Below are 65,000 nucleotides of genomic sequence, written 5' to 3'. Positions count from 1 at the left end.
TACCACATGCCTCCTCCTATACATGTGGAGTCACCAGCTGCTTCTTTTCACCTGACAGTGAGGAGTTTCACCAGGGGGACGTAGCGCATGGGAGGATCACGCTACCCCCCCCCCAGTTCCCCCTCCCCCCTAAACAGGAACCCCGACTGACCAGAGGAGGCGCTAGTGCAGCGACCAGGGCACATACCCACATCCAGCTTCCCACCCGCAGACACGGCCAATTGTGTCTGTAGGGACACCCGACCAAGCCGGAGGTAACATGGGGTTTCAAACCAGCAAACCCCATGTTAGTGGGCAATGGAATAGACTGCTACACTACCCTGACACCCCCACAAAACACATTTTAAATGATTCCAAGGGCAATGATGCACTACTGAGGCTTCAGCTGTTGCTATAACTTTATTTCAACCTTGTCTGAAAATGATCTCCAACTGGCTAGTGAGTTGATATGCTGTATGTCATTGACATTGACTTCTGGTTCTTACACCAGAAGGTCTCTTTTGTTATATTAGGAGGGAAAACACAACATGTTGATATTGTGATAATCTGGGATGGCTCAAAATTTTGTTTTCTTCTCTCATGGGAATGTCATTGGCTATTTACCCAAGGGAGAATCTTCTCTTTCTAATGGCCTATAGGTTAAAGGTCAGTGCTGGGAGTCAAAGCTGGCTTGCCCTCTCTAATGCCTGTGTGTTTAAACTCTGCCTTCCCGCTCCCACCCTCCACGCATTTCCTCTCTTCCCCTCTGACTCTTATTACACCACTGAGGTCAGAGAATTTCTTCTTCCTCCTTGTGATCCATGGTTGCCTCATTTTAGGTACAGTGGCAAACACACACACACACACACACACACACACACACACACACACACACACACACACACACACTGATGGGCTCAAACCATCTGTTATTTTGGTGATGCCAGATCTTCTGGGTGTGGCCCTCTCTGATAACCACCTAACCCTCTTATTCCAGATCCCCACGTCTGTTTGACTATCTCTGTCTTACTGTAACATAAGCCATAGATTCTACTAAGGATGAAGCCACAACCATTTTTTCAACAAGCTTTGGTGCCTGGTTTCACCAGAACCAGACTACACCCTCATCTGGCCTTGTGAAAATAATACCATATAAGACCAGAGCATGCTGAAATACTGTGTTTTAGTGTGTGTGTGTGTGTGTGTTTGTTTGGGTTTGTTTGTGAGGGAGACAGAAAGATAAAGAGTGGTTTGTGAAGGACTACACCCTCTATCCTCCTCCAAGTATGTATGATGTACTATACATGTTTTTTTTATGTTGGCATAGCACTCGTGTCACTGTATAGCTAGATTCACACAGGAACTTTATGCGAGAATGCAAATGTCCAAATTAAAAGGACAGGACATTAACCGGATTTTACCCTGCCAGCTCCATAGTACAAAGTCTGTGTAATGTCTGACTGAGTCCATGTGAGAATAGAGCAGGTCCTTGTCCAGAGAATTCACAGCAAGCAAGTAGGTATGTTGATGATGTTTCTATCATTCAACTGGCGTGAAACCGGAAGAAATCAAACATCCGACTGAGGGTAAAGAAGGGTCATTTACATGAAGACGCCAATGAAAATGTCCAACTGGAGAGACGATGAGATTCGTGAACTTCTGTCGGTAAGGGCCGACGCCAAAATTGTCAGACAAGATGGGCGGCACAGAGGCCCAGTGGTTAGCACTGTCACCTCACAGCAAGAAGGTCCTGGGGTCGAACCCCAGGCCATCCCAGGTCCTTTCTGTGTGGAGTTTGCATGTTCTCCCTGTGTCTGCATGGGTTTTGTTTGGGGCTCCGGTTTCCTCCTATCATCAAAAGACAAATAGACAGACAGAGTCGGGGAATGGCAAGAGACTGGGTTGTTAACGATCAAGTTACAAACCGGTGATGTGACCGCAGTGTAATCCAAACCAAGGCGCAGGTGAACAGCAAACCAAAAGCACTCAAAGGCAGTACCACCAGGTCGTTGACCACAATGACCGGAATGGAAACGACCACAAAACGTAGTGCTATTTTAGTTTCTGCGTGGCTATGTGGGGTTCAAGTCACTCGATGAACGCTTGTTCATCGAGTGTCTCCACCTCAAGAAGCCCGGAGACCCTTTCCACTTCGAGTTGCCCCGATATACCATCTACCTCAAGTGCCCCGAGACACCAGACAGCAACACTGAAGAACAGACTCAAGTCCATGAAACTGATGTTTCGATCAGTTTTAAGTACAGATAAGATTATATTGGACCTTTATTGCTCATATTTATTCATGTGGCCTACTTGCATGATACAGAGCATTAAAGAAGTAATGGATAATGGCTAACAATGCTAGCCAGCTTTGTAACTACTTTTAAACTAATGTTCTTGTTGCTGTTGTTAGTTGTGGTGTCATTCTCCACCTAAGAAGAAGAAAAGGAGGAACAGACATGCTCGGAAAGGCTATCAGCAGAGATAAGGGAGCTGTTCAGTGAGATGGACAAGGACTTCGAGACGTTCAAGCTAAAACGGCTTCGGTTGTTGGAACAACAGGATATGAGGAGTGGGTACGGAGAGAGGTGCAGGTGGAGAATGTGCAGGAGATGGCCATTCTTCAGGACATCACTTCTCTACTCCGAAAAATGGTCCAGCGGATGCCTGTCATGCAACCTCAATACCATCACTCAGCAAACACCTCCTGGAGTCAAGACCCACGCTACCCCTGTGACCAGAAGCAGGGCCCTTTTTTACTGACCTCTGAAAGACTTTGTTTTCATTTACTTTTATCTGAAAGATTTTATTTTCTCTCATCTCTCATCATCAGCCGCTTCTCCGGGGTCAGGTCGCAGTGGCACCAAGCTAAGTAGGGCATTCCAGACATCCCTCTCCCCAGCAATGCCCTCCAGCTCCTCCTGGGGGATCCCAAGGCATTCCCAGGCCAGAATGGACATGTATTCCCTCCAGCAAGTTCTGGGTCTACCCTGGGGTCTCCTCTCACTTGGTCCTCCTGGACCAGTCTGCGATGCCTGAAGTGGGCATGTGCCAGTGCCCGCCTTTGCCTGCCACCCAGCCTGCATTGTACTCTACCCCAATGCTCATCCCTGTGGGTGGTGGGTCCATGGGGTGGTGGCACCATGTTGTTTTATCAGGCTGGGCCCGATGGGCCAAGGCCCAGCCACCAGACGCTCGCTGGTGAGCTCCCAGGTCTTGTTCCAGGAAGAGGCCCCGATTTCCCTTTTCTGGGCGAAGTGCTGGTGCTCTGCTGTTGAAACTTCACTGGATTTCTTGGGAATTGCTATTAGTCTGGCCCCTCTCCTGGGACCAATTTGCCTTGGGAGGCCCTACCAGGAGCTATTGCCCCTGACATCACAGCTCCCAGGATCACCGGGACACCCAAACCCCTCCACCACGTTAAGGTGGTGATTCTCAGAGGGGATTTTTTTTCTTTCTTATTTTCTTATCTATGTTTATTTCATTTTTATATATAGACCAAAAAAAATAATGTTATTGTGACTAATCAGTAGTTGGTGTGTATAAGTCATATATGTACATGCATTGCAAAATGAGACATGTAAGCTATAGTGTTTCTCAATTGTGGCCCTGCAGACTCCCTGCCCTGCATTTTTTAGATGTTTCCATGCTCACACATGCAGGGCAGGGGTCCCAAAAACACTGATCTAGGACACAATTCAATAGAAAAGGGTCATCCATCCATCCATCCATTATCTGAACCGCTTATCCTGCTGTCAGGGTCGCCGGGATGCTGGATCCTATTTCAGCAGTCATTGGGCGGCAGGCGGGGAGACACCCTGGATAGGCTGCCAGGCCATCACAGGGCCCACACACACACACACACATACACACACCTAGGGACAATTCAGGATGGCCACTTCACCTGACCTACATGTCTTTGGACTGTGGGAGGAAACCGGAGCCCCCGGAGGAAACCCACACAGACACGGGGAGAACATGCAAACTCCACACAGAGGACGACCCGGGACGACCCACCAAGGTTGGACTACTCCGGGGCTCGAACCCAGGACCTTTTGCTGTGAGGCGACCGTGCTAACCACTGTGCCAACGTACCGCCTAGAAAAGAGTCAACAACAGCAAATAGTCTACATTGAAGGAACTTCATTTAAAAATCAGACTGAGTTTTTTTTTAAAGAATGCACATCGTTGCTTCTCATATGTGTTGTGTGCCACCTGTCTGGGGTGCATGAAAGACCTCTGTGTCAGGCTGTTGTGGGAGGTCAGTAGCAGCAGCAATGTTCCTCTCAGCCAAAACGTTCTCTCTGTTGATCTCGCAAACATTGTTAAGTATGCAGCAAGTAGCAACAATATCAGGCATTACAGAAATGTCCACATCATTGCGCTTGGCAAGGCACCTCCGATGCTCTTCAAATGTCCAAATGTGCATTTTTGACCACCATTCAAGCAGCGCTTAAACGGTAGTTGAAGGTGTTCTGTTCAGGAGTCAGACGATGGTGATGGGTGAACCCTTTCATTAGCCACTTCTTCAGAGAGTAAAATGCATCTCTGATGAGATGGATGGGTAGCTCCACACTGTCTACAGTCATGGATTTTGCTGTCTCCCACACACACCGATGAAGAATCCGACTCCACGTTCAACCTTCTGGAAAACTCTCTGAGTAATTTTACTCCTGCCATTGGCTCTTTTATCTCCACAGTTACTCAATAAACACAAAATAAACTCACAAAATGTCAAGAAAGAAAATATTCTTACACCTGCTTTCCTTATTAAACAGAAAAATACAACCACACACCTTCTGAAATCAAGTTTCCCTCTTTCCCCGCACTAAGACGAGCTTAAATGCTTTCACTCATCGTAAAACAGACCATTCAAGCTTGACAAAAACGAAGTAAAATTGACCAAAACAGTCTTGGTTAGTCTTTCTACTGCTTCAACAATCTATCAAATCTATCAAATCTATCAATCTTCAACAATCTTGAACATCTATTACAGTTTTGTTGGACTAAACCCTTAATTCGCCGGGTTAGATCTGAAAATATTCTGGCTCTGCAGGCCGTTTTTCTCCACTGTTTCTCTCTGCCGTTGCTGGCCTCGCTCTCTACTCTGAGCTACACTGAGGGTGGCCAGCCCCTCTCAGGGGCAAATTAATTAATAATTATAATTGATTCATAATGAACAATTAATTCAATTTCTAATTTAATAATTAATATAATGCAAATAATTAATCAAAGAGAGGTCAAGTTAAATCAAGAGGGATCTAACCACACTTAAAGTCCAGCTGGCATTTCGAGAGTATCAGATTTCCATATCCTGATCTATTTCTGAGTGAAACAGCATACACAGGTGGGACATAACATTGGGAGGATTTTGGCTTTAACATTGAAAAGTGGGCGTGTTGCTGGCTAGCTAACTAATGAATCCTTGCTCTTAGTTGAAGATTGATTGATGGGTGGAAGTCATGATATTATTGGTGGAAATTGATTGGGTCAAGCATATGTAAGCATATGTTATATTTTGTTTCACTGGAGGAAAATATGAATGGATTTTGATACAAAAATCCAAAGTAATGGATTTTTATTTTTTATTTTTTTGGGCATATATTGTTATATCGGGCACAATATGGCCAGGGAAGTGATATAAAAGGGTTAAAAAGGCTTTTTTCATTTCATCTCGACTTTGAACTTGCATGAAACTAAGAGCACAAGATTTTGGTGTTTTAATAAAGATTATTTATTACCATTAAATATTTATTTATTGTTATTCAATTCACTATTTATGACTTTTGATTGCTCTGTTTGGAACCTGGGTTACATTGGAGTGGTTTGGGTGCTTTACGGAAAGAGGAAACAAGCAAGTAGGAACAGTCAACATTCTGTGCAAGAAACAGTGGCTGCATCTAAAGAGAGAAAAGGAAAATTAAATAGTTGAGGAAGTCTTGTTTCACACTCCAGGATGATAGGTATTGTCTAATACATGTCAAAAACAAAGAGAAATCCTTGCTGGGTAATATAATTGGCAATTACTACCTATCTTACATTTTCAGCATCATTTTGAATCAAGAACAGATTTTTTTTTCAATGCAGTCACAGAAGGCACTGTCGTGTGTACATCTGCAATATCCTAATCTGTTTGGATAACTGAATAATCTGTTTCGATAATTATTCATTGCTATTTGTGAGCAGTCATTATCAAAACTTATCCTTTTGTAAATTACCTTGTTTAACAAAGGAGGAGTCGCCTGGTCGACTAGAGCCTGCTTTAAGCATAAATAAACCCTAAATAATTTTCTTTCACTTGAAGGCATGTCCACACCTTCTACCTGATGAAACCTTTCAATATAGAACATTATTTCAACATCAAACAAGTTAAATTTACAAAAGTGATTTAAATTAAAAAAAACATAGCTAATGACTTTTATATGTTTCATCCCTGCTAAGCTGCCAACCCTGTCATGATGATTGGTTTGGTTGTAAAGCAGATTTCTTGGTTGCTTTGACATCTGACATCAACAGGCAGAAACTCAAAAGACATTACAAACTGTCAGAGTCAGAAGTGCATCTTCAGGCCCCCAGTTTTAGAAGCACAAAACCTTTTCCTGCCTCACTCGCCACTCCACAAAGTGCCTTTTTTTTAAAGTATGCACTGAGCGGTCGGGGAGCACACAGACCTCCAAGTGTGTGCTAAGATACTGTAGCGAATTCGGGGGACAACGCAACCACAGGAACTGCCGCGGCCGGGAAGCGAACCCGTAACGCCCGCACCGCAGGAGACATCGCTAACCGTCCGCTACATTGGTGTCAGAAGTGGGATGGAGCGACCGTAAGGCCATCGGAGGCGTATGCGCTCTGAGGCGTGAAAGAGCTGATATGCTTAAGCGCGGGGACGCGCTTCCCGAAAGAGGGGGGTAGTGTAACGTGCATGGATAAGTAGACACGCTGGCCGCTGGCTGGCGGAGCTGACCCTTTAGTCGAGCGGTTAGCGATGTCTCCTGCGATACGGGTTCGCTTCCCGGCCGCGGCAGATCCTGTAGTTGCGTTGTCCCCCGAATTCGCTACAATGCATATGAAGCCAGCTGACCGTTTCTTTTCACCTTTACAGTAAACATCAACAACATCAACAATCAAATGCCTCCCCCCCCCATTGCAATTGGTGATGGGGGCCATTAGATTGTTCATGTTTACCATAAACCAACACATACTGATCAGTACTTAAGGTTTGACACTTATCATCCACTGGAGCACAAACTAGGAGTCATCAGGACGCTGTACCACCGAGCTGACAACATTCCCACCGACACAGCAGCCGGGGAAGGGGAGAAATCCCACATTAAACAGGCCCTGGTTAAGTGTGATTATCCTAACTGGGCGTTTGTCAAAGCCATGAAGATGCCCAAACAGTGAACCAGCCAATCGAAGAAAGGAGGACAACAGCTGCCTAAGCATAAACCAGTGGTGATTCCTTATGTGGCAGGAGTGTTGGAAAAGTTGAGAAGCATATTTTCCAAACACAGTGTCTCAGTTGCTTTCAAACCCCAAAACATGCTGTGCCAGAAATTGGTCCACCCCAATAATCGGGTCCCCAGGCAAAAACAGAGCAATAGTGTACGCTGTTATGTGCCGGGAGGCAAGAGGATTGCCATGACTTATACTTTGGGGAAACTAAACAGGCACTGATCAAGAGGATGGCACAACACAGAAGAGCTAATACGTCAGGCAAGGACTCCACAGTCTACACCCATCTACAGGCCAGTGGCCACTCTTTCAGTGATGAGGAGGTGTACATCCTTGATAGGGAGGAACACTGGTTTGAATGGGGAGTCAAAGATGCCATCTATGTGGAGAGGGAATGACCATCCCTCAACCAGGGGGGCTGAGAGTACATCTGTCGCCATCTTACAATGCTGTGATTGCAAACATTCCCAAATCCTCTGTGAATAGTACACATGGCCAATGAATCTCGGGTCAATGGTCACGGCAATTTGCATATGAAACTGATCGTTGGTTTCGGTCGTAATGCCACTGTATTGTTTATAAAGGTGGGGATACCTGCAGTCAGTTGAGACTGAAGAGGGCACTTAGATGAGTGATGAAACGTTTCTGTCAATAAACGTTGTGTCCAGATGAACTGACTCAACTTTCTTTGAGCAGACAGGAGGATTTGAAGAGGACAGTGTCCAGGCAGGAGGACGTCGTAGCAAAGAGGTGAGTTGCAAAGGAGACTGCACTTAAATATGTATGCTATCATATCAGATATTTAGGCAAATGGTATTTGCAGAAACTGATGGGATGCATACCCTACTGTTCTTAGCTAATATGCTAGGACTTTAAATAAAGTGTTGGCTACTGTGTTGGCTAAGTGTTGGCTGTTGCGTCGCCTCACGTCACCTGCATTTGGGCCAACAAGTAGAACTTGAACACACCGTAAAGACTAACGCCAACGGCCAACTAACATGTACGTTGTACGTTCTGCGCTTGCGTGAGAGAAAATAACTCTCCACACCAGCAGGTGGCGGTAGTCTGTATTCGTCATTCAAAATTTGAAACCAGAAGACCCAGGACTGCGGCTATACAAACAAACAAATAAATAAATAAATAAATAAACAAACAAATAAATAGATAAATAATTGTTATTTTGGTAAACAGAACGAACAAATGATATTTACCGTGCGCTAGCGAACAATAACACAAACAATATGAACAGTTTCTAAAGAGCTCAGTGGCCAAAAAGAAAATCTTACCTGATATAACAAGACTACTGTAGTGAATTCAGGGGGCAGCCCGAGAACGGCCATAGCCGGGACGCGAACCCGTAACCCCTGCACCGAAAGTGACAACGTTCACCAGTCGACTAAAGAGTCCGACCCATTAGTCAAGGACCAACGTGTCTACTTATCCATGAACGTTACACTATTTTCGATCTCACGCCAGAGTTCTGTTTTCACCACTCGGTTGGCATAACATTTTTTCTGTAATGTCGTACAGAGCTGGCCTCTCCTAAATCATGCTGATCAGTTGGTCTTCAGTTTCTTCGCCAATTCAACACGCTGAGTCGGCCGAAAAGCTGCCGACAGGGGTCCGACTAGTGCCAACGGTGCGGCACACACCACAAAAACTAGGGCCACGCCACAGACGCTCACCGACGGCCCGGCCCGGCGGCCGACCATTAGCCTGGTGTGTCACGGCCTTACGCGCTAAAGAAAGCTCTGGTACACCACTGTGTGGGTCTGCGTTTGAGCGGAAATGATGGTCTACTGTTGTTGTTGTTGTTTGTGTGTGTGTGTTGTTGTTGTTGTGTGTGTGTGTGCGGGGGGGGGGTCTGAGTTGTTGGCAGTTTTGCTCTAGAATACTTTGTTGGTGACTCCTGTCTACAAAAGCGGTTGTGTGGTATGTGCTGATGTAATGGATTTATCGTCATCTACAGGCTGCAGACAAACAAGCAAGATACTTTAAGGATTGTAAGACTTCAGTTCACTGAAGCACACGCCTGCACCTTAACCCCCCGCCCCCCCCCCACCCACCGCGATTGTAATTATAATTCACACTCTGATCAGAGACAGTCCATTCCCAACAGACCACTGCTCCTGTCTTGATTGTGCTAGTAGCACAGCCCCCCCCCTAATATCCTACTTCTGAGCATTTTTCAAAGATGAGAAAGGGAAAGACCACACCGATACTATGGTTGATTTTAATCTTTGAGCTAGGCCACCATTAAGCGACTGGAATAAACAGTTTATAACAAGGCTACTAATCTACCACAGATTGACGTCAGCTGCAGGGTTCCCAGCATTGCGGTGTGGTTAGACTGACATATACACGTCGCAGACACACACACACACACACACACACACACACACACACACACACACACACACACACACACACACACACACACACACACACACACACACAGAGAGAGAAATACAAACTCTCTCTCTTCGGACACACACACACACACACACACACACACACACACACACACACACACACACACACACACACACACACACACACACACAACCCACACATACTCACACATACACACACACATAAACATGCATACAGAACCCACACACCCACACACATAAACAGACACACTCACACGCACAGAGGCACACACACCCACCCACACACACATGGACGTAGAAGTGTGTCGGTGTTAGTTTATGTGTGACTTTGTGTGTCTGGCTGGCAGGGGAAAGCTCTGTGGAAAGGTCTTGAGGGGTGAGTTTTTTTTCCAGCCAGACCCAGGGGCAGCCAATGTCCTAAATACATCCACTCTTCGCTGCATGTTGACTCATTGCGCTCTATTTTCATGAAACTGGATGCACACAGGCATGCCCAATATATTTTTGGCAATTTGATGATCAGAGACACAAGAGCGGCCCTGGCGCAGTTGATAAAGAGGCTGGATTAGGATAAATACATCTTAAACAGGTGGAGTTTGAGCGGGCTTTGACTTGGCCTATCAAACCAACTCCTCTCATATTCTCTAAATGCTGTGTGGTGCAAGCTTATTGTCACTTTCATGGTGGGTGAAGAGGGAAGTCCGTTGGAAGGGCTATGCATTCCTCCTTGGTTAACTTGGATGTATCAAATCTGGCGACAGCAAATACTTTTCCTCCATCGCCATATTCTTCTCATCATGTACTACTGATTTTATCCTCCAGTTTTATTACCCATTCCTATAGATTGTAACAAAATGTTATATATACATAATTTGAAACAGCACATAAGAAGATTGTTATGCAACAGCCCGGCTAACATAACTTGCAAACTCACTTCTGTTTTCTAACATCATGCACAAGCCTACAGAGATTGACAATGGACACAATAGTTTACTCTATAGCACCTGAAACTGGAGTATATACAGTATGTACATCCTGATACCTGATCTCAGTCCAAAAAAAAAAAATCCTGCATCCGGGTAGAGTAGCAGTCTATTCCGTTGCCTACCAACACAGGGATCGCCGGTTCGAGTCCCCGTGTTACCCCTTGCTTGGTCGGGCGTCCCTACGGACACAGTTGGCTGTGTCTGTGGCTGGGAAGCAGGATGTGGGTATGCGTCCTGGTCGCTGTACTAGCGCCTCCTCTGGTCGTGCGGGGCGACTGTTCAGGGGGAGGGGGGACTGATGGTGATAGCATGATCCTCCCACGTGCCACATCTCCCTGGACAAACTCCTCACTGTCAGGTGAAAAGAAGCGGCGGGCGACTCTACATGTATCGGAGGAGGCATGTGGTAGTGTGTAGCTCTTCCCGGATCGGCAGAGGGGGTGGAGCAGCGACAGGGACAGCTCGGAAAAGTGGTCATTGGCTGGATACAATTGGGGAGAAAAAAAGGGGGGGGGGATTCAAAAAAAGAAAAGAAGAAAAGAAAAGGCTATCCTTGGAGCACATCCTGGGCTGCTGTCCAAAGGCCTTGGGAGAGGGGCAGTATCGTTGGCGCCATGACCAAGTTCTCTGGGCAGTAGCAGGCACCATCTGGACTGGGATCAGCTACAGCAAGCAGCAACACATTTGTACGAGCAGGGGAGAAGCCCCAGCCCCAGCCAAAGGACCAGAGTGGGTTGCTTGCAACAGCTGTGGACTGGCAGTTCCTGGTTGACCGAGGGAGACAGCTGAGGTTCCATGACACCATCACAGCTACCACACTCAGGCCGGACATGGTCCTGATGTCCATGGCAACCAAGTAAGTGGTTTTGCTAGAGCTAACTGTCCCTTGGAAAGACCAGATGGAGGAGGCACGAGAATGTAAGAGAGCCAGGTATGCAGATCTAGTAGCTGAGTGTCGGAGAAACAGGTGGAAGGCCCACTGTGAGCCAGTTGAAGTGGGCTTCAGGGGCTTTGCAGGCCAGTCCTGGGATTCTTGGGGATATGTGGGCTGAAAAGGCTCCCCATTGGCTCTGGGTGAAGAGGGGTGATGTGTGGCATAATGCACTACCTGGACACAAGATGGGGCTTGATCACCCCCGGCTGGGTTGCTAGGGTGAGGGTGTCTGATGTTAAGACTTGAAACACCTGATGACCCCGGGGTTCATTACTAATGATGTGTCCAGGTTGCAGCACATGGTGTATTAGATAACATCAACATTTCTAGACGATATATTTTAAGATGTTGCTATAGCCTATAAAGAAAATACAGTTGTATGAGTAGGGATACAGTAGTGCATCGAAGCCATTTCCATTGTTACCACAAATAGCGTGCCTGGCATTTACTCGCAGAGTGCTTGTTTGCCTATCTATTCACACGAGGAGCACATTGATACCCTGCGGATCCAAGCGGGTACGCAGGCAGAGTGTTGCTTTCCATCTGAAAAGACCATTATTCCACCCAGCTCCCACGCCATATTGGCTCGAATGCATATGCAACCTGGCAGAATGAAGAATTCTGACAGCACAGAAATGATTCAGTACTGGTGTCCATTTCAGCGGCAGTTTATGAAAATGGACCTTTTTGTCCTTCGCTGCAACCCTGTAAAACTCATTTTTACATCCAGGAGCAATACAACAGTGGCCCCCCTTTTGTCCTCTTCTGTCCTGTGGCTTCTCAGTCTCCAGCTTTCTCTATCTTTTACCGTTGTGTCTGTTGAGCTCAGCCAAGCCAACCAACCCCGTGACGTCACAAGTACTGCAAGATGGTGGGATGGTGAGATGTAACTGGGCTTCTTCTTTTTTTGTATGTTGACATTTGTCATGTCTGTTATATAATTGCTGATTAGAGTGGAAATACATTTAGTAAATCATGTTAACTTGATTGACTGCTTCATTTCCACTTTAAGTATCTAATGCATATGAATGGATTAAAATCAACGTAGCCTATATCAGTGGCATGGCTGATGCTAACGGCGAATTAGCTGTTTTTAAAAAAATCCTTTATTTGAAACCAGTGTTGACAAAATAGAGATCAATCTTCTGCCGCCCGTCTGATTGGAACTAATTGTACTTGTTACATTCAAGTTACATACAAGTTTGAGGAAGGGGGTTACTGATGCTGAACACCCTTTAACCTTTTAGTCATGCAATTAGGATATAAGCTTTGTTTTCATATAAACATGGTTTAATGGATGTTACTAGAAACTTCATGAATGGTGGAAAAATCATTTTGTATTTAGTCTATGTCATTAGAGATATACTAGATAGATTCATAGATTTGTGGGCTGAAAGAAAGCCAAAAGGTAAAACTTTAAAGTGTGCCCTGTCAGGCAGCCAGAATAACAATATCCACTTGTATCCACAGCTGCTTGGTAAACAACGGAAGAGGGCGCTGTCTGTTACCAGATTCAACCCTTAAAATTAGAAAAAAACAAAACAAAACAAAAAAACAAAAACAAAACAATCCAGTTGCGGTAAGATACACTCAACAGTTTAATTTAACAACTTAATTTAACAATTTTATAGCACTGCTCGAAGAAAAAAAATGGCATCACAACTGCCCAATCTACTACTACTACTACTTTCGGCTGCTCCCGTTAGGGGTCGCCACAGCAGATCTTCCGTTTCCATCTCTTCCTGTCCTCTGCGTCTTCCTCTGTCTCACCAACCACCTGCATGTCTTCCCTCACCACATCCATAAACCTCCTCTTTGGCCTTCCTCTTTTCCTCTCCCCTGGCAGCTCCATATTCAGCATCCTTCTCCCAATATACCCAGCATCTCTCCTCCACACATGTCCAAACCATCTCCATCTTGCCTCTCTTGCTTTGTCTCCAAACCGTCCAACTTGAGCGGTCCCTCTAATATAATCATTCCTAATCCTGTCCTTCTTCGTCACTCCCAATTAAAATCTTAGCATCTTCAACTCTGCCACCTCCAGCTCCGCCTCCTGTCTTTTCGTCAGTGTCACTGTCTCCAAACCATATAAAATAGCTGGTCTCACAGTCATCTTGTAAACCTTCCCTTTAACTCTTGCTGGTACCCTTCTGTCGCAAATCACTCCTGACACACTTCTCCACCCACTCCACCCTGCCTGCACTCTCTTCTTCACCTCTCTACTGCACTCCCCGTTACTTTGGACAGTTGACCCCAAGTATTTAAACTCAAATGCCTTCGTCACCTCCACTCCTTGCATCCTGACCATTCCACTGTCCTCCCTCTCATTCACGCATAGGTATTCCGTCTTGCTCCTACTGACTTTCATTCCTCTTCTCTCCAGTGCATACCTCCACCTCTCCAGGCTCTCCTCAACCTGCACCCTACTCTCGCTACAGATCACAATGTCATCTGCGAACATCATTGTCCATGGAGACTCCTCACCACTCCTCACCTCACCACTGTCACACTTCCCTCATACATATCCTGCACCACTCCTACATACTACACCTCCTCTCTCTCCTCTCTACAAAGACACAATATAACTCCTTCTGGCCTTCTCTATACTTCTCAAGCAACATCCTCAAAGCAAACATCGCATCTGTAGTGCTCTTTCATGGCATGAAGCCATACTGCTGCTCGCTAATCATCACCTCTCCTCTTAACCTAGCTTCTATTACTCTTTCCCATATCTTCATGATGTGGCTGATCAACTTTATACCTCTGTAGTTGCTACAGTTCTGCACATCGCCCTTTTTCTTGAAAATGAAGCTGCCCAATAATATTTTTTTTAAAAGTAACAAAGTAAATAAACAATAAGATAATATTGAGTCCAATAGCTGTTACAAAATGGAAAAAATAAAAATAACAGAACTAACCGAAAACAAAGTACACTGAAAGAGTAGCTAATGTGTGATCTTGCTTAATTCCTTTGGAGGATTTATTTTTGTGTGACTTTTATTAGATGTGCTGGAAGTAGTTTGGTTGACACTGACGGTGCTGACATTAGAGGTGGCGGTTGGTCTGCTGTCAGCTACCAATTTATAGAGGGTCCACACTGCAGCTATTTTAGCCCCCTGTTGTTGACTCTTTGAAAACACGTACTTCACTGCTGCAAGTTGCTGATGATGCCAGTTTGTGACATCCAGATAGAAAATAATGGGGCATTCACAACACTTATATCACAGCTAACATGGAGAAAGGGGTTAGAATAAAAAAAAATTGTTTACACTTAATATTGTTGAGTCTGATCAGTTAGAATAAGCCTTGATTGGCTCCAACGCCGCACCAAATCGGGACGTCCTTAGTATTAACTCAGTGGAAGCGTCAGCGGTCTCTAGAGGGACCCTGACACTTTCAGCTGGTCACTGAGAACACCCCTCCCCAAACTTCAAGTCATATCAGTTTGATTTGTATAGCCCAATATCACAAATCTGCCTCAGTGGGCTGTACAGCAACACAACTTCCTGTTCTTAGACCCACGCACTGGATAAGGAACAACTCCCTAAAAAACAAACAAACAAATAGACAAATAAATAAATAAAAAGGAGGGAAAAATAGGAAGAAACCTCAGGGAGAGCAACAGAGGAGGGATCTCTCTCCCAAGATGGACAACGTGCAATGGGTGTTCTGTGTACAGAATAAAACACAATTTACAGAATACAGCATTGAAAGAGGATAACATAATTATAATGGAATTATTAATTGATATGAATAATATAATGAGGGGGACACCAAACAGTGTCCAGACGCCACCAGAACAACCCAGGACCTGAGCCACGCGATGACACTATGAGAGTCTGACTTCAAATTCAGATGTCAGGCTTTATATACCAGGTGTAAATGGGGCAAACATGGGCCTATAGTTTAATGGGAGAGATGGATACAGCTTACGTTTTTTAAATTAATGCTGGTGATGAGTTTGCTTAGGAAGGGATGAAAACAGAAATGAGGAAACTGATGTTCAACCATTAGTTTTCTTTTTCTTTTTCTTTTTCTTTTGATCCCCCCCCCCCCACTTTCTCTCCAATTGTATCCGGCCAATTACCCTCCTCCGATACATGTGGAGTCACCAGCCGCTTCTTTTCACCTGACAGTGAGGAGTTTCACCAGGGGGACGTTGCACATGGGAGGATCACGCTATTCCCCCCAGTTCCCCTGGCTTCCCCCGAACAGGCGCCCCGACCGACCGACCAGAGGAGGCGCTAGTGCAGCGACTAGGACACATACCCATATCCGGCTTCCCATCCGCAGACACGGACAATTGTGTCTGTAGGAACGACCAACCAAGCCGGAGGTAACACGGGGATTCGAACCGGCGATCCCCGTGTTGGTGGGCAACGGAATGGACCACTGTGCTACCTGGACATCCTTCATCGATTAGTTTTTGCCAATGGCCCCCGTCACCTTTTTGAGAAGTTAAAGGGGTAAATGTGTAGAGGCCTTGAAGGGCATGCTATTTATGCCTTTGAGCCGTGATTTATTTACGCATCAAGCCCCACCGATCCAATGCTGCATGTTTGGCGCAAATAGCACCGGGGAAAAAGAAAAAAAAACAAACCCAGAGGGAAAAACTATTTTTTTAAAAAAGTTGAGAAAGCTCATTTAGTGGACATTCCTCCAACGTCTGAGGTTTTCTATCTTGTACCATCCCGCAGGAAGTAACACAAATGACAGAAAAACAACGATACAAACAAACCAGCACAAAATAAAACGGGCTTTAGTTAGCTAGGTCCGCAGACCTTTATTTAATAAATGACAGCGTTAGTGATCCATTTTAAGGGAGGGCAAGAGTTACATTATTTAAAACAGTGGTCATTTCATTTCAGAATTAAACTCCATCTTTTGCTCTGTGCTGAGCTGACAACTGCAAAGAACAATCGGTGCCATGTAGTAAAGATGCCATTACCTGACATTTATATCAACTAATTGCCATAAGGAGCACTGAAAGCACTGTTTTAAGATTGTTAACAAATAATATTGATAGGCAGGAATGATAATGGCATCACGCCCCGTCTGGCTAGTTAAGTTATCTTTAGTTTCTCCCAGTGCTCTTTGTCTTGTACTTCCTGTTTTGTTTTGATACTCACCTCTTGTCTCGTTTCAGGTCCTTTACTTCCTGCCCTCACGTGTCTCCCTCCTGTGTGATTACCTGCCCTGCCCTAATGTGTTGCACCTATGTCTAATGGTCTCGCCTCCTCCAGACTATATAGTCTTAGTGTCCCCTTCCTTCTGTGCCAGCTCGTCTTGTTCCTTGTGACAGCGTTCCAGCATTGTTCCCCTTGTGTGAGTTTCTTGAGCCCTATAGTTTCCTGACCTGTTTTGGCCCTTTTTGACCTCGCCTTTCGCCTGCCGATTTGCACACTGTCTGTTGCCTTGCTATCTGATCACCTGTGTACCGACCTCATTTTTATTAAAAGGACTGATTTCTGTGAACTGGGACCGAGTCTGCGTTTTGAGTCCAAGCCTGTGGTTCAGTGCTGACAAGACTATCCATAAAACGCTATCTCCACATCCAGCCCTCCAAATGACTAATACACCTCAGCTGATGTGTACATGTAAGTGTATGCAGTAAAAACCCAGCGGATCAACGTTTAGGTGGGTGTGTGAGTCTCTGATAAGAAGGTTAAAAGATCCCTTGTATGGCTGGCGAGATGCAGGGACCATAAATCAAACGAGCTCCGCCAGGAGGAACCACAATGTTGTGTTGCACGTGTGTGCGCGTGTTTGTGAGACATATCTCTCTCTCTACCCCCCCCCCCCCCCCCAGTTTTTCAAAATTATTTCAAACTTGGGAGAATGCATTTCTATTTGGGGACATGGGGATGTGCTGTGCACCGTAGAGAACCAAGTGCTTCTTCTTAATTTCTGAAAAAACAGGGAAGGTCTGGATCTTTTTGTTCTTACTGTGCATGGCGATTGTTGTGTTTTTCCCCCCACTATGTACTATATGAGTGTTTGTGTTAATATTGTTGTCTTGATGTGAATGAAAAATTGGACCATGAAAGGCTTGGTTAAAGGTCAAGGTCTCTCTCTCTCTCGCTCCCCCCCCCCTTACATCCACTAGCTTTATTTCAGTCGAAACAGTAAATTATTGTGACAGTATTATAAACTTATACCGATACAGTCTTTCCGATAGGTCACGGTCAAGTTAGGTTTTACACATGCAGTCCATCACATAGCTGACAACAACACTCCACGCTATGATGCTATTTCCCATACTATGTGTGGTTTATTGTATAACCACAAGATAAACCACATAAAATATATGAACCTCCAGCTAAATATCGCTCAACACCCCCCTCCCCCCAAAAAAATAAGGCAATAACATAACAAAATTGCTGGCCGGGTCCATTTTAGTTGCTTTCCTACCCCTTTATGCTAATTCAAAGATTCACTGCATATCTGATCCCCATTGCTAAGCTAGTTTAATACCATGACTTATTGTTCAGTGTGTGTATATATGAACTGTTGTGAATTTCTCATTTGAATAGCCTTTAATTACAGCTTCAGACTCTCATCCTCTTAAACTGTCATTCGCTCAATGGACGTTTCAGCATCCAGTCTGAACATCATCGTTGCAGCTGATGCTTATGCAGAACCAGTACATTTAAGGATTGTAAATGCTTAATGGACTGCATTTACATAGTGCTTCGCTAGTCTGCTGACCAGGGCCGAGTGATATGGACAAACTCAAATATCACAATATTTTTTGACCGAATACCTCAATATCAGCATTTTGGCGATATTGTGGAGAGGACTATTGGTGCTCTCGCAACATATTTACACAAGGCATTTTTATAAACACTCATTAGTAATGTGGATATGATGTAGAAACAAGTAGAGGCAAATAATAATGTCAGAGTATTGCATCTCTTTACTGTAATGCAGCCTTTAAAATCAGATATCCAGAATCCCAGATGATATCTAGGCTCATATCATGATATCGATATAATATCAATATATTGCCCAGCCCTGCTACTGACCACTCAAAGCGCTGTGCAGTGTACGCCTCACATTCACCCATTCACACACACACACACACATTCATACACTCATGGTGGAGGCTGCCATGCAAGGTGCCAACCTGCTCACCAGGGGCAGTTAGGGGTTTAGTGTCTTGCTCAAGGACACTTCAATGTGCTTTGCCGAGGAGCCGGGGATCGAACCAGCAACCTTCCAATTACTAGATGACCCACTCTACCTCCTCGGCCATGCCGCCCCTGAACGTTGCTTGGCATCCTCCTCATCACATCCATCTATCCATTGTCCAAACCACTTATCCTACCCAGGGTTGTGGAGATGCTGGAGCCTATCCCAGCAGTCACTGGGCAGCAGGCAGGGAGACACCCTGGATAGGCCACCAGACCATCACAGGGCCCACACATTCACACCTAGGGACAATTAGTGTGGCTGATTCACCTGACCTACATGTCTTTGGACTGTGGGAGGAAACCGGAGCACCTGGAGGAAACCCACGCAGACACGGGGAGAACATGCAAACTCCACACAGAGGACGACCCAGGACGACCCCCAAGCTTGGACTACCCCAGCAGGGCTCGCAACCGCGCTAATCACTGCACCACCGTGCCGCATATAGTCAGATAATTGAAACAGTATTCACTGACCCACCTAGGCCAACCCAAAGCTACGTGGCAGGTGGTGCTACCTCGATGCTGTTTGGCATCCTCTTCACAGCATTCTTCATATATCTTATAAATCCATATAAATGTTGTACTCGTCTCTCTCTCCCATGTGTGAATGATGTTTTTCTGGTCTCTTCCCCCATGTAGTATGTGAATGGAGTGATGTGAGTCTCCCATGTGTTCACATTGTAGTCTGTCCTCCTGTCAGGTCTACATGATGATGCTGGTCGCGTGGCTCAGGTCCTGGACTGTTCTGGTGGCATCTGGACACTGCTTGGAATCCTCCCCATCATGTTCTTCATATATTATGTTATATGTCTGTGAATGTTCTCATTCATCCAGGTCATCCGATATGAGGGTATAAGGACAGGATGCTGTACTAAATTAAATCAAGTTTCCTTTATTATTTCCCTTGGGTAAATTCAGTTGCTGCAAATCAACCCACCCTAGCAGTGATGTGTGTAGCTAGGGGCAGTGGGCTGCCGCCTTGACGCTGCGCCCGGGGACCAACTCCAGGTCTTTTCCCATTGCCTCGGTCAGGGACACAGACAGGAAGGAGTATTAACCCTACCATGCATGTTTCTTTTGATGGTGGGGGAAACCGGAGCACCCGGAGAAAACCCACCGCAGACACGGGGAGAACATGCAAACCCCACACAGAGGACGACCCGGGATGACCCCTCCCCCCAATGTTGGATAACCCCGGGGTTCGAACCCAGAGCCTTCTTGCTGTGAGGCGACAGCGCTAACCATTGTGCCACAGTGCCGCAATTGCTATAAAGCCCACTGAGGCACATGTATAATTTGTGATATTGGGCTGTACAAATAAAACTGACTTGACTTGACAGGCAATATCACAGGGTTTTGTTAACGTCCACATCTACATCAGCCCTAATGACTCATGCGTTGTCCCACAGCCCCTTCACACACTGATCCCCTGCAACGACCACAAAGCTTAAAACAGAAACCAGCCCCAAACTGTCTTGGAACAGATAGTGACATGTTTGTGGTTAACAAAGCATGGCACATGACAGGAAGGTTAAATCAGTGGTACTGGATGGCTATTGTGGGCCGGGCTACCCTTTTAAACTGCTGTTTATTTATTTATTTTGATGGATTTGAGGCGTGCCCATAGTGGATGTTTACTAGTTTAGGCTGTTTTTCTTTGCAACTATAAAGGTGCTGGTAGAAAAAAACAAAATATTTTACAGCTCCTGTTGTTATGCACCTCTTCTAAATCTAACTTTATTCCAGCAACTACACTGATAAGGTGTCAGTTAAGATCATGACGATGTGATTTGATAAAATGGTGTTGTAGCGAATTCGGGGGACAACGCAACCATAGGAACTGCCGCGTCCGGGAAGCGAACCCGTATAGCCCGCACCGCAGGAGACATCGCTAACCGCTAGACTAAAGGGTCAGACCCGCCGGTCATCGGCCAGCGTGTCTAATTATCCATGCACGTTACAGTATTCAGGGGTGGATTTCCCAATACCAATATGAGATCGATGAGATCCTTCACAACATCCATCCATCCATTATCCAGCCCTCTTATCCTGCTCTCAGGGTCGCGGGGATGTTGGAGCCTATCCTAGCAGTCACGGGGCGATAGGCGGGGAGACACCGTGGACAGGCCGCCAGACCATCACAGGGCTCACACACACACACACACACACACACACACACACACACACACACACACACACACACACACACACACACACACACACACACACACACACACACACACACACACACAGTTTTTAAATTACCATTTCATATAGTGAAGGAAAAAGTTATCTCAGAAAAGTTTTGACAGACTGCCATCTTGTGGCCACTGTATGTTACTGCAAAACGAGGTTAGACCACGTAAAAATGTCCGCCTTTACACGTCCACATCGTACCGTTTCACCAATGTAGCATTCCGTTGACGATACTTTGCACGGCTTACTCACTGTTGTGAGTTCACAGCACTGCCACAGCAATTTCATTTTACTCATTTTCCTGACTGAAAGTTACAGCTCACATCTTAATCCTTGTTGTGTGTTGCATATTGCATTGTATTGCTGTATATTTCACTATTTGTAAAGCCCTTCGGGACTACCGTGTGATTTTGGGCTATACAAACAAACTTGACTTGGCTTGGCTTGAATTCAAAATCTATTTGGATACGCATAGTTGATATTAAAAGATGAGACTGGTAAAAACTTTTAACAGCCAAGTGTTATTTCATCCTGGCACATATCTACATGTTAGTTGATCGTCCAGTTTGCCGGTGAGAAACTTATACGACCAAAATCGTGACAATAGTAAGGTGCTTTTATTTCCACTGTTCTAATTCGTAAGTATGAACTGCTTCAAGATTGAAGGTCATGCCTCTTTATGAATACAGGGCAACAAAGACCGTTTTATATGGTCTCATTATTCCTTTTATCACAGTCTTTTGAATATAAAAATATGGCTCAATTGCATATTGCTCATAATGATAGTTAAGTTACTGTAATTCAGCACCAGAGGGCACTCTTCACTATAGGAAAACAAAAAAAGGGACACTGTCTCCATCTAGTGTCTATTTCTTCAAATTACAAGTTCATTGTCGCAACCTACACCTTATTTCTGGCCGTCATTTAGACTTCTGCAAACAAAACCTTCACTGATCGCGTCAGCGTTGAGAAACGCACCACTTTACTGCATCTTCCTGCTGGGTTGCGTCACGGTGTAATGGAGCAACCGTATCAAGACCTCACAAACCATGATATATCTACTTTTAGAGAACAGGAAGCTCACAGCGCAGTCTATTATAAAATAGTCACAAACCATGCCTTCTGTCAAATTAGAGTACATTTATTTTGTACCCCCGCAAATGTTTTTCTTGCACCATACATATCCGTTTCCGGAAGTACATAGTTGTAGCTAATAAGATGACACTGTCAGGCTACAGGATGTCCTGCTTTCATGGTCTGTGGGTATAAAGGGGACATGTTTTTCCAACTCAGACTGGATTTTTCTCCAATTCAACATATTCTGAATGAACATTAAATAAATGATAGTATGTGTGACTGTACTTCCCATTTTCAAAATAGAGATATATGATGGTTTTTGAATGATTGGACTGTGTCGAAGCCCAGCGTTTAGTAAAGTGGTAAAATACGCAATACTACATCGATCAAGTAAAGTTTTTGGGTGTAAAATTCAAAATATCGACTGACAGCATTTTAATGAGGTCTTGGTAACCCTAACCCTAACCCTAACCCTAACCGATGCAGCCTTCCAGATCATGTGTTACTAAAAACATTAAGCCTCCATGAAAAGGTACAAATGCAGCAAAATTGCGAGTCTTATTCAGATTGTAGTTGCATGTATCCCCCGCCAGTTTCTGACGGTGTCAACAAAGTTAACCAACGCAATATCAGCAGGGGTATTTGTCTATAAAAATGTTGGTGAGAAATTGACACTCCCGGAAGTGATAGACACTGTAGGTGTAAGTGGCATATTATATATTGTGACTTTAGCAGCAGAGAAGGGTGGACATGATCGAAATCATTAAAATATGGTACTTTCTCGTATTCGCAAAACAGTAGTGACAGGGACAAAGCCAACAAAACATGTCTCACAACACGTCATGTGAGACTAATCCGTCACCAAGAATAGTTAATCACACAGACTGTTAAAATGTTACTGCCTCTTAAATTTTATATATATATATAGAGAGAGAGAGAGAGAGAGAGAGAGAGAGAGAGAGAGAGAGAGAGAGAGAGAGAGAGAGAGAGAGAGAGAGAGAGAGAGAGAGAGAGAGAGAGAGAGAGAGAGAGAGAGAGAGAGAGAGAGTGTGTGTGTGTGGCGCAGTGGCACAGCAAGAAGGTCGTAGGTTCGAGTCCCGGGTCGTCCTCTGTGTGGAGTTTGCATGTTCTTCCCATGTTCTTCCCGTGTCTGCGTGGGTTTCCTCCCAAAGTCATGTACATCAAGTGAATCGGCCATGTTAAATTGTCCGCGTGTGTGTGGGCCCTGTGGCGGCCTGTCCAGGGTGTCTCCCCGCCTGCCGCCCAATGACTGCTGGGATAGGCTCCCGCGATCCAGAGGGCAGGATAAGCGGTGCAGATAATGGATGGATGGATGGATATGAGCACAAACAAGGAGCAAAATAATCCAGTGATTCAAGTATTGCTATATGCAATCATCAGCTGTCAAGTAAATTTTATTTGTATAGTCCAGTATCACAAATTACAAATTTGCCTCAGTGGGCTTTACAGGAACACAACATCCTGTTCTTAGACTGACAGCTGATGTTTGCATATAGCACGAAACAGTACTGTGTAATTGTACTGTACATTAACAGTACCGTATTGCTTGATTAAAAAAAATCCATCCATTATCTTAACCGCTTATCCTGCTCTCAGGGTCGCGGGGATGCTGGAGCCTATTCCAGCAGTAAACAAATATTGAATCACCGAATTATATATTCATATACATATATCGTTTTTTTCTCGAAACCATCAAGGGTGTTGTAAGTGGAATACACACACACACACACACACACACACACACACACACATACACACACACACACGTGTGTGTGTGTATGTATGTATGTATATGTATGTATGTATGTATGTGTATATGTGTATATATGTGTCTATATAACATTAACATTTTTGTTTTTTTTCTACTTCAAACTGGCTACGACATATTAAGCTGCAAGCAATTTCAATATTATTTTCTTTATTATTCTACAGACTCATTACGCTGAACTAACGTGTGTGTGTGTGTGTGTGTGCGCGCGCGCGCGCCCTCATAAACCCATTACATCAAACCGAATAGCCACACACAGAAACCTGATTGGCACAGCACGCTCGCAGTTATCCAATCAGAGAGCCGCTTTGGCTCCACCCGCCACATCACTGGAATGGCGGAACACGTACCAGGAATTCCGCTTGCAAATCGACACGCATATTGTTGATGGACCAACATCACTCATGTCCATCCTGTGGCAATGCAGATCTGTTGGCAGGCAAGGCGAGGGGACCTCAAAAGTCAACTAACCAGCTGTTGGCATTGGCAACCTGGTGTCACATCAACAGAAACACAGTTTGTACTACCGGCTTCCACTGCGGTCTGACGCCTCACCGGAGGATAAACCGTAAACTGTCTTTGAGATTTCCTTGATGCTCCGGGTTGGGTCGCTGCCTGGCGCGGCGTTAACACCTCGTCGGGATTAACTAGCGTAATTTGTTCTCGCTAAAGTGCTGCAGGCGGGGTAAAGACAATGGAGTTGTTGGAGGTCCTGCATTTCGATCAGCTGTCCCATGGACTTGCACAACTGTCGATGTTTCCCTACTTTGACATGGCGCATTACACCGTGTCCGTCATGGCTTTGAGAGAGCAGCCAGGTGAGTTGATGAGCCGGTCTCAAAGTTCACTTTGACAGACTGCAGCGCTGTATTGGGGCTACTCGTGTTTACATTTTCTGACGTATTTCCTAAATTGAAAAACTTATATCCCCCCCCCCGCTGCAGCGCTAAACTCATTTCCCCCCTCTTTTCTTCTCTTCTACTGTACTCTATTCTATCCATATATCCTCTCCTGAATTAAGAAAATCTTCCATTCATCGTACAGTGAATTAATGTCATTGTGCATATATATGGTCTGCCATTTATTTGTGAACCAGCCTGGCAAGTCCCCCTTTGATTTTTATTTGCTGAATCTATAATTATTCCATAAAGGCCACTGTCAAATTATTACGAATGCTGCCATCGTGCGAGTCACAGCGACCAGAATGAAAAGTATAGTGCACCTTAAGTAGAATGGATTATTGACAGAGTGAAGTCAGTGTGTAAGAAAACTTAAGTTAGCAATTGTTTTTCTGCTGTTGCTTTACTAACAGCATATTCATTCCAGATGACAAATGGATATGTCGTAATTAAGAGAACTATCCGAAAACAATGTCAGGTAGAAAGTTCCCGCTTGTGCTATCTGCCGCAGCAGGCCTTCTGTATAGAGAGCAAAGTTGGGTGTTGCCGAGCCAAATGTGTTATGTCACTCGAGATAGCGGCTGAAGGGACGCGGAACTTTACTGCACAGAGTTGACCTTACACGCGCGCGCGCGCGCACACGCACACACGCACACACACAGCGCGTCCATTGTAGTCCTGCTGTTGTAACTTAGCAGTCTATTTTAAAACGTGCCTTGCCAGGCATCCGCGCTCCCATGGCCTTTTAACCCACTATCCTCTGCTCCCATCTATCTGCTGCAGAGACAGAGAGAGAGAGAGAGAGAGAGAGAGAGAGAGAGAGAGAGAGAGAGAGAGAGAGAGAGAGAGAGAGAGAGAGTTGGGATAAGTGGAACTATGGACACCTTAAATACCATGGGTCAGCAAGCAGAAGACAAATCCTCATATCACCTGTTTGTGTGTGTGCGTGCGTGTGTGTGTGTGTGTGTGTTTTCTTGGTTTTTTGTGTTCCAGGAGGACTTAACAGTAGTCCTGAATGGGCTATTCATGAGATGAATGAGACATTGTATGGGCTGTATCTTGGTCTTCAAGACCAAAGGTGATCGTGTGTAGGTCTACATACGTAGTGTAGGATCTTGTGTGCTAGTCTTTACACATTTTCAGGCTACATGGTTTCCTAGTATGGGCTGTGTTTGGCGGTATGGGCTTTATTTGGGCAATTTGAGGTTTCACCATCATACATGTGAAACGCCAACGAGAATTACATACGTGAGACGTGATAAAGCATCTTAATGTTGTAAACGTGTAACCATACTGATGAGTTACAGCCGACTCAGGAGTGCGAGCTCCGCGTCTTTCCCCCAGAAAGGAAAGGAATTTGAGAGGCACTTCTCTCCCCCTCTCTTTCTCTTTCCTTTCCTCTTGTTATCTTGTCCTCCATCTCGCCATCCGTTCTGGCAGTGCAGTCTGTCTTTGAACAATCCCAGATCTGCCCAAGACGTCCACAAAATGCTCCGCAGCTGTACATTTTCAATGGGAGGTGTATCTGTGTAAAACCAGCCGAACAATCCTTATAATGTCTCCATTTAGAAGACTTGCCCCCTGCTCAATATTGTGTTGTATATGAGAAACTTAAACGTTGGTTCTAGCGTAGGGGATGCTTTTGATGGTCTCGCTTAAATCTGACTCCAGTGTTTATGAAGAGACGGCTGACCGACTCTTTGCCGCCATTAAAAGTTTATTACGCTGTCACCATGATTTACGCTGGTGTTATTTTTAAGCATATTAGGAGCTGGTACCACGCGTGGATTTTATAGAAAACGAGACAGCAGGGCGCCTGGGTAGCGCAGCGGTCTATTCCGTTGCCTACCAACAAGGGGATCAGCGGTTCGAATCCCCCGTGTTACCTCCGGCCTGGTCGGTAAGTGTCTTGGTTTGCTGCACTAGTGCCTCTTCTGGTCGGTCAGGGTGCCTGTATGGGGGGAGGGGTAACTGCTACATCGTGCTACATCCCCCTGGTGAAACTCCTGACTGTCAGGTGAAAAGAAGTGGCCGGTGACTCCACATATATCGGAGGGGGCATGTGGTAGTCTGCAGCCCTCCCTGGATCGGCAGAGGGGGTGGGAGAAAGGGGAGAAATTGGGAGAAAAAGGGACAAAACATAAAAAAAGAAAAAGAAAACAAGACCGCAGGAACATGGGAAGTGTTATAGTAGTTAACATGTTAATAGATGAACTTCATCCCAAGCCACAGATAAAAAGAGCCTTGCTATACCCTCCATATGCAGTCTTCTTGGTAGAGACCTTGCAGATAGAAAGAAAAAAAGACACGTGAGAAGTGGGGAGAACGAGTTAATGATGAGAAGAAACTGTTGGAGGCGAGTTTCACAGTGAATAAAATGGTACAGGGCAGAAAGAAAGTAGAGGACGCTTAGAGGGAAGCGAGACTGAGCGTGCACAATAGGGACACAGAGAAACTGAAGAGGGGAAAATGGATTAAAGAGCATAAAGCTGATGAAAATAAGGCTGGAAAGGAAAGACGACTGAAGAGAGAGGGAGGTTCAAGTGAGGGGAGTGAAGTGATATTTAGAGGTTTGGTTACTGGTGGTGGTGTGTGTATATATAATAGATGTTTTTTTCTGTTTGAGCAGACTCAAATTGATGTTTTCAACCGGGCCTATTTGCAAGTGTTAGTGGTGCAGCAGCCACTGAAAGGGACACACGGGACGGATCTTAAATGCAATGTTTTAGCTTTTCTGAAGCAAAATATGTGACTAGTAAATTTCAGCAGGGGTTCTTGAGTAGTAGTGATTGAAACAAAATTAAGATTTATGCTAAGCAGCTCCCCAGATTTCTGAATTAAAAAAATGCTTGCTGAGTTTCAAAGAAGGTTGAGTCAGTTCATCTGGATACAACATTAAACGTTGTATCCAGATGAACTGACTCAACCTTCTTTGATGATCTTTCCTGGATTATTATTATTATTTTTAACCCCCTGCAACCCAGTGAGACTAGGCTCATACTTGCAGCCATCAACGTAAAATGCAGCAATAGCAGCAAACTGATATTTACAGAGGGTTTTCGGAAACGTGCTCGTTCACCATTCAACTTTCCACTCTGATTTGTGTGTCTTACTTGCTTCGATTTGTTGTTATTCACATTGCTGAATTATAGAGGTCACGATTCAAGTCGACTTACACATAACACCCTCGATTGTGTAAAGATACCCGAGCCTCTCAGTTCGCTTTAATTTTGCAAGCATTAAGCAAGAATTTGGCAATGTATTTCGTGTCACGATACAAGTCTCACAATTATAATAATATATATCAACACAGATACAGGAAAAAAAAGGTTTTAATAAATTGCAGTGTTTTCCTGTATCTGTGTTGATATTCCGCTCCTCATTAGTTGAGGACTTATAACAACACCATTGACGGTTTCGTAAAAAAAACGCTATATATATATATACACACACACACACACACACACACACACAGACATATATATATATATATATATATATATATATATATATATATATATATATACACACACACACACACATATATGATGCTACAAAAACTGTGATATTAAGCAATATTTTGTCGACATCTTAGAAAAATGTCATGAAGAAAACTCCTCAATATGCATAAAATGAGAGTAATTAGAGCCATAGCTGGCGAGGCCAGCTGCTGCTGTGGTTTTTTGCAGACCTTTTACAATTCTGCACTTGTCACCTTATGGTCACACATGTAAACAACACAATGAAATGGTGCCGCTGCCACGTCTCTGTGTGTAAACTTAAAGAGTCAGTGCAGTGTGTGGTGTTTTTTTTTTTTTTTGATTTTTCACCCTTTTTCTTCCCAGTTGTACCCATCCAATTACCCCACTCTTCCAAGCTGTCCCGGTCACTGCTGCAACTCCTCTGCCAATCCGGGTAGGGCTGCAGACTACCACATGCCTCCTCTGATACATGTGGAATCGCCAGCCGCTTCTTTTCACCTGACAGGCTGGAGTTTCGCCAGGGGGACGTAGCGCATGTTAGGATCATGCTATTACCCCAAGTTCCCCCTCCCCCTCGAACAGGCGCCCCAACTGACCAGAGGAAGTGCTAGTGCAGCGACCAGGACACGTACCCACATCCGGCTTCTAATCAAATGTATTGATATTTTCTCACGCCCCTGTGAGGTCGCATCACATTTAATGACCCTTGAGCTCATTCACAATAATCCAAAAGGCAAAACTGGACCTAAAACCAAATAAGTACTTTGAGATGCTTAAAAGTAATGGCCCTGAAGGCAACGCTTTTTCCACAAGAGTAGAAGGCTTTGGATTGTGTCGGTTACAATGACCGTAAAAAAATAGTATGAAACTGCTTTACACCGTTGATGCTCTGCACACATCATATGACTTCAGCCTGTTCCTTCCTGTTTACACAGATTGTGAGCTGAAGTGTGTGTGAGACTCGGTGAGTGATGAGGCGGAGGGAGAGAAACAGATGGACAGAAAGATAAAGAGACAAAGAGAGACGGAAGGAAGGGGGGATGGAGAGAGAGAGGAATGAATAGCACAAATGGGGTCAGAGTACGTGAAGTCGGTGCTCCAGTGCCATTTCTCTCTGTCACTATTTTCCTAACATTTGACTTGTAAATGTGTCTCCTTCAAATGTAAATGTTGGAGGCTTCAGGATCTTGATCTGGCAAAGGTGTGTCTGTAGCCCGATACTCCCCATGTTTTCCTGGTGTTGGCGCTATTTCAATTTAAACTGAAAACATGGCACAACTTAACGTTGCTCAGACTTTGACACTGGACTTTACTTCTCCTTAGTAGAGTTCGTGACAGATAATAACTTGAAGATGATATAATATTAATGCTGGCAAATATCACCTGGCTGGCATTTAAGGCAAGTTAAAACAAATGATAATAATTACATGTACGCCTAAATGTTTCAGCTGTGGCACTAATCCATTAAACCTGCTGGTTTGGAAAATAATCTGGTTCTGCCTTGATAAATAAATCAGGCCCAAATGAACTAGGTAAACATTTTCAGTGGAAAGTTTGGTCAAACTAAAACGGTCCTTATCCCACTAATATTTTGTCAATTTTAGTGTAGCGAGCACATGCCTCGCCATATTTAAACAGCACTCCAGGCCTTCTCAAGAGGCCTCTTTGTGTAGAGACCTCTCTCAGTGAATAGGGTGTGATGCTGACCACAGCTCTGAAGTGCCTTAGCTTGATCTGGAAATAAAGGTGATGACCATGCAAGTCTCTATTTACTTTAAATGATAAGGCCATTTACTTGAGCACTGATTCTTCATATTAACATGTACAGTCTAATACCAAAAAATAAAAAAAAGACTATAGGGTGTCCAGGTAGTGTAGCGCAGTGTTTCTCAACCGGGGGTCCGCGGACCCCTAGTGGTCCGTGGTGTAATTGCAAGGGGTCCGTGAAAATAAAATATCTTTAAAAAAAAGATCCTATGGCATTTATAGAAATAGGATTATTTTACTCAAATGTGACTGAGACCTTTATCTACCTAAACTATAAAGGATAACAGGACTTTTTTCTCTAATTACATCTGTTTCACAAGTGTAATTTATTGTATTTTAATAAGAGATCTCGCTCCTGTTTGCATTGTTAAAAGTTACTGCATAAAAATTCTGTTGTTACATATATCTGAAAGTTACTGAATACATATTCTGTTTTGTTACATATATCTGAAAGTTACTGCATAAGAATTCTGTTTTGTTAACTATATCTAAGTTACAACTGAAAGCTCTTATTTTTGCCCCAAAGAGTGAATAAATGCTATAATGCAATTTAAAATGCAGTTTCTACTGTTTCTACAAATTGCAACCCCCCCCTCCCCCAAGATCAGGTGGAGGGGTCCTCAGGGTAGATCAAAAATACGCAGGGGGTCCAGCACCCCAAAAAGGTTGAGAACCACTGGTGTAGCGGTCTAGTCCATTGTCTACCAACATGGTGATCGCCGATTCAAATCCCCGTGTTACCTCCGGCTTGGTTGGGCATCCCTATGGACACAATTGGCCATGTCTGCAGGTGGGAAGCCGGATGTGGGTATGTGTCCTGGTTGCTGCACTAGCGCCTCCTCTGGTCGGTCAGGGCGCCTGTAAAGGAGGAATAGCATGATCCTCCCACGCACTATGTCCCCCTGATGAAACTCCTCACTGTCAGGTGAAAAAAAGCAGCTGGCGACTGCACATGTATCGGAGGAGGCCTGTGGTAGTCTGCAGCCCTCCCTGGATCAGCAGAGGGAGTGGAGCAGTGACCGGGATGGCTCAGAAGAGTGGGGTAATTGGCCAAATTTAATTAGGGAGAAAAAGGGGAAAAATGACTATAGTAGTTAGGCTGTTGTTTCAGTTTAAATGTAGGGAGTGTATCCATCCTCTCTTTTCTGGCCCAGTGTGTGTATTTTGGTTCGAGCTTTGCATTCATCTTCATAAAAATTATTTTTATTTTTTTTGTGTTGCTCGGCAAATGTACCCTGCTGTTGCTGTTGCTGTCAAAGTCTCCTCGTGGCAATGACTTGCTGTTTAGCCACATAAGATCCATTGCATCAGACTTTAAACACTGCTAAACATGGCTAAACAAAACCTTTCTATTTTCACATTCAGGCAAATCTTTAATAAGAAGTGGCACAGGTAACCACTCAGTTTGAGCCTCCACCTACTCACATTCTGATAAAGTATAAACCGCTTGTATATGAAGAGGACAGTGATGGTGGTGTGAGTTAGGCTGAAGGGGGCAGTGATATAGAACATTCTTGTCCCAGCTTCTCACTAGTCTGCCCAGAGAGTTTGTTTGATAAACGCCAGTGTGTTACTTTTCCACTCTCCTCATATTTGATTGGTCTAACATGCTGGAGCCCACAGACACCACCTATATATCATATGGGTCTTGCTGTATTCAGTGCCCCTATAGTTTGTAGGCTAATCACATGAGGTTGATGTTGATGAGTGTTTTCCTCCTGGATTTTAGAAAAAGCACTGATTTTCTCCTTCAAAGCTGCAGTGTGATGCATTTTTGTTGACTTTATCCTAAAGGCAATCACTTCTAACATCCAAGGCCCACCAACATGTTTATGATTAAAATATAGAACAAACAAGGTTTAATACGCCTTTAACTGAAACCAAACTTCATTCTAAGGTTTCATGAATAGTGGTACTTGTGCATCACTTGAAATGACAAGAAGTACCCCCCTGGTAATTATAGAAGAACTGAGTTTCTGACCCCGTGAGTTAGGCTCCAGGCTCCAAGGATGGCATTGCTGGTTTTTTCATCTGTCTGTTTGGTCATGTGGAGTGTGAGGAGCTGTACCACCTATAGTAACTGCTACTAGCGAGCCTCAGCCTCAGCCTCAGCCTCAGCCTCAGCCTCAGCCTCAGCCTCAGCCTTAGCCTTAGCCTTAGCCTTACCAGGGCTTCGCACTATCTCATGTGGACTTTCCGTAAATCAGAACTGTGCCTTTTCTATACAACCAGAAAATACTAAAAAGTGGAACTCGTGAAAAGTGTGAAACTGTATTGTGGTAGGCAATCCTTGCATTAAAAAAAAAAAAAATGCATGTCTGCAAATCTCTTACTTACAGCAGTAAGGCAATGGATATTAAACACGTTGTGGTTCATAGTTGGTCTCTCACTGTGACAGAAGGTGTTGAAAAACAATTCTCCCATCATCTATTTTTACACTTCACATTTGTTTTCATATTCACTGATATTATATTTTACATTGTATTTGGGTATATTTGGATTATATGCTTAATGCCAGTGTCACAGTAGGTGTTAGAGCTGTGCTTGACAAAAAATGGCAATTTATTCATATTGGAACCTCATGTGTGTCGGCAACATTGAATGTGCTTTTTAAATGTCAGTAGCCTACTTTACATAAATAGCAAAATAACTGTCTACCAAGTGGGCTACGATTTGATAATATTTTAGTAAAAGGGTGATATTTGCTTTTCGTTTGCATTAATTCTGCAGAATGAAAGCCGATTCCTTATTTTGATACTGTCACAATGGCATTTGATTTGGGTGGTAATTGGAATTATCTATCAACGATTTTAAATGTCTTAACTGAATTTTGGTTAATCCAACCCCTGCATGGTAATATATATATATATATATATATATATTTTCCTACAGAGAAGCCTATTGTTAAGCGCTAGGGCAATGCTAATGGAGTGAGGAGAAGGCATCTGTATATGGGAGGAATTCTGTGTCACAATTGACAAAAATGTGTTGCAAAATAAATAGAAATAGAGGTGGAAAAGATAAATACTGCAATTCACAAATCTGTATTAAGATTATTAAATGCGAATAATCAGAAACATGAATATATGCGCTCCTTGTGTTGTGTAAAACATTGTGTAAATGACTGTAGCATTATTTATATGTGATTTATATATTTTCTTATTTTTTAGCACTAACATATTTGTGGCACTTAAACAGGCATTTAAAAAGTTGAGTCTGTAGGGGCGTCAGGGTAGCATAGCAGTGTGTTCCATTGCCTACCAATATGAGGATCACCGGTTTGAAGCCCTGTGTTACCTCCAGCTTGTTTGGGCGTCCCTACAGACACAATTGGCCGTGTCTGTGGGTGGGAAGCCGGATGTAGATGTGTGTCCAGGTTGCTGCACTAGCACCTCCTCTGGTCGGTCAGGACGCCTGTTCGCGGGGGGGGGGGGGGTTGGAGGGAATAGCGTGATCTTCCCACGTGCTACGTCCCCTGGCGAAACTCCTCACTGTCAGGTGAAAAGAAGTGGCTGGCGACTCCACATGTATCAGAGGAAGCATGTGGTAGTCTGCAGCCCTCCCCGGATCGGCAGAGGGGGTGGAGCAGCGACTGGGACGGCTCGGAAAAGTAGGGTAATTGGACGGGTACAATTGGGGAGGAAAAAGGGGGAAGAAACCCCCCCCCCAAAAAAAAGTTGAGTCTGCATTTATGAATGGACTGCCATTTGTGAAAATTTGTGAAAATGGGATTTGTGAATTTGTGTGCTTCTTTTGTTGCACGTATTGCGGCTTGGGTTAGTGTTTGAGTAGCTGTATGGAGCGGATCATGTAGTGGATCCTGTGGCAGAGGGTATTTAGGAACATATGGCCATAGCAAGGAGAGAGAGAGTGGGAGGGGCATAACGGCATAGCAACAAAAATTAGCAAATCAAGTCTATTTTCATTTGCCGATTTAAGATGGATGAACACAGTACTTTTATCTAGATAGAAGAATGATGAGAAGGGCCAGTTTTCTGTACTTTCTCAGCTATTGATTTGACTATTTAACTATGACACTGTAGAATTCATAACTGAACATTGCTTTACTTAAGAACTTAACAAGGATTATGTTCTAAACAAATGGCCACTGCTTTTGTTGTCTAACTAAAGAAGAAAAATGGAGGTTGACACTGGTGACAAATCACGTAGGCTAGATCTATGAGATCTATCCACCTGGTCTGCCCATCTTTCTTTAGCGTTCTGTAATCTGGTCTGTAATCTGATTAGATCGCTGGTGTGGCCCTGCATAGCCTCAGTGACATTAGTGTGACTTATCTTTGGGTTGTCCATGTGGCCTGTGGGAATAGTAGAGCTGAACATTATCATTTCAGCATCGACATCACAGTATGAATGTGCAGTAGTCACACTGAAGAGGAGCAATGTATGGGGCAAATTTGAGACCCAGTCATGTTGCACTAAAACCTCAGTACTACTTGATCGAAACTATATTAATATAATATTGTTCAGTCTTGCACAGGCGTTAATGTACGTTTTTTTACAATAAGATTACCTTTTCACCTAAAATTTTTGCAGGCTCTCTCCATTAGGTTGTTTGCAAAATTTTGAGATGTGATTAAGGTTGCCAGTGTTGCCAATGTTGGAATTCCTACTGGTCGCTGATGGTGGTCACCAGAGACACAGTTTTAGGGGTCCAAGCACCAAGGGTGCAAAGACTTTAATTATTGTTGTTGTTATTATTAATTATTAGTCTTTTTCATTATCAGTCATTGATGCAGCATAGTATTGGCGCTCATGATAACTACTGTGTGCTACAGTTTAAAATAATGTTAAGGTGGCGTCTGGGTGGCGTGGCAGCAAGGCATGCATGTTAGGGTTAATACTCCCGTCTGTGCCTCTGACCAAGGCATGGCGAGACGAACTGGAGTTGCTCCCCGGGTGCTGCACGGTGGCTGCCCACTGCTCCTAGCTCAGGGGTGGGCAATCTTATCCAGAAAGGGCCAGTGTGGGTGAAGGTTTGTTGTTCCAACCAAGCAGTTACACACCTGTGTCTCCTAATCAAGTTCCTCAGCAAAGACGCTACTGGTTGATTAGTGGGATCAGGTGTGTTACAGTTTGGTTGGAACAAAAACCTTCACCCACACTGGCCTTTCTGAATAAGATTGCCCACCCCTAGGGTGGGTTAAATGCAGAGAAAGAATTACCCCACGGGGATTGATAGAAGGATTAAAAAAAAGTTACTCCACTACTATTTCTACATTTTTGCCTGCCCCCCCTTAATTGCTGCAAACAAAACAAAAACAACCCTAGTGCCTCAGTTAGACTGCATATGGTTTCCCATAATCTACATGATTTTTCAGTTGCACTGGCCACGTAGTTTAACGATGGTTACCACTGCCTATGGTAAGTAAGATGGTTGTTCCTGTAAGTTGGGCCAGGAAGTAGCTCAGTAATGCGATCGACCGTTGTTGATAAAATTGGACGTTTTGAATAGCAAATTTTAACTTTATTTGCTTACACTTCCAAATACTTGGTTTAGAAAATTGGGTTGAATCAGACTTGTTGAAACATAGACAGTTGTACAGGTAGTCCCCGGGTTACGACGAGTTCTGTTTTGAATAACATAATATAATGCATATAAATATGTCTGTTCACAAGTCGAATTTGTATGTAAGTTGGAACAGTTACGTACAGTTCACATCTAGCGTCAATTAGTCAAATGTTTGCCTTAGTATATAGTATATATTTTTACCTAAAACATCCATCCATTATCCAAATCGCTTATCCTGCTCTCAGGGTCATGGGGATGCTGGAGCCTATCCCAGCAGTCATTGGAGAGACACCCTGGACAGGCCGCCAGTCCATCACAGGGCCAACACACACACATACATTCACACCTAGGGACAATTTAGTATGGCCGATTCACCTGACCTACAAGTCTTTGGACTGTGGGAGGAAACCAGAGCATCCGGAGGAAACCTACGTAGACACAGAGACCATGCAAACTCCACACAGAGGACGACCCGGGACGACCCCCAAGGTTTGACAACCCCGGGGCTCGAACCCAGGACCTTCTTGCTGTGAGGCGACCACGTAAACCACTGTGCCACCGTGCCGTCCATATTTTACCTAAAACATCATAATGCAGTAATAATAATAAATCTAAGTACAGTACAGTATTTATAATTGAGAGAGAGAATGTGTGTATGGTATAAAAAAAAACATTTAAGAAACATTTCTTTCATTTCAAACTCCCCACCTGCCACTGTTTTGGAGCGGGTCACGACCGGTGAAGGCCGGCCATGTGACGCCAGAAACGAGTGCTCACTCGGGGCTCGTCTCCCCTCCTCACTGGGTAAGTGAAAAAATGATAAGGGCGTTTCGCCTCTATGAACGCTTTATTATTTCCACTTTCATTTCAATCATGAGTGTTTTCCTTTTATTTGATGCATCATCATCACATGCATCAGATTTACGCTTTGAAGCCATTATTACGAGGGTAAACACAAACACACAAAAAAGTGAAACACAACACACACAACGTTTACACGACCCAACTTAAAATGGCGGCGATGGCGTCGGGCCGACGAACCGCCTAAAATGCGCAGCCCCCCCCCCTTTTTTTTTTCTCCCCAATTGTATCTGGCCAATTACCCTACTCTTCCAACCTGTCCACCCCCTCTGCCAGTTCGGGGAGGGCTGCAGTCTACCACTTGCCTCCTCCGATACATGTGGAGTCAGCACCCGCTTATTTTCACCTGACAGTGAGGAGTTTCGCCAGGGGGACATAGCGTGTGGTTGGCTCACGCTATTCCCCCCCAGTTCCCCCTCCCCCCCGAACAGGCACCCCGACCGACCAGAGGAGACGCTAGTGCAGCGAATAGGACACATAACCACATCCGGCTTCCCACCCACAGACACGGCCAGTTGTGTCTGTAGGGACGCCCGGCCAAGCCGGAGGTAACACGGGGATTCGAACCGGAGATCCCTGTGTTTGCAGGCATCAGAATAGACCGCTACGCTACCCAGATGTCCTGTAACTCGAGAGATAAGATAACATACTTCACTAAGTTCAGTTCATAAGTACGGGAGTTTGTAAACTGAGCGTTGGTAACCTGGGGACTAGCTGTATCCCATGGCCCCCTAAGATCACATTGCAGCTGTGTTCAGGGACGGGCCTGTTTCTGAAGTCTACACACTGACACCAGCTATACGTATAATAGCAAAAACTACACAAACAAGATCTGGGTTGTAAGAAAATAGATTAAAAAATTGGAATCACCCTTTAAGTTATCTGTTTTGTCATACCCAATTCTTGTTTAATTACAGCTTTAAGTGTAAAGCAATATTTCAAACTAGAGGACAGTGCTATGAAGCCACCTGTAATCTCCTGCGTTTTCTGGACGCCACCGTTCTTTCACCCATTCACAAACAAGCCCATCTTTTCATGACAGGGTAGGCAAAGTTCACTAACAACTATTGTGTTGATCATGGACTAGCCTGGGTTGATGGTTTAACATTAACTGACTGCTGTTGGTGTCATGTTGAGTCAATCAGGGCATCGATCAACTGCCTTATTTCCTCCTCTCACATCACTAATCAATGTGAGTGATACATTCTTTCCAAATGGAAAGGCTGAAGTTAAAAGCTGCATATAACTGGAAAAACTGTATAACTCCTGTTTTTCTTTGATATCACAATATTGCAAAAAACAAAAAAAAAACAAAAGAAAAATCCTAAGTCTATAATCCTGTACTTTTGCCCAACAGCCTGACTAAATCTAAAATTCAGGTTACTGGAAAAGCCTTCTTTTCTTGACCTCTCTGTGGAATTTCATGTTTGATCTTTATACACTATCAGAGATAGTGAGAAACGTTACTCGGACGGGGAAACGCCCATACGGACAAAGTCCACAGTAAAGAGAGAGAGAGAGCGAGAGAGAGAGAGAGAGAGAGAGAGAGAGAGAGAGAGAGAGAGAGAGAGAGAGAGAGAGAGAGAGAGAGAGAGAGAGAGAGAGAGAGAGAGAGAGAGAGAGAGAGAGAGAGAAATGTTTACCTATCATTAATCAAAACACACATTAACTACAGGGGCTGAAAAAAAGGGGAGGATCTGCTGAAACCGGGACATATTTGTGTATTTCACAGATTTCTCAGGACATCAGTACACTTAGCTTGACATTGGGACCATCTCAGTCAAACTTGGATGTCTAGTCGCCTCATTGCACACTCACACACACACACACACACACACACACACACACACACACACACACACACACACACACACACACACACACACACACACACACACACACAGAGGGATAGCTGGGTTTTGCACAACGGCAAGGTTTATAAACAGTGATGCAGACATACAACATGTCAAACACAAAGAACATTGCCCAAAAGTCATTATATAACGTGTTGAGTGAGCTCAGTCAGTATACGTCATTCGCTTCCATTGTATTGATAACTCTGGCATTTACAGCAGCATGTCCGTTCCATTTTTCAAAATGCTCAGCTTGGCATCTCCATTCGTTGTACTTGTCACAAACACAGTCCGCTGCAGTGAACTGACGCGAACTACACTACGTATCATGGTTTCTTAATTTGTGCTCGGCTCTCCTATTTGCTGCTTGCAGCTTTATTTGAAGTTTTGAATCTACATCAATGAATGACAAATCAGGTGTGGATTTGCTCACATTTGTTCACACATTTTGAGTCAAATTTAGCAATGAGCTCAAGTCCTTCAATCCAGAAATGCAAGTCTACCATAGTTGTCTGTAAGCCATGATGGATACATGTTAGTCATGTTCTCTGCATTTACTTATTGTTTGTATGCATTGGTTTCATTTTAAACAAATATAATTCATAGAGGGTGGCACGGTGGTGCAATGGTTAGCACGATCGCCTCACAGCAAGAAGGTCCTGGATTCCAGCCTCAGGGTAGTCCAACCTTGGGGTTCATCCCAGGTCGTTCTCTCTGTGGAGTTTGCATGTTTTCCCTGTGTCTGCGTGGGTTTCCTCCAGGGGCTCCAGTTTCCTGCCACAGTCCAAAGACATGTAGGTCAGGCGAATCGGCCATACTAAATTGTCTCTAGGTGTGAATATGTGTGTGTGTGTGTGTGTGTGTGTGGGCCCTGTGTGTGTGTTGGACTGGCGGCCTGTCCAGGGTGTCTCCCCACCTGCCACCCAATGACTGCTGGGATAGGCTCCAGCATCCCGCAACCCCAATTGGGATAAGTGGCTTGGATAATGGATGGCTGGTTGGATAGTTCTATAGAATAACAACTTCATCGCCCCATAGAGCAGTAGTTTCCCGCTCTAGAGTGATTAGTGTCTGTACTGACAAAACCTCCTGTCCTCTTTTGCAGGAGCTCTCGAGGTGTCCCGAAGAAGCCCCTTTGCCTGCTGGTTCAGCTCCATGCTCTTCTGTTTTGGAGGAGCTGTGCTTTCTGGGCTAATGATGGCTGAGCCACCTGTTGCACCATTGTCCAATGGCACCAATGTTCTCTTGGCTTCTCTTATCTGGTTAGTACTGCAGCAAAGAGGGGAGAAAAAAAAGAGGAACGTAATGGCATTAGTGACGACGCTTTGCTGTCAGCAATTTTGATGAACAATGATGCACAAATATATCAGATTTAACACCACTATCCAACAAAGCAGAAATACGATGAGTATAACTTGCACATTGGTTCTGTTGTCCAATAAAAGAAACAGATTATTTTGCCTTGCAATCTGCCATGGGTGATTGAAATTTAAATAATGTAAGTCCAAAAAACAAACTACTTAACAGCGCTGGGTTTTCACTCCTCTCAAGTAAAACACTTTGGTTCCCTCTACTGGTAACAAGTCTGATGACATTTTTTTCTTACTAAAATACACAGTACCCTCTACTGGTAAAATTAGGTCTTTGAAAAAAACTCTCCTTGGTTAAATGACCTGTGAGCTTTTGATAGTCTTTGGCTCTGTGTGTATGATGAACAAGCATTCGTTAAACGTGAACTCAAATTGTCTGTTTTTTGTGGATGTGAGTGTCAGTGTTTGCATGTGTGTTTATGTTCCTCCTCAGGTACCTCATTTTCTACTGTCCCCAGGACTTGGTGTATTGCTGTACAGCTCTGCTGCCTCTCAGACTGATGCTGTCAGGGATGAAAGAGGTGACGAGGACCTGGAAGGTGCTTGGAGGGGTCACTCAGGCCCATGCCAAATACAAGGACAGCTTGTTGGTCATGATTGCCATCGGATGGGCCAAAGGTTAGTGATTGTGTGTGTGTGTGTGTGTGTGTGTGTGTGTGTGTGTGTGTGTGTGTGTGTGTGTGTGTGTGTGTGTGTGTGTGTGTGTGTGTGTGTCAGTGTGTACTTGCAGCCTGTGTGTCCTTCACTTCCTTTTGTGGCTGTTATTATGGATAATGGACATTTGAAATTCTCAGGCAGGTAGCTTCTAGATTGAGCAGGGGAATTACTCATCTGCCTCACATATTGTGCTCTTTGGCAGTGCTTGGCTTTGTGGCTGATTTAATGACAGTGGAAAGCTTTGTTGTCGTGAATTTCTCTATTCATCAAAGAGGAAGGTAAGGTACTCCACAGAGGTGGAAGGAAAAATAAGGTGGCTACTCCCAGCTTCTTTTCCCAGTGAAAAGGAATGACAACTGATACCTGAAGGCACCTTTATCTCCAGCCTGTCAACACAGATATGTCATATAACTCACCAGGAGCTTTAGTCCATTACGTTGATCATCTCCAAACAAGCGCACATGTCAAGGTCTGGATAGATGAGATGGTAAGAAAAAAATAATTTCTCATAGTCAACGTGTTGAATGCAAGAAAAATTGGCAGGAGTAAAGACCTGAGCGATTTTGACAAGAACCAAATTGTTATGGCCAGATGACTGGATCAGAGCATTTCTGAAATGGCAAGGTTTGTGGGGTGCTCCCGGGTAGCAGTGCTGAGTACCTACCGACTGGCCCGAGGAGGGACAAACCACTAACCAGCGACAGGGTGTTGGGCGCCCAAGGCTCATCAACGCGTGAGAGCAACAAAAGCTAACCCATGTGCTCCGAACCGACAGAGGGTCTACTATGGCACAAGTCACAGAACATTTCAATGATGGTTACTGGAGGAATGAGACACAACACACAGTGCATCCCACCCTGTTGCATATGACATTTGCGTGTGCCATTTACCTGGGGAAGTGATGGCACCAGGATGCACTGTGGGAAGATGACAAGCCGGTGGAGGGAGTGTGATGCTCTGGGCAGTGTTCTTTTGGGAAACACTGGGTCCTGCCATTCATGTGGATGTAAATTTGATATGTGCCACCTACCTAAACATCATGCAGACCAGGTACACCCCTTCATGACAGTTGTATTCCCTGATGGCAGTGGCCTCTTTCAGCAGGATAATGTGCCCTGCCCTGTCAGAATGGTTTGAGGAACATGATGAAGTGTTCAAGATATTGCCCTGGCTTCCAAATGGGGTGGCCTGATAAGTACAGTCAACAGTATCTCCACCTTACAACTTATAGGACTTGAAATGTCTGCTGCTAATGTTTTGGTGCCAGATACCACAGGACAGCTTCAAGGGTCTGGTAGAGTCCTTGCCTCTGCGGGTTGGCACTTTTTTGGCAGCACATGGAGGACCAACAACATATTAGGCTGGTGATCATAATGTTTTGGCTCATCAGTGTAAGTGCCCCTTAGATCATCACAAGTGACTGATGGGTGAAATAAATTACAACGTAGACAGACATAGCCATATATTTGCTATATCAGACTTGTCATTGCCACAGGTGTGATGTAAAATGCAGGCAGTAGGGGGACACAGTAGTGGACACAAGTAATATTGGGGTCTAAGAAAGTAAGGGCAACAGTATGCCATTAATAGTATGTGATTCCCGTTTGCTGGAATGTGACATCAGCCATTTTAAGTCTTGCTCTGAGATCTTTTTTTTTTTTTTTTAAATTTTATTTCTGATTTTTCCCTTTTTTTCTCCCAATTTAGTGGCCAATTGATCCCTATTTTAATTCAAACACCCACCCTCGTATTGCATGCGTTCGCCAACTGCATCTCTCCGGCCGGCAGTCTCGAAGGAGACGCCTCCCCACTTTCGTGACAAGGCGAATCCAAGCCGAACCACTGTTTTTCCGACACACACAGAGACGCATTCACATGACGAACACAAGCCGACTCCGCCCCCCTCCCGAAGACAGCGTTGCCAATGATTGCTGCTTCATCGAGTCCGGCCATAGTCGGATCTGACGAGACCGGGGCGCGAACCCCAGTCCCCAGTGGGCAACTGCATCGACACCAAGCTCTGAGATCATTTAAGGATTAAGGAAGGCCTGGAAGAGGAAAGTTCGTGGCCTTTCTTGACGGAAGTAAGCGAGTCAATAGCTATGATGTGTGTTTGTTTGTTCCTCCAAACAAACGGTGGCCAGGTGAGAGAAAAGTCTGGATCTTGAGCTTTTTACTTTTTTTTTTAAAATACTTTTACAGTTTTCAATTTTACAATGACAAAATATATTGAAAGGACATACAAGACAATACAAAGCAAACACAACACCAAGTGGAACACAAACAGAAAAAAAGCTGCCAGACAGTTTACAAGAATACATAAATAAGTTTCTCAAAAATGTTGTCACAATAGTAACGGCTCAGGGGCAAGGTAAAATAACATGAATAAATGAATCAAGTTAAACACCACACCCACTCTTGAAGCCAGGTAGGTAAAAGTCCCTATGGATGTGGGGTAATACGACACTGTGCCAAAAACGGTCCCTCTCAAATCTATTGTTTATTGGATTTGTGCAGATGCAGTCTTTCTGTTTATATAATAGACAACATCTCCTTGAGCCAATGTGCAAATCTGGGTGGCGTGGTACACTCCCAGGTCAGGAGAATAAATTTCTTAGCAACCACCGTTCCTAGATGTTGTGTAATCTGCATGTCTTACAGCAGCTCAAAAGTCTCTGTGGAGCATCCAAAGAGTGCCAGGTCATGGTTGGGCTGAATGTCTCTGGAATAGGCTTTTGAGAGCCACTTAAAAATTGCATTCAAAAGTTATATGATGTAGGGCAAAACTAGAAAAGACTTGATTCTAGTTATCCTTCAGCAGAGCAACATTTGTCGCATTTAGAAGACACTGATGGGAAGATGCGGTTCAGTTTTGTTTTAGATTCAAAAAAGGACTGGTTGTTAAAATCCCTAGCGTTTGCACTGCAACAGATTCAGTGGAGATCAAACTGGAGATGTCTGCCAAGTTGACATTGCCACCACCAGGACACATCATCAGTTGTGTACCTCAGCATCACAGGGTGTTTCGGCCTTTTATCACAACACACCCTCCGCTGAGGCAGGCCCACCACAGGTTGATCGGTCCTGGGTGCGTGACCTGTGGTTAGCTGTTCACCCTGGCAGCCCAGGCGGCGTCGCTCCTTTTGAGCCAGATCCAGTGGCTAGTACTCTCAGCAGTGTTGGCTAGCTCTTTGATCACTCTCCTGTGGGCCTGCCCCCTGACTCCTAGTTCCCTCAGGAGTTTTGCTGTGGAGCTGGCAACAAAGCCCCTACAACCCACCTCCATAGGGCGCACCTTCACCTTCCAGCCTCTGTCCTCTGCTTCGGCTGCTGGGTTGGCGTACCGCAGCTCTCTTACGCTCGTACGCTTCATCGACTGTATCCTCCCAGGGGAATGTGAGCTCAGTGATGTAAGCGAGCTGGTTAGAATTGGACCAGAGAACGAGGTCTGGTCGCAAGGTGGTTGTTGCGATCTCTGTCGGGAAGATGAGCTTCTGGCCTAAGTCCACTCGCATTTCCCAATCCCTGGCTGAGTTTAGTGAGCCTAAGTTGGGAAGTGAAGGGTTGGTCTTCAGTTATCCCCCTCTCGAATGAAAGCTTGAAACCGCCGGGGCCCTTCCTGGTTGTTGAAAGGTTGGGCATTGATGGAAACCCTCTTGCAATCGAGTTCAGCTGCCAAGCACCTGAGCACCTGATTGTGTCGCCAGGTGTATCTGCCTTGGGTAAGGCTGGTCTTGCAGCCAACCAAGATATGCTTGAGGGTTGCTGGGTCTGTACACAGGGAGCAAGATGGATTCTCTCCAAACCAGAGATTTACATTTATGGGAGAGGGCAGGACATCATATGTGGCCTTGATGATGAAACTCAGCCTGTTTGATTCCATGCTCCAGAGCTCACTCCATGTGAGTTTCCTCTTTTCAACACCCTCCCACCTCATCCAGTGACCCTGTTTGGCTTGTGCTACAGCTTTAGCACATCTGGCTGCTTCTTCCTGTCGGCGAACCTCCTCAACCACCATAGTTCGCCGTTCGGTAGTAGTCGCCTTTTGCCAGGTAGGTGTTTTTATTCCCAGGCCAAGGCCGCCTCTGCCTTGTTGAACATGGCCTACTACGTCTCGGTGGCGGAGGGCAGATTTCGCCTCCAGTACAGCTGCAGCCGGGGTCCATTTCTTCCCTGTTGCTAGGGTTGGAGCAACTCCTCTCACTACTGGATTTCGGGATTCTGTGAGCGACATGTCCAGCCTCACTTTGGCACATTTGAATTCCTCAACCAGGCTGGAAATTGGCAGTGCGAGGGCTCCATTGCCATAGAGTCCAACACTGCTGAGGCACCTTGGCAGTCCAAACCACTTCCTCACCTGCGAGTTCACTAGCCTCTCCAAGCGATTGGCATCAGATAGTGAGACTTCGTACATGGTTATTGGCCACATGAGTCGGGGTAGCAGCCCAAACTGAAAGCACCAAAGCTTCAACTTCCCGGGCAGTGCAGTGTTGTTGATTTGCCTGAGGCCACTAATTGTATCCTGGCGAAGTTGCTCCAGTTGCTGGGTGTCTTTGAGGTCTGCATTGTACCACCGTCTGAGGCTCTTGATGGGCTTCTCCTGGACTGTGGGGATTGGTTGATCACTAATGCAGAACCGTTCATCTGCTAGTTGACCTTTGACAATGGAGATGCTGCGAGATTTACTTGGTTTAAACTCCATTCGTGCCCACTTGATGTTCTCCTGGAGTTTCTGCAGCAGGCGCCTGGTGCATGGTTTTTTTTTGTTGCTATGGTGGTCAAGTCATCCATGTACGCCCGGATTGGTGGAAGACGCAGGCCATTCCTGGACCTTTCGCCTCCCACCACCCATCGAGATGCACGGATGACGAGCTCCATTGCCATGGTGAATGCCAGAGGGGAAATAGTGCAGCCCGCCATAATGCCCATTTCCAGATGTTGCCAAGTGGTGGTGGTGTTCTGTGTTGTGACACAGAACACCACCACCTATGCATCACCTATGCATAACCTATGCATCACCTTGTACTGGAGTAACCTATACCGTGAGTTAACAGAACAATGATGGACCCGGTACAATGCATTGTCCCAGAATTCTGCTGATATCTCTGAGGTCAAATCACTGGCCCACGCTTCCCTAATAAAATCTGAAGAAACTGAAGTAGTAAGGCAATTCATAAATTATGATCCTAGCTGCTTGGAATTTTTCAGAAAAGGATGGTTGGTTGGAGTGGGCTCAGGGTGTGGGCGCTTTTCCTTAACATAGTGTCTGACTTGAAGATATCGGGGAAAAAAGTGTATTTGGAAGATTGAACTTAGTACTTAATTGAATCAATGATGCAAATTGGCCATCAATTTGCTGATCTAAAAAAGTTCTGATACCCTTCTCTCTCCAGACTGCAAACACCCCATTTAACTATCCAGGCCTGAATGAGTGTTTTTGGCATATGAGAGCATGTATCGAAACACTAGGAGTTTGACGAGCCACTTTTATCTGATTTAATATTTACAAAGAATTCTTTAATGTAATGATTTGTTGAATTGACTTGTCTACTAAGGCAGAACTGGAAAATAAAAGAGCAGGAAGTAAGGATTTTTTTTAATTTTTTTAAAAAATTTGAAATCACATACAACAGCATTTTTACATAATAATCTTTAGTTAGATACTTTTATGAAGTGATCCATCTTTTCTGCATTTTACAGAGTAAATATAGAGAATACAAATATATACCATGGGCTGTTTTTTTCCATTTGAGATAAAAGAAAACAAGAAAGAAAAATTACAAAAAACATATTTACACAAACAAATTTAAACAAAAGAAGGACATTTTGGGGAAATATACAATTTCCACTTCTCCCAAATTTCCTTGAATTTAGTTTACTGTTGCCTCATGGAGAAGGTGATTATTTCCATCACAAAAATGTCATAAATGATATCATACCAGTCCTCTGTAGATGGGGTGTCTGGCTTAAGCCATTTCTTTGTAATTGCTTTTCTAGCAGCTACACTCAATACTCAATATTCCAAATAAGTAACTTGTATTAATGTTTGTGGGTGTTGCATATAATAGACCAAAGAGGAGTTCATCCCAATTAAAAGTAATGTTTGTCCCAAATATAGTCACCAATTAAATATATATATATATAACGCCAAAATGTATTTACTTTTGGGCAGGCCCAAAACAAGTGGTAGAGATTGGCTTCCTGGGAGCCATAATTTCACCATCAGCTGGAGGAGCCCGAGTGGTGAGATGTCTGAACAGGTGTGATAAAATATCTACTAAGACTCTTCCAACCGAACACTCTCCATGAGGTTGAGCTTGCTATCCTCCATGGAGATTTGCAATATTTTGCCCAAACTTCCTCAGAAATGCAACTGTTAGTTTTCCTTTCCCATTTTTGTTTTATGTAGGTGGTACTTGCTATATTAATCCCCTGAAGTCCCCTGTATAGCCTAGAGATTATTTTAAGCCCTGAATCCATCCTACAGGCACTAACACTAACACTAAAACTTTCAATAAGTTATTTTCAAATGCCTTTTGACTCTCTAACATAAAAAATCCATTAGTGTAATGGCATACCTGAAGAAATCTATAAAAGTCACTATTATTTAACCAGTGTAGTCTTTTCAACGTCTCAAAGTTGCTCAGCGTCCACTGATTTAAAAAGGTACAGTATGTGGAGAGGTCCTGATTAGCCCATCCTTTATAAATCATATCTAATTTGTTTGGGGTAAAGTCAAGGTCGTGAGAGCACCATCTCAGAATTCTTATCTCTTCAAACCAACCATTCTGAGTGTTAGTATTTAGCCATGTTTTCATTGATAGATTAATCCACTTATTACCTATTTCCATTCAGTTTTTAATTAGTCCTTTAGCCCTTATCCATGCCTGAATTGGAACTGTCCCAGACATGTTTTCTTCAATTTCTTTCCATCTCACTTGGTAATCAGAATTACACCAACAAAACAAAATCCTCAATTGGGCCGATATATAATAGTCCTTTAGGCAGGGGAGTGCAAATCCTCCCTTGTTCTTCACTAGCTGAAGAGTTTTAAATCTTATCCTTGGTGTTATCCCTTGCCAAATGTACCACGATATTAATTTATCCCATTCATTGAATTGTCAGTTATTTAATTTGAAAATGTTTGAAACAAATATAATACCTTAGGCAAGATATTAATTTGTATTTTTTTACTGACTCTATTCATGACTCAGAACTTAATATTGGAATGAAATTCGATCTTTTTATGTCCTCCTCAATTTTATGACTTAACAAATTAAAGTTTAAGGCATACAACTTTGTTAATTCTTTTGGGATGTTTACTATGTTTACTCCTAGGTATCTCATGTGATCCAAATCCCAATTTAGTTGCATTTTAGAGCTCATGATCTGGCTAGCCCTGTAATATAAACTTAATATTTGAGTCAATTTATAACCTGACACAGAACCAACGTTAACTAAGAGTGACAATAATTTCAGAATTGAGGTCTCTGGGTTTGACAAGTAAATTAAAATGTCATCTGCAAATAGAGAAATTTTATGTTCTTGACCTAGTATTTTTATACCTGTAATATTTTTGTCCTGAATGATCTCCTGGCTTAATGCTTCAATAAATATTGCAAACAGTAATGGACTTGTTGGGCAGCCTTGTCTCGTCCCTCTTTCCAGGCTGAAAGAATTTGCTATGGCTCCATTTATTTTTATTCTCGCCTTTGGGCTATTATACAAGGCTTGAATTGTTTTAATAAAAGTCTGGTGAAATCCAAATTTCTGTAGTACTCTATATAAAAACTCCCAATTGACCCGATCAAATGCTTTTTCTGCATCAAGACTCAATAGTACTGCCTGGAGTTTATTTTTAGCCATGTGTTCAATTACATGTAACGTTCGGCGGATGTTGTCTTGTGTCTTCCTTTGCTAAATAACTCCTGTCTGATCTAGACTTATTATTTTGGGAAGGATTTTTTCAATTTTCTTTGCGAGGATGTGGGTGAAGATCTTATAATCTTGGTTCAAAGCACTTATTGGCCGATAGCTTCCACATTCAAGTTTATCTTTACCCTCCTTTGGTATCAAGGAGATCACTGCTTCTCTCCAACATGGGGGAATTATACCAGTTTTGAGCACATGGTAAAATGTGACCTTCATTGTAGGGATTAACAGATCTTTCATTTCCTTGTAGGAAGTAAGGAATTTTAACGGCAAATAGTCCTAGCTGTATGAAGGGTTCCTTTCAGTCTGCATCTCCGCATTTCCAGTAGATAAGAGCCATGGAATTAGTTGCGCAGTAGTAGTGTTTAAAAATTGACAGACCAAGACCCCCCTTCCCAAGGGGTTTGTGTAAGTGAGCCTTGGATATCCTGTGTTATTTGTAACCCCATACAAAGGGCAATATGATAAAATCGAGCTTCTTCAAAAAGGGATGCGTTTAAGCATATGGTCAATTTTTGAAAAAGATACAGTAACCTGGGTAGATTCATCATTTTGATTGCATTTATCCATCCATTATCCTGTAAGAGCTTGTTTGTCATTTTCTGCCAAATCAGTGGAAGCCTATCTTCCTTTTGAGCTGGGGACATGTCTGGAAATTTCTTGTTAGCCTGGTCATGGCTAGCAACAGTGTCAGCTAGCAGGTGAGCAACTCCCTTTCCGCTTCGTGCAGCTTTACCAGACATGTTAATGTTGCACTTTTTGATGGTGTAAAAGAGAAACTAGCCACGGAAAATTTTACAACAAAAATGGAGAGTCTAGCATTAAAGAAGGCGATTTTAGCTTTTAGGATTTGGTGTGCCACGAGGAGCTTTGAAAATACACATTTACATAACACTCATCTTACTAGACCCCCCCGCCCCAGCCGGAGCTTGTTACTTTTGTAGAGGGCACAGATAAAGGCCTACCAGAGGAAGACCAAAGAGGGTGACAAGGAGTGTACATGTTAATATGGCTTCATAGTTAAATTAATGCAATTTGTTCAAATGCCTGGAATGCCGACAGTCAGGTTTTGAAGTTTATGTGAGATTATATTATTTGATTGTATCCATCCATCCATCCATCCATCCATCCATCCATCCATCCATCCATCCATCCATCCATCCATCCATCCATCCATCCATCCATCCATCCAGCCATTATCCAAGCCGCTTATCCCAATTGGGGTCATGGGGATGCTGGAGCTTATCCTAGCAGTCATTGGGCGGCAGGTGGGGAGACACCCTGGACAGGCCGCCAGGCCATCACAGGGCATGATGTTTATAATAATTCTTTAATTAAAATTATAATCTAGATATGAACAGATATTTACAGATGGCCCATTGATTGTATCATTTTAGCATAATTTTCAGTAATTTTGTCAAAACGTTTTGCTAACATTTAAGGGGAACAAATATGCTTGTGAAATAGCAACAAACATTGGATTGAAAACTAGAACCATGGGCCATGGGTACGGAAATTCTACATGCCTTCATATTGGTTATTTTTTGTGGTAAGGTCCTAAGTAACCTTTTTACAACAGGCATTTTATCTTCACGTGGATGTATTTACAAGTAATGTCAAAATAAAAGGATATGAAAAATAGAAATTTTAAGCACTTTGATTGCATAAATATGTAAACTCATTCTTGTTCAGCAGGAACAGTGGCTCCAGCCAGAATGAAGAAGAAAATTAACAGCTCCAGATGTCAACATACTTTGCAGAAAAAGGAAGTTCTAGTTAGAGAAAATATGTTATCATTCAACATGACAATAATTCAAAGCGTGCGCAGCTGAATAAACCAAGGAATGACTGATAAAAGGTCAGTTTAGTATCCTGAAATAGCCGAAGCAGAGTATGGACCTCTAGCCAGTTGAAAGTTTGTGCAACAGTTTTAAGAGAAAAGTGCATAAGTGGTCCTTGTGCAATTTTTATGGAGCTAGAACTCATCTGCAGTGAGGAATGAATGGGAGTGTAAATTTTCAAATCCAAGCATGCAAACTTTGTACAATTTCAAACAGACTCACTTTCTTTGCAAAGCAAATGGTGAGCAGAGAATCGTTTAATTGCTTTAATTTTCTGTTTTATATCCATTTCAGGCTTTTCATTTTTGTTTTTACATTATCCATTAGAATTGGGTAGCCTTTAGAATTAACTTTAATTTGTTGGTCACTATTTCCATGAAATTAAAAACATTAGATGTCAATTTCATTTACAAATCCTAAAAGAAGAAAATAAAGATGATTATGATTAAATGGGTTTTAACTTCAAGCAATAAAAACAAGAAATTTTGAATGGTATTAAGAATGATGGACGGTATTTTAGTTTTTAATGACTGTGTCACTGCTTTAACTAGGTGCTGGAGGTGGTCTGATGAGTAATTTTGAGCAGCTGGTTCGAGGAGTCTGGAAACCAGAGACCAATGAGCTCATCAAAATGTCATAGTATGTCTTCCTCTAATGATGCTGTTTGTCATCAATTCTACACTTACAAGAATAGAGTATATTTAATATACAACAGAAAAGAACATGTTGTAAATGTAAACCAATGCTGGAGACACTTGTAGCAGCCAAGCCTTTTGTTAGAAACCAGGTGAGACAAATTATTTGTTCAGGTCTCAGACATGAGCATGTTGATAGAAATCAGTTTTTTTTTTCATTCACAAATAAGGGAACATAAGGAATGTAGGCTCAGGGCACTTGCCCTCTGCCTTGTACAGTGCTGTGAAAAAGTATTTGCCCCCTTCCTGATTTCCTCTATGTTTGCATATTGTAACACTGAATGGATTCAGATCTTCATACAAAATGTAATATAAGACGGGGCGTCCGGGTGGCATGGTGGTCTATTATATTGCCTGCCAACACGGGGATCGCCGGTTCGTAATCCCCGTGTTACCTCCAGCTTGGTCGGGCATCCCTACAGACACAATTGGCCATGTCTGCGGGTGGGAAGCCAGATGTGGGTATGTGTCCTGGTCGCTGCACTGGCCCTTTCATCTGGTCGGTGAGGGTGCCTGTTCGGGGGGAGGGGGAACTGGGGGGAATAGCGTGATCCTTCCACATGCTTCATCCCCCCTGGTGAAACCTCTCACAGGTGAAAAGAAGCAGCTGGCGACTCCACATGTATTGGAGGAGGCATGTGGTAGCCTGCAGCTCCCCCGGATTGGTAGAGGGCGGTGGAGCAGTGACCGGGATGGCTTGGAAGAGTGGGGTATTTGGCCAAGTATAATTGGGGAGAAAAAGAGGAGGAAAAAAGCCAAAAAAAATGTAATATAAGACTAGGGGAACCCAAGTAATAACAAAATACAGTTCTTGAATGATCATTTCATTTATTGAAAGAAAAAAAAACGTTTTCCAACAACCATATCCACCATATGAAAAAGTAATTGCCCACTCTTCTTTGCAGAATTGCTGTAATTCACCGACATTGGAGGGTTTTCAAGCATGAACTGCTGGTTCATGCTCTTGATGGAGTTCAAGTCAGGACTTTGACTCCACAGCCTTAATTTTGTTTCTTTTGAGCCATTCTGAGGTGGACTTACTCTTGTGTTTGGATCATTGTCCTGCTGCATAACCCAATTATGCTTCAGCTTCAGATCCTGGACTGATGACCGGACATCCTCCTTCAGAATCAAAGAAAGTTGAATCAGTTCATCTGGATACAACGCTTATTGACAGAAACGGTTTATCACTCAACTAAGTGACCTCTTCAGTCTAAACTGACTGCAGGTATCCCCACCCCAGTTGCATAACAACCGAAACCAACGATCAGTTTCATATGCAAATAGGTGTGATCATTAACTAGAGTTTGAATGGCCACGTGTGCTATTCACAGAGGAAATTACTATTCACATTCCTCTGTGAAGCGTGCTTTACTTCTTGGTTAAACCTAATAACCTCAATAACCTTACCACCCTTCACGACTGCCTAGCTTCTGTTACAAATTGGATGTCTCGAAATATTCTCCATCTTAATTCTGACAAAACTGAGGTCCTTGTGATTGGCCCTGATTGGTTTACTAATGAGGTCAGTCACTGTATTGGCCCCCTTGCTAGAATCTTGGTATTCCTTTTGACCAACATTTGAACTTTGAACCTCGTTTTACTAGGCTCATTCAGCCGTGTTTCTTTCAGCTCAGAAACATTGCAAAAATCAATACTATCTGCCAAAAACTTAGAACTTGGTGCATATCTTAATATTTTTTTGCTTAGACTTTTTTTTTCTTTTGCCCCTTTTTCTCCCCAATTGTACTTGGCCAATTACCCGACTCTTGCAAGCCATCCTGGTAGTTACTCCACCCACTCTGACGAGCCGAGGAGGGCTGCAGACTACCACATGCCTCCTCCGATACATGTGGAGTCACCAGCCGCTTCTTTTCACCTGACAGTGAGGAGTTTCACCAGGGGGACGTAGCACGTGGGAAGATCATGCTATTCCTTTCAGCCCCCCCCCAAAAAAAAGTCAGGCACCCCAACCAGAGGAGGCACTAGTGCAGTGACCAGGACACATACCCACATCCAGCTTCCCACATCCGGCTTCCCACGGCCAGTTGTGTCTGTAAGAATGCCCAACCAAGCCGGAGGTAACACGGGGATTCGAACTGGTGATCGCTGTGTTGATAGGCAATGGAATAGACCCCCACGCCACCCGGTTGCCCCTTAGTTTGTGTTTACTTAGGTTCTCTTTGTCTTACACTACATTTTGTATGAGGTTCTGAAACAATTAATTGTGACAAATTTGTAAAAAATAAAGGAAATCAGGAAGGGGGCAAATATATCTTCACGGCACTATACATGCTAGAATAAGCTCCAACCCCCCCAGTCTACTCCCTCCCTGCGTTGGATGAAATAGTTACAGACAATGAGCGAAGAAATTTTTTGAATTATTTAATGGTTGCATGAGAGCAACACTGTCTTATTCCAGTGAAGACAGTTGTCTCCAGCATGTGTTTAGAAGCACTTGGTTGACACATTGACATGTTAACTTTCCATGTGCAAAGAAATTCATTTATATTAAATGTGACCTCTTTTATACTCACCTGTGCTGTTGCAAACGTTATGCTCCACCCATCAAGGCCATTTTCCTCAGTATTTAACGACAAGCAGTTTCAGCTGACCTTTTTGAATTTCTGTTTGTTTAGCCCCACCAAGATCACCCTGATAGGGGCTGTGTTGTTTGCCCTGCAGCAGACAGAGTACCTACCTCTACAGAAGCAGCACCTGATGCTGATATACACCAGCTTCACTGTCATCAACAAGGTATTTAGTGCCTACCATAAATTAGCTGGGATAGCACGTACCTACATATGTTTCCTTAAGATATTTTATTCCTAAATATCACGTATTGTGAATATATTTATATATATATATATATATATATATATATATATATATATATATATATATATATATATATATATATATATATATGTGTGTGTGTGTGTGTGAATATTTCCATATAAATTATTTTGAATTTTTTTTAAAAACTGTTGGGATAGAGATCAGGAGAAAAGGTCATACAAACTATTTGAGATCTATTATAACAATGTTTTTTTAATTGTGGTATTTCTCCATCACTTATATTTTGATTTGGGTTTTACAAATGTTGTGGTACTGCAGCTCCCTCTAACCATGTGGTGTTACTCCAGTCTTGTCTTCTAAATGGCTTACCTCCCCTTGCTTTTTTCAAGTTTTTCTGTGGTGACTCACATTAGCTCGGTATTACCCATAGGGCTGAGATTTTTGCATCATTTTCATCTGCTTGCATCATCCCCTCCTTTCTACTCTGGGAAACTTGTGCTCTTGACTGACTGAGACAGATAAAGCTACCATGTCTTCTCTTAACTCTCAGCTGTTAGTTCCCCTTAACTCTGATCGGTCAAATTAATGACAAGCCATTTCATCAGATCCAAGAGTTGTGTCTTTCCATTTGTTATTTTGTGTTTCCAATCCTATGCAGGCTCCCCATAACAATTGTATCCCGTAAACAAAACTACACACCAATGTGCTCGTGAGGGAGAATGGTCGATACTCGTAATCCCTCTAATCAGACACAAACACACACACGCACGCACGCACACAAACACACACACACACACACATTCACCCTTCATTCCCACAAACAAGTGCTTTACATTGTCACATCCTCCTCCCACCTCCTTCATCTCCTCCTCCCATGTACTTTTATCCTTCTCTTTCTCAGTCAAGGATGATGCTGACAGGCTCCTCCACCTCGCCTTTTGCTGCCATCGAGTCTGCCATCTACAAGACACTTTTTTCGAGCTCCTCCCCTTACGTTGCCCTGACTTCCGAGGCAACGAGGAGCCCCGTCAATAATGGGTTGACCACCAAGACGATCTGTGACGCCACAACCAAAGAGCCCAGTGAGAACGGAGCAACAAGGCGGTGTAGCAGCCCAGTCAACCCTGCCAAGGCCGAAGAGCAGTCTGAGAAACTCGAAACAAAGAGCTCGAAGAAGAGCAACTAGTCGGGCTTTGACCGTAGCACCTTTTTCCACCTCCAAGATGAGTTTTTGACTCATTAATGATCCAGACTCGTCATTGATTCTTGCGGGTCACTCAGAGGGTTTGTTCTGTATTCTCTGCAGCGTTTATTTATAAGATTTTAGTTGTTGTTTGTTTTTCACCGCCATCTTATATGAAGTTATGATTGGATGTAATGCTTTTTTCATTCAAAAAGGTATTTTCTTTATAAAATGCAATTATAAAACTCCTAAAATGGGAATTGGGGTTGAATGCAGACAAAAACATGTCTTACTCTGGGAACCCCCCAACACACACACCCACACACACTTTCCCCTGAATTATTGTGATATTTTAGCTCTGAGATGTTAAGAAAGACATCTGTAGATATATTCAACATGATTTCCACCATAGACTTTTATGAAGATAATGATTTGTCCTCTGCATATGCGTTGATGCATTCTTTTTCCATTCTGGGTTGAAGGGGCACAATACTGAATATCTGCTGATCTATGAATGTTATTTGCCATGGCTTTTTTGTGTACAATATGATTTAATCATATGCTATGTTTCCTACTCTGCAATAAGGATGTTTCTTAAAAGAGAAATTATATATTATGTGATTATTCTATTATTTGATTCTATTTATACCAAATGCACTCTTGGATGTAAAGACTTTTGAAATATTGATGTACTGAAATTGATATTTTTGCTGTATTCTTTTTGTTTCGTTGGTTAATCATTTGAAATGCCATCGAAAGCATGAGAATAAACACGTTTACGTGCTCTGTAGTGTGTCCTCACGATTATTAGTCCGTCTTTTTAGATTCGGACAGTTCAAGTAATATACACTCACGAGCACTTTATTAGGAATACCTGTACACCTGCTTATTTATGCAATTATCTAATCAGCTAATCATGTGGTAGCAGTGCAATGCATAAAATCCTCCCAATGTCGGTCAGGAGCTTCTGTTAATGTTCACATCAACCGTCAGAATTGGGAAAAAAATATGATCTCAGTGATTTCAACCGTGGCATGATTGGTGGTGCCAGACGGATTTGTTTGAGTATTTCTTTAACTGCTGATCTTTTGAGATTTACACACACGACACACTCCATAGAGCTTACTCAGAATAGTGTGGAAAAGCAACAAAAAAAAAATCCAGTGAGAGGCGGTTCTGTGGACAGAACCACCTTGTTGATGAGATAGGTCAGAGATAGGTCAGTGTAGGATGGCCAGACTGGTTCGAGCTCATAGAGAGGCCTACAGCAACTCAGATAACCACTCTGTACTATTGTGGTGAGCAGAAAAGCATCTCCGAATACACAACATGTCAAGCCTTGAGGCAGATGGGCTACAACAGGAGAAGGCCACGTCAGGTTTCACTTCTGTCAGCCAAGAACAGAAAGCTGAGACTGCAGCAGGCACAGGCTCACCAAAACTGGACAGTTGAAGACTGGAAAAAAGTAGCCTGGTCTGATGAATCTCGATTTCTGCTGAGGCATACAGATGGTAGGGTCAACGTTTGGCACAAGCATCATGAAACCATGGAGCCAACCTGCGTTGCATCAACGGTCCAGGTTGGTGGCGGTGGTGTAATGGTGTAGGGATTGTTTTCTACACTTTGGGCCTGTTGATACCAATCAATCATCGCTTGAATGCAACAGCCTATTTGAGTATTGTTGCTGACCATGTGCGTCCCTTCATGGCCACCATTTACCCATCCTCTACTCCCAGCAGGATAATGCACCATGTCACAAAGCAAAAGTCCTCTGAAGCTGCTTTCATCAACATGACGACGATTTCTTCAGTGGCCTTCCCAGTCACCTGACCTGAATTGAGGCTGTTTTGAGAGCAAAGGGAGGCCCTACCCACTATTAGGATAGTGTTCCTAATAAGGTGCTCCGTGAGTGTATAATCTACACTGGTCGTTCTAAGCAGACAGGACAACAAAGTACCAAACAGCTGAGATGGATAGAATATATGTATATATATATATATATATATATATATATATATATATATATATATATATATATATATATATATATAGTATATCTAGAGAGAGAGAGAGAGAGAGAGAGAGAGAGAGAGAGAGAGAGAGAGAGAGAGAGAGAGAGAGAGAGAGAGAGCGAGCTGATAATTGCTTATGGCATGAAACAGGCTTTTGCTGTCTCATAAAGAATTTACTTGACACTGGATTATTTTGCTCCTTATTTGCTGAGCACTTTCCCTACCGTTGAGTGTTTCTTTTAACGAAGTTGATATATATATATATATATATATGTGTGTGTGTGTGTGTGTGTGTGTGTGTGTGTGTGTGTGTGTGTGTGTGTGTGTGTGTGTGTTTATTTATTACCTAAGGTGGATTCACTGAGCACAGATATTCCTTTTCCAGGAAGTCTCTACTTCACATTCATGTATGAAACTTAAAAAAAAGTTGGATTTACTAAAAAAAAATTCTCTCAAGTGGCTCCACGCAACTGTTAAGTAACTTCTGAGAAACTAGATTTTTTTCAATATGTGCTCAAGGAATTACAAGTTACTTAGCACATACTATTTTTAAGTAAATCCATCATTTCATTTTTTTTAGTGAAGCTGCCTGGTACAACCCCAATCCCTTACTGTTGAGCTACATAGCAGTTGGGGGTTAGGTGCTTTGCTCAAGGGTACTTAAAGGGTGATGGAGGCTCGAAGATCATTCATTCAATATACAATTCCTCCCCAGTTTTTTTCCCCTGCCAGTTTGGGATCTGAACTGGGGTTCTACTAATCACAAGCTCTCTTTTTTTCTTCCTTAGGCAATTTCTGCCCACTACATAATCAATATTAAATAAAATAAAGTTTGCCTTCAGTATCCTTTCTCATTGATATACAGGTTGTATTCAACTACCACTTACGGATGAATTAGTGTCAAATAAGTTGATAAAAACCTGTACAGTTTCCAGAAGTAACCACTGCAAGTTCAACTATTGCATCAGTGTAACATCATCACCTGACTGATACCTCATCCTCTTTAGAAAGGCTTTTAAGATAGATCCTGAAATCCACCCAATTCACATCTATGTAACCTCAAACGGAGAAGAATCCCCTTGTGAATACAAATTAAATACAGAGGGGAGTGTTGAAGAGAAAGAAGATGTTCAAAGACGATCAGGAATGGCCGTGGTTGATGTATCTACTATTAACATGCCTAATTCAACAGGCATCACACCTATGTACATCAATTATTTGGTTGCATCACCAAGTGTTGGCAGGGGAAAATCTCGCCTGTATGTATGTGTCTGTTTCCATGCATGTCTACTTGAGGTAGCGAGGGGTTTGTGGTTTTTATTAGTGTGCATGAGGATTTCTATCTTGTTAACTTAGTTGGAAATTGTGCCACTTGGGAAGTAAAAGTTACATTCAAGACAAAGACTGTAATATGACTTGTCCCAGTAGCCATACCCCCCCCCAGCCCCCATGACATTAATGACATCATGCCAGCTCAAACAATTATTTTAATAAGGTCCAGACCTGGGCGTCCGGGTAGCCTGGTGGTGTATTCCATTGCCTACCAACACAGGGATCGCTGGTTCGAATCCCCGTCTTACCTCCGGCTTGATCAGGTGTCCCTACAGACACAATTGGCCGTGTCTGCGGGTGGGAAGCCGGATGTGGGTATGTGTCCTGGTCACTGCACTAGCGCCGCCTCTGGTCGGCCGGGGCACCTATTCAAGGGGGGGTGACTGGGGGGGAATAGCATGATCCTCCCACGCGCTACATCCCCCTGACGAAACTCCTCACAGTCAGGTGAAAAGATGCAGCTGGCGACTCCACATTTATCGGAGGAGGCATGTGGTAGTCTGCAGCCCTCCCTGGATCAGCAGAGGGAGTGGAGCAGCGACCGGGACGGCTTGGAAGAGTGGGGTAATTGGACAAGTGTAATTGGGGAGAAAAGTGGGGTGGGGGGGCAAAAGAAAGTCTACATGAAACCTTGCATTTACACAGAAGCATTCCCACTGTATCCCCACCCATTCCACAGTGATTTTTTCTTTTTTCCCCCAGGGTCGGGTGATCTAGCAAAGACACAGCTAACTCTACATTACATTAGACCTTTCAGGTATTCTTTTCCCCACATGCATGCACTCTCTGTCTCATTCCCTCTCTCTTTCACAGACACACACATGCAACACACACAACTCACATATCTTTATTCATCAACAATTTGTTTGATACAAAATCATATTTCCTATCCAATCCTGTTTCCCAGTAAAAAAAAAAAGATAAACCATAGAATTAACCCTAACCTTAATCCTGCGCCTAACTCTAATGCTCAACTTTCAATACTACACAAAAACCCTAACCACAACCCCAATTAAAAACCACTAGTTTTGAACCACCTCGTGAATTTGGGCTGAGAGTCTTTCACTCACAAGGTGACATTCGGTGTCATGTTTTTGTGCAGATTCAAGGGTGGGGCGGCGTTGCAGCCTCTTTACAACCCCTCCAAAAATGCCTTGGTGCGTGCTCAATAATCCAGGTAAGAAAATCAAAGAAGGTGAATAAAGGTTGCATTGAATGCTGATGCATTGAAACTAGAGTTTTACTGCCATGTGTACTACTCACACATGGCCATTGAAACTCTAGTTAATGGAAAAAACCCATAATTGCATATGAAACTGATCGTTGGCTTCGGTCGTTAGGCCACTGTATGGTTTATAAGGGTGGGGATACCTGCAGCCAGTTTAGACTGAAGAGGTCACTCAGATGGGTGATGAAACGTATCTGTCAATAAACGTTGCGCCCAGATGAACTGATGCAACCCTCTTTGCCCTCCGAAAATGTTTGTGAGTGCTTCTAAGAATAGAAGCACCATCTACAACAATACATGACGCACTCCATCAGCTTTAACACATCCAGACAAATCAATCTCCCACTAAAGGCTTTCCAGCACTTTCTAAATCCATCTTTCCCTAAAAGTTTTCAAGTGTTTTCTGATGTACCAGCCTGCTTTTTTTGGGGGGTCGTTGGTTAACACGGTTCAGACAAGCGGACTTTAGCTCTGGAACCAGTGCAAAAACAGCTGTTTACAATGTCGGTGTTGAGCCTCCAATCAGCACGATATGCAAATGATAGTGTGTGAGGTCGCAAGGTCTACTTCCAATTACAGCGTTCTCAAGATGATGGCCCCGTGTTGTTCTGTTCACAGCAAAGTCACACAACAGTTGTGCGTTGCGTGTGTGACACTACGTGCCCTTGTAAATGAAAACACACAAATGCCAACACACACGCAAGGAGACCAGAGAAAGATGTTTTGGGAATTGCAGCTCAGATACCGGGAGGCTATCAGAGCATGTTTGACATCAACAGAGGTTTGAACCTCGGCGTTATCTTCTCATCGATAGGGTGACCCACAACTGCAACGTTGCAATGTGATATACCTTCAAGCGCACACAGGGGATTTATTCAATACATTAGCATAAAAAATAAATAACAAATACATTCTCATTTTTGGAGTAAAAAACTTTTGAAATGAATGAAAGCCACTTTATTTGACATTGTAGTTAAAATTAATTAGCTCCCTGCATTTAACCCTTCCTATGGTATAGAAGCAGCTGCAGCACCCAGGACCGACTCCAGTTCTTCTTCCCATTGCCTTGCTCAGGGGCACAGGCAGGAGTATTAGCCCTAACATGCATGTCCTTTTGGTGGTGGGAGGAAACCGAAGCACCCGGAGGAAACCCATGCAGACATGAGGAGAACATGCAAACCCCACACAGAAAGGACCTGGGACAGCCTGGGTTTCGAACCCAGGACCTTCTTGTTGTGAGGCAACAGTACTAACCACTAGGCCACCGTGTCTTTGATTACTTAGCTTCTACAATTTGATTCCCGGTCAATCTGAGCAATTTTTACATCATAGTGTGGGAAATTTCCAAATCAACGAAGCCATTAATCTTTTCCAAATCTTAACCATGAAACAGGTGTCAATACAAGTTGATATACAAAATGGCAAAAATGTCTTTATGTATGTTCAATAATCCAGGTAAGAAAATCAAAGAAGGTCGAATCAGTTCATCTGGACACAACATTTACTGACAGAAACGTGTCATCACTCATCTAAGTGACCTCTTCAGTCTAAACTGACTGCAGGTATCCCCACCCTTATAAACCATACAGTGGCATAACGACCAATAGAGTTTCAATGGCCATGTGCACTATTCACAGAGGATTTGAGAATGTTGCAATCACAGCATTGTAAGAAGGTGACAGATGTACTCTTAGGCTCCCCCCTCGGTTCGTTCCTCTTCACATATAGATGGCGACAGGCCATCTTACAATGCTGTGATTGCAAACATTCCCAAATCCTCAATAAAAAAGGATGTGTATGCTTTGATTTTCTTAGCAGGATTACTGAGCATGCATCAAGACATTCCAAAAATCCTCTGGAAGAGTAGACGTGGCCACTGAATCTCTAGTTTATGTTCAAGACGCCCATATTTGCATGTGAAACTGATCGTTGGTTTTCGGTCGTTATGCCACTTTGTTGTTTATAAGGGTGGGGATACCTGCAGTCAGCTGAGACTGAAGAGAGTCACTTAGATGAGTGATGAAACATCTCTGACAATAAACTTTGTGCCCAGATGAACTGATTCAACCTTCTTTGACACTAGATGGTAGCATTATGGCTATGATTAATATTTATCCAATAAAACTGGTACTAAATATCTTCTTAGTGAGGAACATTTTCATTTAATCAGTACAAGTGCATTCATGCATAATGTGAAATTTGATTGTGATATTTTCAGCAGTTGGACAAAATTGAAAGAAAAATAAAAACAACCTGGAAGTAAAGGGATAATGTACATCGTGGATCTTTGGGGCCCACTCCGATGTTTCCAGAGCACCTTCAGTATACCTAGGAATGCAGTCACATGAATCTTTGAACAATGGGAAGTTGTTTGTTGGACTAACATTCAGGAAGAAAAGCTTAAATTTTTGATGATGAAGGATTTGCAAATCCATTTTGCATTCTGATCTCCAAGAACCTCCATTAAAGTTTCAGTGATGCTTTTTTATTGAGTGAGGAGATTATGGACGGTGTTTTGACTTCATACTGGTGTTTCATGAAACCAGTGTGTGTGGTGTGTGTGGTGTGTGTGTGTGTGTGTGTGTGTGTGTGTGTGTGTGTGTGTGTGTGTGTGTGTGTGTGTGTGTGTGTGTGATGTTTGGCGGGGGTTATTGTTACATAGTGGAATATATGAACTTCCTAGAACATTGTTTGGACCAAACAAAGCACCTTGTCTAGTAAATGGATACATTTTCATGTGTCTTTCAGTGGTTTTTAACGGGTCTTTCAAACGTTCTGGAAAGTTTCAACGTGCAGCTGTTCCATGTTGCCAGTGCAGAATGTCTATGTTAGTAAAAGCTGTCATTTGCAGTTTTTTCCTGACTAATTTCCCAGATAGCAAAGAATCTTTGGCCCAAATATGGCCCACATCTGCAGTTATCTTACGGCTCACATTTGTCCTTGAATGACAGCTTTGACTCAGGGCGAGTGTGGCTGCTTCAACTCAGCCACATTTGGGCCACATCTGGCCCACATAGTATGAGCCGTAACCCAAGTCAGGCCCAGCTTATGACATTTGGGCCATGTCTGGCCAACACAACAGTTGCCAGTGCCGTAACTTAGCCGTAAGTACCAAAAGTGCCCCCGATTAGGCCCAAATGTGTCTGCTATCTGGGTTACCTTTAAGTCAGGAAACAGCTAACAGGCCTCTCTAGAAATCTCGGTTTTTTTGTCACATTTTGCTCAAAAATTTACATGTACCGGGCATCCGGGTGGCATTGCGGTCTATTCCATTGCCTACCAACACGGGGATCGCCGGTTCGAATCCCCGTGTTACCTCTGGCTTGGTCAGGCGTCTCTACAGATACAATTGGCCGTGGGAAGCCAGATGTGGGTATGTGTCCTGGACGCTGCACTAGCACCTCCTCTGGTTGTCGAGGCGCCTGTTCGGGGGGATGGGGAACTGGGGGGAATAGCGTGATCATGTCACGCGCTACGTCTCCCTGGTGAAACTCCTCACTGTCAGGTGAAAAGAAGCAGCTGACAACGCCCCATGTATTGGAGGAGACATGTGATAGTCTGTAGCCCTCCCCGGATCAGCAGAGGGGGCGGAACAGCAATCGGGACGGCTAGGAAGAGTGGGGTAATTGGTCAGACACAACTGTGGAGAAAATTGGGAAAATCCAAAAATAAATAAATAAATAACTACATTTTTTTTTAATGTACTATCAATACTTATCAGACCTCAAATGCATTGCAGTGGCACTAAACACATAAGACTCACCAGCATTGCATCCTTAAAAAGCCGATATAGAAATTTAGATTTAAGTCGTTTCATGCGGTGTTTTTGTTGATTTTTTTTATTCCTTGCATTTCCCCATGATTGTCTTACTAACACAAAAAGTAAAGTTTCCTTTCTAATTTGGATTTCTCTTCAATCACCTTTCCTCTGTTGTTTTTCTTGACTGTTTTTGTTGCAAAAGTGGAGAATTTGCTGATAAATAATTAAGGTAAAAGAGGTCTTAGATCTTCATTGTCCATCCATCCATCCATCCATCCATCCATCCATCCATCCATCCCATCCCATCATCTGAACCGCTTATCCTGCTCTCTGGGTCGCGGGGATGCGCGGATCTTAATTTCCCCTTGGGGCTTGGAGCTTATCCCCTAGGTTAACTGGAGCAGGTACAAGTGCAACCACTTGGTGGCGGTGAAGGCACCACCTCTTGTGGCTGGATGTCTGGAACTGACAGGCTGGCCAGCAGATGCAGACAAGAGGGGACAGGGACAGGAGGGGGACCCCTCTCTGGAGAAGCCAATGGTAGCTGCCCACAGACACGCTACGTGTGTGTGTGTGACGGAGAGAGAGAGAGAGAGAGAGAGAGAGAGAGAGAGAGAGAGAGAGAGAGAGAGAAGAGAGAGGAGAGAGAAGAGAGAGAGAGAGAGAGAGAGAGGGAGAGAGAGAGAGAGAGAGAGAGAGAGAGAGAGAGAGAGAGAGAGAGAGAGAGAGAGAGAGAGAGAGAGAGAGAGAGAGAGAGAGAGAGAGAGAGAGGAGTGTGTTTGTGAGTTAGTCTGTGTGTGTGTATGTGTGAGTAGGTAGTTATGCATGTGTGTGTGACATGCAGAGTGGCAACAAAGGCCGATTCCATCAAAAAGGCACAAAGAGCTTTCCGGGCATACTCTCTCTCTCTGTCAGACACACACACACACACACACACACACACACACACACACACACACACACACACACACACACACACACACACACACACACACACACACACACACACACACACACCAAATCCCATCAACCACCAGCGAGACCCAGTGGCTTTGTTTCCTCCTCTTTCTCTACAGAGGAATCCTAAAAAGGGATGCTCGCATTTTCACACCTTTTCTGTCACTGCACTAAAAAAACAAAAAACAAACAAGCAAATATTTATAAGGGCCAAATATTTTTTTCTTTCTTTCACCAATTCTATTTTTTTTTTAGTCAGACTTAAACCAAAACCTTAGAAAATGCAGATCTGGATTACATTTAATTGTTGATTGCATCATCAGAACTGATGTGATGCTATAGAAATAACTGTGACCTCCGGCTTGGTCGTCCCTACAGACACAATAGGCCGTGTCTGTGGGTGGGAAATCGGCTGTGATGATGTGTTATGGTCGCTGCACTAGCATCCCCTCTGTCAGTCGAGGCACCTGTTCGGAGGGGGGGGGGCTCCCACGTGCTAAGTCCCCCTGGTGAAACTCCTCATTGTCAGGTGAAAAGAAGCGGCTGGTGACTCCACATGTATTGAAGAGGCATGTGGTAGTCTGCAGCCCTCCCGGATCGGCAGAGGGGGTGGAGCAGCGACCGGGACGGCTCGGAAGAGTGGGGTAATTGGCCAAGTACAACTGGGGAGAAAAGGGGGGGGGGATCTAAAAGGAAGAAGAATAAAAACTGACACTAGTGTGAGACTAGCAGAGTGTAGGAGCTGTAGCGTCTCTGCTTACGGCCGTACACCTGCTACATGTCCATGGTGTGTGTCCAGCATGATGTCACAGATCTGTCGTCAGCCTCGCACCAGACACA

General features: G+C 43.7%; 1 protein-coding gene across 1 annotated transcript; it reads left to right on the top strand.

The window, feature by feature from the left end:
* Positions 1-24,390: 24,390 nt before the first annotated feature.
* tmem38b (transmembrane protein 38B) lies at positions 24,391-55,651 on the top strand. The gene is made up of 6 exons (XM_056301977.1): positions 24,391-24,820; positions 39,500-39,656; positions 40,198-40,382; positions 50,746-50,833; positions 53,529-53,646; positions 54,590-55,651. The coding sequence occupies exons 1-6, from the start codon at positions 24,697-24,699 to the stop codon at positions 54,872-54,874; spliced, it is 957 nt and encodes a 318-aa protein (XP_056157952.1). The 5' UTR covers positions 24,391-24,696; the 3' UTR covers positions 54,875-55,651.
* Positions 55,652-65,000: the final 9,349 nt, after the last annotated feature.

This window comes from Lampris incognitus, unplaced genomic scaffold (assembly GCF_029633865.1).
Source record: "Lampris incognitus isolate fLamInc1 unplaced genomic scaffold, fLamInc1.hap2 scaffold_269, whole genome shotgun sequence".
Lineage (NCBI taxonomy): Eukaryota > Metazoa > Chordata > Actinopteri > Lampriformes > Lampridae > Lampris > Lampris incognitus.
This window is presented reverse-complemented; position numbering and strand designations above follow the sequence as displayed.

Excerpts from the sequence above, each read along its gene's own strand:
- tmem38b (XM_056301977.1), top strand. The coding sequence starts at position 24,697 with ATGGAGTTGTTGGAGGTCCTGCATTTCGATCAGCTGTCCCATGGACTT. Across the intron at positions 24,821-39,499 it reads GGCTTTGAGAGAGCAGCCAG|GAGCTCTCGAGGTGTCCCGA; the intron begins GTGAGTTGATGA and ends CCTCTTTTGCAG. Across the intron at positions 53,647-54,589 it reads GCTTCACTGTCATCAACAAG|TCAAGGATGATGCTGACAGG; the intron begins GTATTTAGTGCC and ends TCTCTTTCTCAG.